Source organism: Xiphophorus maculatus, chromosome 20 (genome assembly GCF_002775205.1).
Source record: "Xiphophorus maculatus strain JP 163 A chromosome 20, X_maculatus-5.0-male, whole genome shotgun sequence".
Taxonomy (NCBI): Eukaryota; Metazoa; Chordata; class Actinopteri; order Cyprinodontiformes; family Poeciliidae; genus Xiphophorus; species Xiphophorus maculatus.
Genome location: NC_036462.1, coordinates 5,415,344 through 5,487,087, shown reverse-complemented (window position 1 = coordinate 5,487,087; position 71,744 = coordinate 5,415,344). Strand labels below are relative to the sequence as shown.

The 71,744-nt window shown below is 43.3% G+C and overlaps 2 protein-coding genes and 1 long non-coding RNA gene across 5 annotated transcripts; 2 read left to right on the top strand and 1 right to left on the bottom strand.

Annotated features, from left to right (window-relative positions):
* Positions 1 to 22,736: 22,736 nt before the first annotated feature.
* On the bottom strand, positions 22,737 to 29,936 carry nicn1 (nicolin 1). The gene is made up of 7 exons (XM_014473449.2): positions 29,778 to 29,936; positions 29,091 to 29,239; positions 28,353 to 28,532; positions 24,530 to 24,643; positions 24,302 to 24,370; positions 24,096 to 24,200; positions 22,737 to 23,759 (listed from the first exon to the last, which is right to left on the bottom strand). Exons 2-7 carry the CDS (start codon positions 29,235 to 29,237, stop codon positions 23,718 to 23,720), a joined length of 657 nt encoding a protein of 218 aa, XP_014328935.1. The 5' UTR covers positions 29,238 to 29,239; positions 29,778 to 29,936; the 3' UTR covers positions 22,737 to 23,717.
* LOC111605783 (nuclear factor 7, brain-like) lies at positions 25,394 to 27,677 on the top strand. The gene has a single exon (XM_023324467.1). It carries the CDS (start codon positions 25,770 to 25,772, stop codon positions 27,129 to 27,131), a length of 1,362 nt encoding a protein of 453 aa, XP_023180235.1. The 5' UTR covers positions 25,394 to 25,769; the 3' UTR covers positions 27,132 to 27,677.
* A 2,240-nt stretch (positions 29,937 to 32,176) lies between the features above and the next one.
* On the top strand, positions 32,177 to 55,199 carry LOC111612338. 3 transcript variants are annotated; one of them, XR_002754560.1, is made up of 4 exons: positions 32,177 to 32,303; positions 34,113 to 34,643; positions 51,797 to 51,994; positions 53,593 to 55,199. It is a non-coding gene; the product is annotated as an uncharacterized LOC111612338 (long non-coding RNA). The 3 variants fall into 3 exon arrangements; XR_002754559.1 differs by lacking the exon at positions 53,593 to 55,199 and adding an exon at positions 52,118 to 53,338; XR_002754561.1 differs by lacking the exons at positions 51,797 to 51,994; positions 53,593 to 55,199 and adding an exon at positions 34,838 to 34,939.
* The last annotated feature ends 16,545 nt before the right edge of the window (positions 55,200 to 71,744 follow it).

The following is a 71,744-nucleotide window of genomic DNA, read 5'->3' as shown; positions in this document are numbered from 1 at the left end:
GTACAAAGCATGCCATCAACTAAGGGCAAACTAAAATACTCTGTTGAACAGACAATGTCACCAACCCCCGGCATTACTTACTTGCATTTCACGCACACACATCGAAAGAAGGCGACAACAAACTGCAACCAGCAGGACGAAATACACAAACTGCGAACCATAAAACTCTGCAGCTCCTTTTTCTTTCTCTCCCCTTCTTCGTCTGCATGCTGCTCACCGGCGCTCTAAGCTCCGCCCCTTAAAGGGCTCAACATAGCAGACTGCCAGGTAGCTTTTTCACATTCATATTGTACATATCTTAAGTATCGAAATGATCACATTTAACCAATGGGCTCTTTGCACCTCAGCTTCCGCGTTCGGGGAAAAGCGGCTCAATCTTTTCCGATCTATTGAAAATGTCTCTTTCCACTGGGTGTTTGCAGGGCTTGTCCAAGGTAACGATTAATGATGAACATCGATCTGAAGCCCCGACAATAAGCTGGAGAAAGGTTTTAAGATGTTCGCCTCGTTATACACAGATACGAAGGTGAGTTTTACTTTCTTTAAACTTTGTGGCTAACATTAGCCTTAGCTTATGCTAGACATTTTTCTTGTAAAAATGTGCTATTTAAGTATCTAAACATTTTTCATCCATTCTAACGGACAATGTTTTTACCTTGTTTTCAAGTATATTACGTGGTTTATTGTCGTTAGTGTCAGAGACCAAGTAACGGGGATTTTACGGTTCAGGCTTTTTGTTTCTGCAGCCTGAGGAACAACAAGCCCATAGCTTAACAGTAGAGCAGCTCTGGTGTCGGAGTTCTAGTTCAGCTGACTGTTCAGGTTCAGTTGTTGCTTTTAGAAAAATATGGCCGTGTTCCTTAAAGTCTCCATGTTATTTCGCTTTATTAGTTTAGCATGTTCTTGTGAAGCAGGACGGTGTTTCCAGCAGTTTGTACAGGCGGATCAGTAGCTCGGCTGTCTGGTTCTGGTCGGCTCTCTGGTTCCCATAAACTCTTTCAGGCTGAATACAGAAGTGATTCCATGGAAATAACACAGGAGGCTCCTTTACCTTCTGCTTTAGGCTGAACAAGTTGATCCGGAGTGAAGTGAAGGCTGTAAACTTTGCTGTGCTGCATTAGCTTTAACTGGTAGTGACGAATATTTACAAACCATCGTCTTAATTCAGGACCGCTTGGAAATCCATGAAAACTTAAAAGCCCATTATATTAGGAAGACAGCAATGTTCATAGTATTGTTTTTATAAATAAGACTTTGTCTTTTCTAGCTGTCATGGTAACTCAGAGCGGAAAAAAAGAGCCGCATTTGCGCATGCGGTTGTGACGTCAGCGCAGCAGGTGCAAAGAGCCCATTAGAAACTTAAAACATGTTCCCACTTTATAAACAAGAAAACCCTCCAGTTTTCATCTAAATGACTTATATAATGAAGCTCAACATAAGACAAATATGGAAAATAGTTCTACAGCTTTTCATCAGTGTGAATCATCATGTGCCAATTTTTTATCTTCATGATTATAATTCAGTGCACTGAACACAGGCCATACGTTGTGGAAAGGGTCACCTGTTTACGGAGTGGGAACTCTCAACTGAGGGAGTGACAGTGATGTAGAAGACAAGATACATGCAGTACATAGTGGATATTCATCCACTATGTACTGTATTTATTTAACCTTTTTTATCTGTCTCCCTTTCTCTTTCAATTTTTATCAGCTGTATCTTTCTAATTATCAGAAAGATGATTTTGTGGGGAGACAGTAAAAGGGCTTTTAATGTAAAATAAATAAACATTTTGTTACCTTTCAAATAAAATAACCATGTTTATTAATACACTCTAAATAATGATGCAAACAAAAATGCTGAGTAATCATGTTAGTCTAAGAATCTAAAATTTTCAATCTTTGAAGTCTATTTCTGTATGCAAACTCAATCTACTCATGTAAGTACTACTATAACTTGGGAGTTTAGACGGCCACCTAAAAAGCTACGGCGGGCCAGATTTGGCCCCCGGGCCTCGAGTTTGACACATGTGATGTAGACACACTAGATTTCTGCCCCCCAAAAAACTCTGAATTTTTCTAGGGGAAAAAAACAAAACAAAACACTTCTGAGCTCCAAAATGTGAAAATTTGTTAGAAAAAAAAAAATCTGATTTTCTGGAAGATAAAAGGAAATTTCTTAGATTAATCTTAAAATTTTGTACATTACTTGATAAGCACATTCTTATGAACTAGTGTTGAAGAACAGATTCTGTTACAGCTCATGATTAAATACTTCATATTTCTGACAGAAACCGTGCATTATTCAGAAGGCCACACACACACACACTGTAAATTATTTACCCACATTCATCAGTGCTAAACAATAATTTTCCCACATATTTCCATCCATCTCCATAAAACCTGCAGCTTTGAGCCTGAAGTTTTGCTTTTTCACCTGGAGGAGCCTCAGGGGCCACTGTGGGGCCCTGAATTATTCACACTGCACATATCCAACAAAATGGATCTGTTTTATTTGCAGAGAACAAAAATGTCCGCTGCCTGTAAATGTGCAAAAGATATTTTCAGACTGGGATGGCGGCAATAAAACCAGAAAAAAAAATGATCTGAAGATCCTCCAGCTGTAAAAATATTAGTTTTTCTGTCTGTGGAGGGAAACTGTGAAATACAGGGATGACCAAACATCACCCAGTTTAAAAGAAATGAAACAGTGAATATTTTTAATAGAAGTTTGAGCAGACAGGTCCGCCATGATGAGACGACAGCTGTGGTTTTTATTTATACTCATTTCTTTCTTTTCATCTCTGCAAATTTACAGAGTTAAAAATTAACAGCAGAAATTTTGATTATTTAGCGTAAGAGAAAAGAAGGAGTTCATTTTTCAAAGTCATATTTTTACCTGGTTATTCAGCCATTTATAAATGTCAAGCTAAATATTTTTCTTGCTAACTAAATATTTAGCCAATATGTAAATTCCCTTGCCGGTAACTGCAAGTGGACTACCAAAATAAAAGCTTAATAAACTCCTGCTGTCGAGTCTCTTCATGTTTCCTCTTCATCATCTTTACTTTTCCTCTTTCCTTGTCCAACATTTCAGCTGAAAACGAGGAAAAGCCGTTTTTAAGACAATCCAGACGTTTAGCAACAGATCCGCATTCAGTCAAGACACAGCTTTTATTTTGATAGTCCACTTCCGCTACCATGTGAATGTGCATATTAGATCAATATTTAGCTCTGAGCTAGCTTTCCTACCAATAATATTTTTAAAACTTTGACATTTTGTAAATGAGTTAATAATATGAAGATTTTGAAGAATGAGCTTCCATGTTTGTCTTTTAATTCTGAGTTTAACTTTACAAAGTTATTTTTCTGTTTCTTTCAGTCTTTTATTTTCCAGGCATGTTTGAAGCAAACTACTAAACTAAACTCCTCCCGGTGGTCAGTCCAGGCTCTCTTTGATAAACGGTTTGATCTATCAGTTTGGCTAATAGCCCAGAGAAACACACACACGCCCACACACTGCGTGTCCGTGGAGACCTCTCCTGGTCCGGCTGCGTATCTCTGCTGGTTTTCTCTAATCTCGTTCATCCACAGCGACAGGGTCAGATATCCGTTATCTCCGGGTCCAAACGGACCCAAACGGACCCGCCTGCGCTCTGAGAGGCAACAGAAAGGGGATGGGGCGGGATGCTGCAAATTAGATAGTGGCAGGTATTATCCATTTCCGAGACGTATGGAAGTCCAAGGACAGCGCCAGCAGGGTAAACAATGCTTACAGGAGGCGGCCGGATAAATAAAGGCAGCAAATAAAGAGCGGTGATGACTGTGGACAGAGTGAGGGATGGCGGCGGCGCGGCTGCAGGCCTCGGGTGGAGCCGCGTTAATGATGGAGCTGCTTTATGAAACAATGCAGGTCCTGGTGGCAGCTCCCTGGATTAATCTGGGACTCCTGTTTGCTTTGTGTTTGCTTGGAGCTTCTGCTTTAATTTCTGCTTTTTCTGACTTCTGCTGCTCCAAGAAACAGAAAAAACAAGTTTTATTTTTAATTTTTACTCCAGCTAAACTCCTTGTTTTATTAGCATTTCCCCACTTGTGTTTCTGAATCGGGTTGCTTCCTGTATTTATTAACAGAAACTCGTGATAAAAACTGCTGTCATCACGTTTTAGATGGAAAATGAAGTTAAAATTTCTCTCATTAGATCTGCCTTTCTAACGGGACGGATGTTCAGTTTGATGCTCTGCTGCAGTAGAATCCAGATTTTACTAAACATCCTTCTCATTCATGTGAATGTTGGTTAGACAGAAACATCTCTGTTTTCTACCAGAACCAGCTGTGCAGGACGGACACGGCTAACACGTTAGCGCCTGAGCTAAGTGGGAGCAGGTAGATGTGAAATAAGAGACAAAGATTTTAGATGTTAAATTTTCAAAATAAAACTGAAACTGCTTTCTAACTTTCTTTAGATGTATTCTGATCTCTAATTGTTTTAATTCTCATGAATTTGCTGCTAATGTTTGTTTTTTTGCTTCAACATGTTGAAAATGAGAGAAAATGTCTGAAACAAGACAAACTGTCAGAAAGGTAAAAGCTGGTCATGTTTAGGAGGAAATGCCTTCGGATCAATGAAGTTGGTAATTTGGCTCATGATGTCCTTTGTTCAGTGAAGTGAGGCGTTGAGCTGAGCGGTCAGAGCCACATCAACAACCTCTCCTCAAACTCGCTCCAACCGCCGTTTCAGCTGCTGAGCGGATCTTCCAGAGACTGGAGCTCATGAGGGTCTCTGTGAGTCTTTAATCAGACCATTGATCCCTCGCCTCTCTGCCGCTAATGGATATTGAAAAAGACATTGATGGGCTCTAAATGAAAGTGGTTGTCTCCGTAAAGTGGCATTTCAAACTTCCGCTGCAGCCGGGCTGGGATGTGGGACTTTCACCCTCAGGGATTTCAGCAGTTGTTCCTTCTTGACTCGTATTCTTGATCTGCTTCCTGCAGGCCGAAGCTCCGTTCTCACTGGATGTCAGCTCATGGTTTTTATGCTTGGTATGATGAAGATTTTGGATCTTTACTCAGAAATGTGTCGATGCTCAGTGACTTTTCCTGAAACTGATCACAGTCAAACTGCACTGAAAGTGAACCTCAATGTTAGCATTAGCTGGGAGTCCTCGGTTTGATCTGGTGTCTCTTTTTAAATTGACCCTATAGAGCAACCTACACTTCTACAGTAACTCCTAAAGCAGATGTTTGGTTTCCTAATATCGCTTTTATTTAGCTGGTTTCACAGTAAAATGGTCACAAGGTGCTGCGCTGTCGGCTAACAACAAGAACCCAAACCAAACTTGTCATTTAATGCAGCGTTTGATGAGGGAAGAAGATGGCGATCGTAACCGTCAGTCGTAAGGACTGGCAGTGAATTTGCAGCTAACATTTTTTACAAGGTCAGAAGAGTAACCTTCATGTACATTTGAAGTAACTAAGATTAGTAAGATGCAATCGGGTTTGGCATTAAGGTGAAAGACTGCGTCTAATTAACCATGAAGAAAAAGCCCTTCCACCATGTAGCCTAGCATAATGAACTGGTTAGCATCTAGACCAGGGGTGTCAAACTCCAGTCGCTGTCCTGCAGGTTTTAGATGAGCCACAGGTACAAAACGCTGGAATGAAACGGTTTAATTTCCTCCTCCTGGTGTAGATCAGTTCTCCAGAACCTTAATGACCCAATTATTCTATTCAGATGAAGCAGCAGAGGCTCATCTAAACGTTGCAGGACAGCAGGCCTCCAGGACTGGAGTTTGACAGCCCCGATCTAGACTTTTACGTCTTTACTGCCCTGTGCAAATAAAGACAGGCATAGTCAATGTTAAGAAAAAATGTGAGTTCACGCCACAGGATGCAGAACCAGAGAAAATGTTGTAGTATGCATGCCAGACCAATCGATGGCGCTGTAGCGCCGCCACAGAACTACAAAAACACTGAACGACACCATGTTTGTTATTCATGGGAATAAGACGAATATGAGAGAGAGATAATAGAGGATCGTTGTTTTAATAGAGATGCAGCGCCAAAAGAAACATGAAACCTAAGTTTAACATTTATCTGCTTTGTAACCAGGTTTCAAAAACGATGGTTCCTGATCTGGAAGAAACCAACTGGATGAAAAACATAAACGATAAAACACATTCACAGAGTCACCTGGAACCGTCTCTGTTCGGACAGAGCAACACGTTTGTGACATTGTGGTAAAATCAGGTGTGAATTCAGGTAAAGTGTCTGATTTGATCAAATCAACAACCAATCAGGAGGGAGAAGCTGCAGGTCAGAACTCCATCAACATCAGCCTGGGAACTTCATGGTTTTGCAGAGGGCCGATAAAGCAGCGATGTATTGGTTTGGTGCCGAACCGACAGGACTGGACCGGATAGTTCTGGTATGAATACTTGGACTGTTACAATCTGAGTTGGAATTAAATCATGTTTTCATTGTCGTCTCTGTGGGGATTAACATCTGGGCTTCAATCAGCTGAACGAGGCGTGAAAATCCAGCGCAGAGTTTCTCAACCTCTGGACGATTCACTTTTCATTTTAACCATTTTTACCAAAACATCCTTCAGTTCAACCAGGTTTTCTCCACATCATTAGGAATCTGTTTATCCCACCATGAGGAAATATTTCTTCTGTAGTTATGAATAATTAGGTCAGATTGGTTTTCATCTTTTATTTTTCATGTCCACTGAAAAAACATCATTTTCATCACAGCTTCACGTTCAGTTTTAGTTGACCTGAAGCAGAACGACTTTAATATTTCTCCTTCTGATCTCATTCATCAACATAAGCTGCTACTTTAATGTCGAGTCGGTGAAACTTTTCCTCCGACTCGCCTGATTGGACAGAACCAGAACAAAATGTACTTCTGGAACAAATTTAATGGATTACTGTCTGTTCTTCTCTGAATATTTGATTTAATAATTATGTTTCCTTTACACCCATTGATTTAAACAAGCTGCTAATCTGATCAATCAAATGTCGGCGGTGAGGAGTGGAGCGTTCGTTCAGACGACTGAAGTCCTGAGTCCAATGCAATGAGCTCAGCTGCTTCACTGCAGGAAAGGCTGAGAACCAAAAGACTTTTAGGACAGAAGTAAATGTCAGCCAGGTGAGGTTAAAGTTGACAGATGCTGTGTCTGATGACGGAACCATGAAACCGGAGCAAAGCCACCAGGGAGAGAGAAAACAGGTTGGTCTGATCAGCAGGATGAACATCAGCTGGAGGAACCAAAGACACCAGAATAAAAACCCAGAAACCAGCAGAATTTACCAGATTCAAAACAAAACGCTGCAAAGAAACACATGAGAAATAAAGACAAACCTGAACTAAAGGCTGGTAACAAATACAAAGACAGAAATATTCCAGAACAGAACCAGAAGCTTTAGGAATATTTAAAACTGAATAATTAGATATGGAAAGCAAAGAGGGACAAATCTAAAAATAAAACAAAATCAGAGTTAATGACAGATGGACTGGACCACTTGGAGTCCATTTAGGATGTGAAACACAGAGAAGCAACATTCAGCTTCTATGCACCATAAATCTGGAATAAACTTTCAGAAAACTACAAAACAGCCGAAACGCTGAGTTCATCTAACTAAAAACACATTTGATTCATAACTAATTGATGAATTCTGGTCTGACAATTAGTTTTCTTAAAAACTTCTGAAATATCCAAACTAAATAATGAATAATTCTGATTTCTGTCTCTGGTTCATCTGGCCTGCAACATCCACAGGAGAGTGAAGGAGCGTTCTCCTGTTCCTCCGCTGAGCCTCGGATGTCAAACAGATATTTACTGCAGGAGGGAAACAAAAGCAGCTGCACGATTCCTAATTCCTCCATCAACACCCCCATTTCAGTTTGTGCTGAAAATCAGCGAGAAGAGCGCCGCTCCATCGACGAGATGATCGATCACCTCGCTGCAGATTCGAGTCGTGTCGGATCGATGGGGCAGATTTACGGGAGCAAACGTTCGTCAGGCTGTGAGGGAGGAGGAATCGGAAAGCTGCAGGAAATATGGCAGCTGGACTCCTGGAAACACGGAGAGACGAGCGCTTTCTCACAGGAAGTCACTGAGCGTCAAACAGCCAATCAGGAGGCCTGATGTAGGCCCTGACCTGACCTTTGACCTGGCTGATTGTGTGTCTGGAGGTTTTTGGAGTTTATTCTGAAGATATCACAGAAAGTCTTCAAACTTTCTTTACGAAACGTTTTCTTCATGTTTCATGTGGTTTTTATCTCATTTTAATATAAAAACCTGAAGTTACCAAGTGTGGAAAAATGCAAAACATCATCATGTGACTTTATTAACAACTCTCTGAATAAAGTGGAAAAGTCTCCGAGGACTTCCAGATCCAACGACATGTGCAGATCTTGGAAATAAACTAAAGAAGCTGCAGGAAAAGAGTTTTATTTTCATAAAGATAAAAACAAGATGTAACTATAAATTGTATCTAAATGAGTCAAAAACAGATTGGAGGAACAAAAACCTCCAGAGCTGAAATGAATCCAGGAGAGATTTCTCGTTAAAACAAGAAAACTTTCTCAGTATAACGAGCTGCGAAACTCGTTAAAACAAGAAAGTTTCTTATCTATAATAACAATAACTTTTATTTAACCAGGTTTTCACACCAGAGACTGAAAAAACGAAGAAAACGGTTAAAACACGATAAAACAGAAATAACAAGGAGAGTTTCACGTTATATCAGGAAACGGGTTTTTGTGTTTCCGGATAATAAGATTTTCTTATTCTCTGTTAAAATGTCCATAAAACACAAAACATTACTCTGAAAAAAAGAAGTAGAAACAGAAAATTGATGTTCATATGAATCTTTGATTCTTCAGCTCAACGCTGAACGCTGGTTGGTTCTGGTTGATGGTTTTAGTCTTTAGTATTTTTAGTCTTATTTGTAGTCAAAACATCTTATTACACTTTAAAGAAGTCAAAACTTACAGATATCAGCAAAATACAGAAGTTTGTCTTAGGTAAATAATATCGATTAAATAGTTCTAGCTCCATTGGCAGATTAATTTACTTATTTCTTCATGTCATCAGTGAAATAATTTGAACTTTTTCATCAATTTTAAGGGATTAATTTCTTAAAACAAACTGCTATATGTTTTAAATGAGTTTTACTGAGATATTTGCATCAGAACGGGACAGAAACGCTGAATTTAAATGACGCAGGAGGAGACCGTCTGTCTCAGCTCTGATGTTTCCATCATCGGCTGATTAAACGAAGCTTCAACTCTGAAGGCCGTCTGGTCCCTGCAGGGAAACGGGCCGGACCCATTTAGGTGCAGAACCTCAGGTTGGACAGCAGCAGCACTTCGTCTCACAGATTCAGATAAATTTATTCACCCAGAAAACATCCGATTATGAATAAATAGTTAAACAAATCAGTCCAGAATTTATTGATAATCTGTTTCATGTGTTTGGGAGAATCGCAGCAGACCAGCTGCTGAGACGCGTTTCTGAAACTGTTCACGGGTCCAGGTTCTTCACGGGTCCAGGTTCTTCACGGGTCCAGGTTCTTCACGGGTCCAGGTTTTTCACGGGTCCAGGTTCTTCACGGGTCCAGGTTGGGTTTTTGATAGGAATCCACAAAGTTTCTCTGCAGGAAATCAAACGTCTCCGTCAGATTTCTTCTTTGTGGTTTTTACAGGAAGCAGCTCCTCCTCCTAATCTCCACTTATTGTCCAAATGAGAGCAGAGTCCATCAGAACCATCCAGTGGTTCTGACCCATTCTGCTGTGAATAAGCTCAGATCTGGGCCGCCCGTTTTCCTCCTGGAGTCTCAGAGACAGGAGCTTTTAGATATTCCACCGTCGCTCCTGGAGGGAAGGTTGGACCAAATTTAAGGTTTTTAAACTTGTCCAGGTTGGTCTGTGGAAAGATGAAGCTCCTGGTGTTTATTTAAATTCTCAGCTGATGACCTTGACCCCGGTCCTGCAGGAACATGCTGCGCCAACCGCAGAGCAGACTCCGCCTCTCTGCTGCTTTAAACTCTTTCTGATTTCCTTTAATAAGAGTGGAGCTGAGGTCACTTCCTGTGGAGCTAGCCTAGCTGTTGGCTAATAAGGACTACTGTAAGCTGTAGCTTTGCTGCAGAAGATCGTTCCCGGACTGGATGACAACAGACGGACCCGCTCAGAGAACCTCTGGCTCCGTGGGGAAACGAGGACCAGTGGACATGGAGACCACACAACTGCACCGTTCCTGAACTGCTGTGTCTTTCTGGACCTCAGGACAAAGTGCTGCCCGGTGTTGTGCCCAGAAACGCACGCCCTGTCGCGGGAACGCGAACATTTTCACTTGAGAGTCTGCCAACATCTGCATGCCCTGTCTATTTCCTACAAATATTATCCTACTGAGGTGAAGCTCATACCAGTAGCTCAGAGAACAGGGCGATTATGTAGAAAAGCTTACATCTCTCTTATCCATTTGGCTGAGTTAGCAGGAGGAGGCATATTTTGGCACAGCAAATTATTAGCTCTCCGATATCTGCATGCCCTGTTTTTCAGCTCAAAATGTGTCGGATATGAAAGTCAGTCTGGTAGCTCAGAGGAGTCATTCTGTAGAAAACCTCATAAAACACGTCACCATCCAATATCTTCTCACTGCAGCCCATGCATTTTCTGGCAACAGACATTTGGAGGCTCTGATGACCTTCCTCACCTGTAAGGTGAACTATCTGACCTTTTGCATTCATTATGTCACAACAAAGGGTCAGACAGCAACAGGTGGGACCACCAGCCAAGAACCAGCTGACTGACTGATGAATGTGAACTGCTGAGGAGTTAGATTTGAGCAAAGCAGATCCTTTATGAATAATCTTGTGTAATCACCATTACTTTTTGAGTCTTACTTTGATATTTGGCTCTGAGTGTCTGGACTGTTGAGTCGGTTGGACATTCGGCTGTGTTACATGGTTTACTCTGTATATGCAGGTTCAGTGTACACTTGGTAAAGTGCTGCGTGTTTCTGTTTGCCTGAAAACCAAAACCTACCATTTAATTATTTCATTAATCATTATTTTTGCCTAATTAAAGGCGAGTTACTATGATCTACTTTACATGGTGTAGCGGCCGATGTTGATTGATCCAAAAGAATTAGAGCTTAAATTAAATAGAAACCAAGAACCCAGAGCTACAGAAACAAACTGTTGCAATGCATTGTGGGTGATATATTTACTCACCCTTAGTGTTTACCTCTTGGCTTCCTGATGCTTCCTCTGCAGTATGAAGCTTGATTGTGATGATTGATGGTTTAATATTCAGGAAGCAGAAGCTGATTTCTCTCCTCTTGGTGGTTTCATTCCCCACTCAGGAGATTTTTATGGTTTTGGTTTTCTGCAGATTATATTTAGATCTTTGGATATCTGCTGATCCGTTTGTTCCAGCTGTGGGAACCCGTCGGTGCCGGTTAAAACCTGACTCCTCCAGGGTGGAAAGACATCAGCAATGAGCGGAGAAGCAACGGCTGCGGCTCATCAATCAGGGTCAGAGTCGCTCTAAAGGTAAAGGTTTTACAGGGAAAGACATCAGGAGCTTTGAGGTTCTGAACAGAACGAAAAATAAAACATTTTCTTCATCAGATTCAACTGTTAAAAACTTTATATGACTTAAAATAATCCCATATTAACCAGGAAGACGTTCTGCTGCATGCAGAGTTTTTCCATCTGAGCTTCTCCAGGCTGATTTTACTTTCAGTTTCTCTCCAACCTTAAGGAGTCCAAACTTCAGAGACGCAGATTCACAACGGCTTCAAAGCCTCTTGGATCTGCAGGCCGTTTGAAACAAGCAGGAGGAAACAAGTCCAAGAACTTCTTGCATCAGCGGCGCAGAGGCAGCCTGAGCGACGCAGGAGGAAATGATGCAGGCAGGGAGGAAGAGAAGAGAGGAAGAGAGGAGGAAGGGAGGATTGGAGAAGAGGAGAGGAAGAGAGGAGGAAGGGAGGATTGGAGAAGAGGAGAGGAAGAGAGAGGAAGGGAGGAGAGGAAGAGAGGAGGAAAGGAGGAGAGGAGAACATGAGAGGAGAAGGAAGAGAGGAGAGGAGGAAAGAAAGAGGAAGGGAGGAGAGGAAGACAAAATCCAGCCGACACCAGGTCATCCCGACCCGGCAGCACCAGGTCGGGATGACCTGGTGTTTAACTTTAGTTAAATCTCCTCACAACGTTTAAAAAAGAAACATGCCTGTTGCTTCACTCCTGAAGATCAGAGGAAAAACTAAATAAATCCAGGAATTTATGGTAAATTTGGTCCAGATCAGTGAGCCAATCTAGGTCTGAAGTTCTGTCTGGAGACGTGAGCAGGAATATTAATAATCAGTTTCGGTCTCTTTCTCTTCCCAGTCATTAATTTGCCGTCAGTCGTTTTCCGTCCGATCTGATCAATAATCAGTCATTGATCAGGTCTGACATGACGGCTGCAAAACCTTCAGGTGCTTCTGGCCAGCAGAGCGGCGCCAAAGGTTCATTAGACACTCAGGAGTTAAAAACAGGTTCTGAAGACCCAGCTTTTATTTTGGTAGTCTGTTTATTTCTGGTTACATCAGGTTAGCTAAATATTTAGCTCTGAGCTAGTCTAACATTTACAAATTTAGCTAGAAGCTAAATATTTAGCTTACTCACTACACATTTAGTTAACTAAACTAAATGATTAGTTAATCATTTAGTTGGTTAACTAAACTAAATATTTAGTTTTCAAATGAAATATTTAGCTTGAAACTGCAACATGTAAAGTTAATGAATAACATGGTAAAAATATGACTAATAATCTACTCCCACTCACCTGATACTGAATTTGCATATTAGCTTCATACTTAGCTCTGCGCTAGCTAAATATGCAAACAAAACATTTAGCTAATTATTTAGCTTGCTAGTTAAATGTTTAGTATGAAGCTTTAACTTTTATCCATGAAGATGTTACTTTGAAAAATAAATCCACATTTTTCTCTTGCCAGGCTAAAAACCAAAATTATTGCTGTTAATTTCTGACTGTTAGCCAAAAACAACCCACAGTCTGTCAGCCAACATTCAAATCTGACCTGTAGAAAATGACAGGCTGTACCAGAAACAAGTCAAAACTAAAGGAGCAGGAAAACAAAGTAGATTTAATGTTGCCGTATTTTATTGAGACTGCAGCGTTCTGCGATAATTTAACAACCTGCAACTAAGGTCAAAGGTTCACCAGTTTGTAAGCTGAAAGGTGGTGCAAAACGCCTGATGGTGAGACGCTAAAATGAAACATTTCCTTTAATATTCAACAGAAGCTGCATCGCTGCAGGAGCTCCAATATTAATACAACAATATTCATGATGTTTGTTTTCCTCTTTATTCACAGAGTTGGACTGACTGGACGAGGAGTCATTAATAAAACACTTCATGAATATCATTGATACGTTCATGGAAACAAACTGATGATTCTGCAGAACTCACCTGGATGAGCCCAACTTCATCATCATAATTAATCATTTGAGTATAAATAATAATATATATCCTCGTTTTTTCTAGAATGTGAGATAAAATATGTTGACAGTTCTGCTGGTTTCTGGTTCAGATAAAAATCAGGACTGGATTGTTTCTCGTTAGGATCGGGATTCAGGGCGTTAAATGTGAAATTATTAGATCATTTGCGTCTCAGCTGGACGTTAATGGGTTTTAAAGGAAGAGATTCGGTGAACGGGTGAATTTTGAACCAAAACGCTGAACTCATCCTGTTGCCATGGTGATGCAGTCGGACTGCTAGCGGACAGGTTTTAAAACTGTGACGAGATGAGGAGGAATTCAGATCGGCATCTCAGCTCCAGTACAGACCAGTAGGAACTGGGCCGCCGTCAGGAAGACAGTTTGGATTTATGTCATTAATATATATTTCTGTTCTATTGCGTAATGGTAAAAAGAGCAGAGAAGACAGAGAAATCCCCACAGACTTCAAGCAGTGAAGCTAACTAGCATGTTGCTCAGCTTTGTCGCTGGGAGGAGGAGTTATTACGCTGCTGACTGACTCAATTATAAGTTTAAGTGTTTTAAAAGCTACAGGGGGAAGACGCCGTTATGAATATCTTGCTAAATATTTCCCTTCACTGACTAAATGCAGGAGAAACGGAGGCTAATAGCATTCTGTAGCTAAGCTAACAGATAATCACACGGTTAAACATCACCGACCAAACAAACGGCCAGACTTACCATCAGTGACTTGATACCTTCAGCAAACCACTGAACCGAAACAAATAACTGAACGACGGCAGATCGTTGAGCTGCTTCTTCTTTTTATGGCGGTTGGCAAGCAACGTATTGATGTGCATTACCGCCATCTGCTGGAGTGGAATGGTGATGCTGGGATGCTGAACCCCATCAAAAACCAAAAAGAAAAAACAACAAAACAGCAGTAAGCTAGCCATGTTTTTCAAAATAAAAGGTCGTCTGAGGGACGTTAATTTCGTCCAATCAGGCGTGGCGTTTCAGAAACGCCTTCCTTTGGAAACGTGAAGCTTTGTCTTCAGACGACTATTCACTTAATTTATGGCTGACCAGAAAGACTACATAAGTCACAAATATTAGTGTAATATATCAGCCAGACTGTGGAACGTCAACATTTATAAAACATGAGAATTAAACCAGAATATTGACGATATATTGACAGCAATGAGCATGCGCCAACGGTGACACAGCGCCCCCAGAGGTGAGCACAGGAATCGTCCTAAAATCCCAGCTCTGTTTCTCTGGCAGTCACTTTGATCAAATAAACAGCCGTTAAACTGCGCAGAATGTCGCGCAGTCCAAGCAGCTCATGAGGAGCCTCCCTGTTGGCTTTTAGACTTTTATTCATGACATTATTTGAGTCATTCTGCAGATTTGTGCTGCCAGAAGAGGGAACTCTGCGCCCGGCGTGTTGGAGTTTCTCCATCCTCCGCGGGATCTGAGTGATCCTGCAGCATCAAACACTCAGACGTGCCGTCCTGCCTGTAAACCCAGCAGCGGTGACTGATTACATCTCTTTCCCCTGGAGGTTTGGATCACTTTGCTGCTCCTCACAGCAGCAAACATGGAGCTTCTCATCTCCTTCCCTTCATGCTGCTGCATTTTAATACGCTGGAAGTGTGAGGCGCTGCGCTCTGACCTCAGAATCTCTAAGCAGGGAATTGATTGATTATGCATCTGAAGTGCTCCAACCAGATCTGGCCACATGCAGATCTGAAGCACTTCTCCTCTGACCGTCCGACCTTCACTGATATGCATCTAAAGTGGCTGCAGACGAGGAATCAGGCCTGCAGCTCCATGCCAGGCTCTATTTCGTTTCCTTAAATCACGGCTTCTCCGCCAGTCAAAGTGCTCTGTTCGCCTCGTTAACATGGCCGCATGGGGCTTTCATCTGCAGGAAGACACAAGTCAGACATGAACGGGCAGCAGGCGTTAGGTCACAAAGCAGAGGGTCAGAGTTCATTCTGGAACGGATTCATTACCGGTTTGGTGATGCTGCTGAGGATCTGGACAACTTTCACAACAAGTAACCTGCATTATTTACAATTTACAGCTGAATAAACCTTAGTTAGCTAATAGAAAAGGTTTGAACTGTCATGATGTCAGGAGGTCAGTTGACTCACCAAAAACAGACCAAACCTGAACTCTAACCCAGCTGGAGTTGGTGGAAACGCCGCCGCCTCTCCTGGCCTCCGTCTCTCTTCATCTCCTCACCCTCTGACCTCTGACCTACGATCTGTCCTACCGCCTGCTGGCAGACGAACGTCACAGAGACGTCTCACAAATAAAACTTACTCTGTTTCTAATCCATTTGTCTGTTAGGGTCGGTGTCAGTAACGTGGTTCTCTCTTTCTCTGACTGTTTAAGTAAAACGTCCTTTTTAAACTGAACGTATTTCGTTTGGTGACTTCAGAGCTCTGTCACTGCTGGAAACCTAAAGGATAACTTTGATCAGGAGTTTAAATTTGATAAACAAATAGACTCTGTGGTCAAATCATGACTACGTTGGTGTCCATAAGAGACTCCAGAACACGGCTGTCTGTCTTTTAGCCAACAGACATGAGCACATCACACCAGTTTTATCTCCTTTAAACTGGCTTTTCTCCATTTTAGAATTAATTTTAAAGTTTTATATATTTATAAAATATATAAATATTTTATATATTTCTTATAAGTCTTATATAAGACTTATATTTCTTATAAGTCTTATATGACTTATAAGAAATGTAACTTCCTGATTGAAATTGGGTCTCTGTCTCTTTAAGAAGCTCCTTCTCTCTCTGAAGCTCCGCCTCCAGGAAGTCGTCCCAACATGGCTCCTCTATTTAACGTTTTTACCAGCGTTGATCTGAGCAGCGGCTCCCATAATGAGCTCAGCAGTTCCCCCAGGTCTTTGCTGATTGCTGCTGGCTAGTCTGAAGGAGCTGAGTGGGTTTTTCACAGCTAAATGGTTGCTATGGAGATTAAAGGATTTCTCAAACATGCATGCATGTGATGTGGTTTTTACGGTGAAGAGCTTCGGTCACTTTAGTTGGTTGTTGTTAAGCTAAATCAGTGAGTCAGGAGGACTTCCTGAGAGCGCCGCCGCCGCCGCCGCCGCCTCCTCCACCCACTCAGAGACTGCAGCCGATCAGACGTTAACCGCCCCCCGTTCTCCAACCACAACTTAGTCAATTAGGAGCTCAATCTGCTGCTGATCCCAGAGGACAGGAGAGAAAACACAGTCAATCAAGTGAATGATCACATCTCTGAAGAGGAGTGGAGCAGAGGAGTGCAGGCAGACATTAGGAGGCCCCTGGGGGCCGTGGCGTGTTACAGACGAGTCCCAGCCAGAGACGCCGGCTCCCTGCTGACCGCCGCTGAGCAGCAGCGGCTGCAGGAGGGAAAAGCACTGCGGACTTTTAATCACGCTTTAATTTGCTTGGTGAAGATGAATCAGATAAAACATTATTGGAAAAGAGATTTTAATCCCAATCTGCTCCGGATCAGGATCCATGCAGGGCGGAGCCTCCGAGGAGTTCAAAGGATCTCCGCTTTGACTCCCAAAGCCAGAAAATCTCTGAACTAATTAAAAAGCATCCAGGCGTTGGCAGCGGGCCGATACGGATGTAAGAGTTTAATCGTGACATCACGTGGTTCCATCTTCAGAAAATTAAAAGTGACGGCTGTTTATTCCATCTTTCTCTATGGAACTGTCTGGACGGTATCAGCCTTCAGGTTCTGGTTCTGCTCTGCATCCAGAACCAGACCTTTAAATCCAGACTAAACCCAGCTGGTTGGAGCTGATCCTCAAACATCATAAATGAAACTTTAACATAAACATATTGATGATTTTCATGGCATCAAAATGTTTACTGGTTTCCTCAGATATTGACTGGTTTCTGTTTGACTTTTTATTTTGTGTTTTTCTGATGTAAAACTCTGATCTGCCTCAGTAATTACAAACCCTGCTCCTCATTCCTCTCTGTAAAGTTCACCTCTAGCACAGAAATCATAAAGAAGTGTGTTTTATATCAGTAAACTGCAGACGGTATTTTAACATTTATTGATGTTTTTATCAAATAAACATAAACATTAGGAAAACTATCAGTGCCAACAGTAAGGACAGGTTTGGGTTGTTTTAATCATCATCAGTTGGAATCTATTGTGCTACAACGATAAATCAAAATTCTTAGAATAAATTTATCACGATAAACGATACGATAAATGCTCACCCTGGTTTTCAGTGCACTTTACCTCATGACGTTGTTTCGAGAAACTTTACAAAATTTAATCCCAATCCCAAACACTTTAATCCTGGTAATCAGAGGGTTAATCTCAGTTAATTGTTCAAATTAGTTTTAAAAGTTTCTAATGAAACCCAGCAGAACTTTCACTCCTCCTGACCAGCAGGGGGCGACAGCAGACACTCACTGACTTTACAGCAACCCTCATACTGAGAATGCATGGAGCGACAGCGGAGAGGAAAAACTCCCCTTTAACAGGAAGAAACCAGAACCTGAACCTGAACCTGAACCTGAACCAGGACCAGGACCAGGACCAGTACCAGTACCAGAACCTGAACCAGAACCTGAACCAGGACCAGGACCCGGACCCGAACCTGAACCTGAACCTGAACCAGGACCAGGACCAGGACCAGAACCTGAACCTGAACCTGAACCTGAACCTGAACCTGAACCAGAACCTGAACCAGAACCAAAACCAGGACCAGAACCAAACCCCGGTTCAGAACTTTCCATGTTAGAGAGAAGCAGGAAAGATTTGATGACGGCAGCTTCATGTCAACCAATCAGAAGGTCAGAATAATTCTGGAGCGGTTCTGATGGAGACAGAACCAGATGTTTAAACTCTGCAGCCGTTTGTTCTTTTCATTGCTGCAGTTGAATCATCCTGACAGCCGGGAGGAGTCCTCCACACTTTCAAGAGTCTCTCACACACACACACACACTGACCACCGTGTCTCAGAATCTGGAGCGTAATCCAGATGTTTCCTCGGCTGGATTAAGTACCGTCGGACCTCTCGGCTCTTCATCACCACGTCGGATTAAAACTGGAAGCTGCTGCTTTTATGGAGCATCAGAACGAGACGGTTAAAAATATCCAGGTTAAATTCACGATAATGAGAATCTGAAATCACATTAATCCACATGAGTGTTGAGTTTACAGGCAGCCAATCAGAAACACCCAAACTAAACAATCAGCAGCGATAAAAAAAATAAAATGAAGTTCAGATTTTCTCCATCAGATAAACATCAGACTGGAAAATCTCATTTCTGAGGGAGCCTGATTTTATTTTCATAGTTTCAGACACAAACTGAAGAGCCTGGAGGAATAAAACTTTAAAAATCAAACCGTTTATTCATGTTCACATTAAAGACGGATTCATCTGCACACATTTCAGCTGCAGCTCGTAAAAACGGCGTCAGTTCTGATCCACCGCGTCAGCAGCTGTGGAGGAAACAGGAGGAAAACGTCATCAGGAAGCAGAAACATCCCAACAAAGAGCTGATTCTGACGAGGAGCAGCAGTTCAGGGACAAACAGGATTCAAATGAGCAGAAATGAGTCAGGAAGCATCAATTACACCGAAAAACAGAAGATTCCTCTGAAACCAGCGGATCGGCGTGTTCATGTGTTCATAAGAGAACTCATCGCTGACGTCAGGATGATTCAGATTCATGAAGCTGCAGCTTCTTTAGAGTAAATCATCTAAAGCAAAGTCTGACAAACTTAGACCCATTTCACCAAAGTGGGCGGAGCCAGGAACCAGGAGGGGCGTGACCACTGAGCCGCTTTCAGGCAAAGTAACGCAGAAGTAAACAAACGTACAAAAAGGTCAAAATTCACAGAAATATAAAAAATAGGATCCTAAACAACCCATTTAGACAGTTTAACAGTAAAACGTTGATTTGGGATATTTTTCTGTTTCTGTTGCAGAAAGTCTATTCTGAGCAGAATGCTGCAGGAGCTGCAGGAGCTGCAGGAGCTGCAGGAGCTGCAGATGCTGCAGGAGCTGCAGGAGCTGCAGGAGCTGCAGGAGCTGCAGATGCTGCAGGAGCTGCAGGAGCTGCAGGAGCTGCAGGAGCTGCAGATGCTGCAGGAGCTGCAGGAGCTGCAGGAGCTGCAGATGCTGCAGGAGCTGCAGGAGCTGCAGATGCTGTAGATGCTGCAGGAGCTGCAGGAGCTGCAGATGCTGCAGGAGCTGCAGATGCTGCAGGAGCTGCAGATGCTGCAGGAGCTGTAGATGCTGCAGACATGATGGGAGGAGCTGCATGTTGACTCAGGCAGCTGCAGCTGAAGGAAATGCTCCTCCATGTTGCTCTACGTGGGCGGCGGCCCCCCGCTGCCCCCTGCTGTTTCCACCCCTGGGCTCCTCCTGCGTTTTCTGCCCAGCTGGAGGAAATGTGAGAATAATGTTGCATCTGGACTCAGGTGTGTTTGTGGTTTGGCTGACGCAGCAGAATCTGCGGCTTCATGGTTTCTTCCTCTTGTGATTTCAACTGATCTGCTCTTCCAGACTCCGAGCTCAAACCGCTCATGTGGGATTAGATTCCTGAAACGTCTCTTTTTTTCCTCTCTCCGTTGTTTTCTGCCTTTTCATGCTCGCCAGCCCAGCAGTTTCATCCTGATGCTTTGGGTCGAGTTTCCTCCTGACTGACAGCTCACAGCGTTTCTTCTCTTCAAGAAGCAAAAAATGAAATAAAAGCAGCAGGTGAAGCTAATGAGAGCAGCTCTGATTGATTTTGATTGGCTGAGACAGATCCTCCATCGCAGGCAGAGTGCTGCTCATCGACTGACGGCTGCTGGACTCCAGGTCCATCACCACCAGTCCAGATGTCCCCAGTTCTGACCCTAACCCTCCCCAGTTTCTGTGTTTTCACCGATCTGGGCATAAAAAGCAGAACTGATTCTCTGGATCTCAGGATGAAGCTGGTTGCTGAAATGTGGAGGAATGTTGGAGCGCAGGTCTGATGTGAGGAGCAGCAGCGCCACCGTGTGGTGACCCCCGGAAATCAGCTCCATCTGCAGCAACAGGAGAGAATCAGAATCAGTTCTTACTGTGTGATCAATACCTGGAAGAATGAAATAACATAAATCAGAGTCTCATGAATATTTGATTTAAAAAATAAACAGTTTGAACTGATTCGGTTCTGGAGGTTCTTCTGCATCCGAGTCACTGAGCGGGTTCACCGGTCCGGTCCGGTCCGTTTCACAGATTCCATCTTCATCATCTTCATCTTCACTGCAGCCGTCAGACAGAATCATCAACATCAAGGGTTTCACTCACTTTGCTTGTTACCTGAGAGCTGCTTACACATTTTTATCAAATAAATAATAATAATAATAATAATAATAATAATAATAATAATAATAATATCCTCCCCAGAATAAATTCACATTAAATTCGTGTTTAGAAGAAGAAAACCTTTGCAGAGTTCAGCGGAGACGCCCTCTGCTGGCGGCATCTGGAACAGCAGTCATGTTGTACTGATGGAGCTCACCTGTTTCAGAAAACACCTGGGTTGGTGTCCATCACCTCCAAACAGCATCTGGTTTAAATCCAGTGGTTTCTTCAGAGAGTCAGGATTATCAGGATTGTCCTGATTGGTCCAGATCGGATCGGCTGCTTCAGGTCCGTCACAAGATTTTAGGGTCAGAATCTGTTTTATTCACAGCAGCTCACACAGATGGTGCTGGTGGTTCTGAAATGGTCATTACTACAAATAAAAACCAGGGAGAAGTTCTTTAGGTTTGGAACTGAATCTTTACTCAAACATTCAACAGTATGAAGTTTAACTGCAGTAATTTGTTCCTGGTCTGCAGTTTGTTGGACAATCCCAGGAAATGTTGGGAAGCTTCACGTCTAAACGTTGTGAACTCAGAGACTGTTGGACAAATTGGCATGCACACAAATCAATGTTGCATTAAAATGTGCATAAATATACGCTACATAAAATATTTCAGTCGACAATAAAAACCTACAAATCACCAAAACTCGACCGAACAGAAATCTGACTCCATTCAGTGATCAATGCTTTGAATCCAGGAAATACATGAAGCTGGTTAAAGTCAGACGTGACAAAATGTGTTCCTGAGGATTAATGGATGGATGGAAAGTCGTTGCTTCCTGCTTTTGTTGACCACAATAACTGCCCCTTCACAGAGAACATCCTGGCATTTCGTCCAGAAGATAATAAAGTTTCTGCTCTGAGTGAAACTCGTCTCTTCAGTTATTCCAGTCACAGCATGAAGCTGCTTTTTTCTTCCTGTCGGTGTTGCAGCGGCCGGTGACACGGCTGTCTCAGACTCATCTGAATAAATGATTCATGACTCTGAGGTGAGGAGCTGCAGCCGCATCGCTCAGCACGTCGAGTGATGAGATGTTAGAAAGATCAAATCAAAGCGAGCGAGGAGGGCAGGAAGACGAGGAGAAGGAGAAACGACTGCAGGACTTAATGAGAAAGAGACAAAGCTTCATGGCACGAAAACCAATTCAGCTTCAGACGGAGAGCGGCTGGCGTTCCTGACACGTCTTCTGTCAAGACCAAACACAGACGTCTAAACTGCTGACATGTTGATCGTCTCCATCAGCAGCAACTGAACACAAAACGACAAGTTCAGAAAAATCCAGTCAGGAAATCTGGATCTGTCTGCGTCTGTTGGGCCTCCAGCCATGATGGACTGGAAGATGAGAGCAGAATGCTCTGCATTGACCCGGTTCGGTTCGAGCAACAGCAGCAGGAGGAGGAGGAGCTTCAGGAAGCAAACTGTGATGTCACGGTGACCTTTGAACTCAGAACAAGCTGAACTCCCCAACACCTTCTGCTGACAAAGCAAATCGCATGGATCCGATTACTTTAGTGAATCTAGTAACTGTGTTTTCTGGCCAAAAGAAAAAATAAAACCTTTATTCTGGTTTCATTCAGAATTCTGCAGAATAAATCGTCGAGTTTCAGATTCCACAAAATCGACAGACAAACGCCGACTGCTGGACGGGCAGAACAGAGCTAACAGGAGGATCTGAGCCAATGTGTTTCACACACACACACACACACACACACACACACACACACACACACACACACACACACACACACACACACACACACACACACACACACACACACACACACACACACACACACACACAGAGAGAGAGACACACACACACCCACAGACACACACACATCCACAGACACACACAGACACGTGGCTTTCTTTGTGGGGACTTTCCATTGACTTCCATTCATTTTTACAGCCTAAACCTGTAATAGAAAATGTCAGGTGTTAGAAACTCTTAACTTTCAGAAGTGAGTAAAACAAAGAATCTGTAATCCTAACCTGACCGTAAAAATGTGCAAAATAATCTGATTGAATAAAACTGGAGATAAAAAGTTTCTTTTTCTTCATCACTTTCATCCTCCATCAAACTGCAGCTCATTTTGTGCGTGGCTCCGCCCACATCATGACATCATCAGACTTGTCATTACTTCGTCTTTAGATCAGTGACTTGATTTGCTGTTGAATATCAATAATGTCGTCAATACAGTGGAGGATTTTATATTCATCTTGACCCTGAAAGTGAAAACATAAATATCCAAGACTCGACTGGATTTGCTCGAAAAAAGAAACATTAGATATTTTATGCTGAAACAAAAATCTCTTATTATGTAAATGAGTGAATCATTTTGGCTTTTCCTCATTTAGGATCTAAATGTTAATCCTGTGAAAAATGGATTTAACTCGATCAGTTTTATGATTTTTATTTGTCTTTAAGTCTGAATTATTAGCAACACCAAAACAAAAACAAACAAAGAAGAAAAGATTATTTATATTTAAGAGAAAAAATGAAAGAAGTCCAAATAAAACCAGAAGTGGATCAGATCAGGATTGAGATCAGGATCAGGATCAGTATCAGGATCCGGATCGGGATCAGGATCCGGATCGTTATCAGGATCAGGATCGGGATCCGTATCGGGATCGGGATCTGGATCAAGATTGGGATCAGGATCAGGATCGGGATCAGGAGTTATTCTGCTAAACGTTTGGTTCACTTTTCTCATGTTGAAACTGAATTACATGTCTCGTGCTGTGATGTGATCAGATATGATGACACAAAGTGATAAACCAGCAGGCGGCTCTCTGCTCTTCTGCCTCCACACAGGAATTGTGTGTCGCCCTGAAAGCCGCGTTACGTCAGCGACAGCAGGTTGATGTCGTAACATCCGTCCACCTGCAGGAACACAAAACACACAACCGATCGTTTATTTCCAGAGTTCCTGTTTCTGCCAGGTTGTAAACGAGCCGGGCGTCGTCAGGGAGGTGTCCCTCAGGGATCTGTGTTTAGAAAACCTCTGATCAGCTCTTATTTTCATGCTAACCACACAGTCAGGTCTGTTTTTAAACCCAGAGATGTTCTTATAACAGTTTTCTCAAAAGGTCCTTGATTTCATGAGGCTGTTTGGTTTGTTTACCAAAGTGAAACATTTTAATACGGAAAGTTGTTTTCCGTTTGTTTTCCAGGGATCGATACTTGGAGTTGACAGTGAACCGGAGATGAAGGACTCACATCGAAGCGTCCGATGGAGGCTGTGGTCTGGTTGGTCTGCATGACCTCGGTCAGAGCCCACATCTGCTGGATGCTGGAGGACACGGTGTGCGGGTCCGGGAGGCCCTGCAGGACGTCCAGCAGAACACAGACCAGATGAAAACCCGTCAGAGCTTTCCATCAGGAGTCTCCTCATGAATTCAAACCGTGTGAGACGGAGCGCGTACCTCCACATCAGGAAGCTGGTCGACCAGAATCAGGTCAGACAGCCAATCAGAAACCTCCTTCAGGGGCTCCTGAACCAGACAAGAGGAATAATAATAATAATAATAATAATAATAATAATAATAATAATAATAATACTAATAATAATAATAATAATAATAATAATACATCTGTTTTTTTGTTCTTAACTTATATATAACTCATACAGAGAGGAAAACGTAAAGACTGACCGGCTCCGTGTGGGGGAATATTTTGATCTCCTCCAAGCTGAAGGTCAGCCAGGCGGACGACGGCTGCCTCAGGATCAGCCTGACCGAAACCACGTGGTCTGCCTCCACCAGCATCTGGAGGAGCACAGAGTTAGTCAGGAGTTAGCCTTGAGTTAGTCTGGAGTTAGCCTGGAGTTAGTCTGGAGTTAGCCTGGAGTTAGCCTGGAGTTAGCTAGGAGTTAGTTTGGAGTTAGCCAGAAGTTAGCCTGGAGTTAGCTAGGAGTTAAGGTACTGAAGAAGATAAATTTCCAAATTAGCATTTCAAACATTGACGTTTGTATGGGGAGGTTTAATGTTTGTTAATGTCCAGGGTACAGTGAACGCAGCACGACAGAAAACTAAAAACCTGTGGAGACAACAAATCAGAGAATCTCACTAAAACAAATGATTTCAGTTCATAAAGTCTAAAAACGTCCATCTGTCTGTCCATCAACCAATCAGCTGGTAGATCAGTTAGTTATTCCAGCTGATTAACATTAATCACTAATGAGTCACACTGAGCTTCACCAGAATAAAATGCTGTTTACATCGTTTTAAACTGTGTGATTGTGAGTGGGAATAAAAATAGCAACAGGTATTTTGTTCCATATAACACAGTAGGAGTGTAACAGGTAAACCTTCTAAACTCGACTAAAAACCCACCTGTTTAGGATTATGTTTGAAATGTAATCAATTACAAATGTATTGATGGAACCTGAATTAATGTCGTGTTTTGATTGTTGATTCTATGTTGCTTTGTGTTTCTGTGTTTGATATGATGTAAAGCCCTTTGAAATGCCTTGCTGCTGAAATGTGCTATACAAATAAAATTTGATTGATTGATTGATTGATAATGCTGCTCTCACAACAGATGACAACTCTCCGTTATTAACGACAGAAACATTCATCTTAGTTTCTCCATGGTTACTAAGCTCAGCTGTCTGAATGAAGCTTCAGACAGAATAACAAGGAGAGGAAAGAAAAACCTGTTACAGGTTTAAACAAAGCTTCTCACAGGAAGTCTAACAGGTTTTAGCTCCGCCCCTTCTCTGACTCATCTGAGGGGAAACAGGAAGCAGCTTGTAAAACAGAGACGATCAGATTCACCGTCAGAACAAACTGACTACTTCATCTGAGTAAATCCAGCTGCAGGACAAAAATAAAAACACGCAGAGAGGGAGGAAGCCTGACTGACTGAGTTTCAGCTTCACTCAGAGACAAGATGGCTTCCAGATCAGAGGAGGATCTCTGCTGTCCGGTTTGTCAGGACGTCTTTATAGATCCAGTTGTTCTGTCATGTAGCCACAGCTTCTGTAAGGAGTGTCTGAAGAACTGGTGGAGAGAGAAACCAGCAAGAGAGTGTCCAGTTTGCAGAAAAAGATTCTCAAAAGCTGAACCAGCTTCTAACCTGGTTCTGAAGAGACTCTGTGAATCATTCCTACAGCAGAGAAACCAAAACGTTTCAGAGAGTCTCTGCAGTCTGCACTCTGAGAAACTCAAACTCTACTGTCTGGACCACCTGGAACCAATTTGCTCCATCTGCAGAGATTCAAAAAAACACTCCAGCCACAGATTCAGACCCATCGATGAAGCTGCTCAGGATCACAGAGAGAATCTGAAAACATCTCTGGAACTTTTAAAGAAGAAACTGGAGCTGAAGAAGGAAGTTAAAGAGGAGTTTGATCAGACAGCAGAACATATGAAGGTCCAGGCCCGACACACAGAGAGGCAGATTGTTGAGCAGTTTCAGAAGCTTCATCAGTTTCTAGCAGAGGAAGAGGAGGCCAGGCTGGCTGCACTGAGGGAGGAAGAGGAGCAGAAGAGAGGGATGATGAAGGAGAAGATGGAGGCTCTGAGCAGAGAGATAGCAGCTCTTTCAGACACAGTCAGAGCCACAGAGGAGGAGCTGAGAGCTGAAGACGTCTCATTCCTGCACAACTACAAGGCTGCAGTGGAAAGAGTCCAGCGCTGCCCCCTGCTGGAGGATCCACAGCTGCCCTCAGGAGCTCTGATAGACCAGGCCAAACATCTGGGCAACCTGGCCTTCAACATCTGGAGCAACATGAAGAACATGGTGACCTACACTCCTCTGGTTCTGGACCCAAACACGGCTCATCCAAAGCTCCTGCTGTCTGATGATCTGACCTTTGTGACAGCAGGACAGAGGCAGCAGCTGCCTGATAATCCGGAGCGGTTGGACGTTTGGTGGTCCGTTCTCGGCTCTCAGGGTTTTAACTCCGGGATCCACAGCTGGGATGTCGATGTTGGAGACAGTGAGGTTTGGACTCTGGGTGTGTTAGCAGAATCTGTCCACAGGAGGCGAAACATTCAGTCTGGTTTATGGGGATTAACGTTAACAGAAGATGGATTATCAGTTTGTTCTCCAGGCTCCTCCTCAGATCTATCAGCCCAGAAGATGATCCGGAGGATCCGAGTGGATCTGGACTGGGACGGAGGACAGCTGTCCTTCTCCGATCCAGACACCAACACACACATACACACCTTCACACACACCTTCACTGACCGGATGTTTCCTTACATTTACACTCTGGATGAAGTAAAAATCTCACAGATGAAGATCTGAGTGAGGACGGAGAAAACAAAGTCAGAGATTTAAAATCTGATCATCTGCTTGTTTCTGGTTTAATGGTTCACTCATCTCAGTATTTTAAAATGAGAAACTTATCAGATAAATTTGGTTAAATTCATTTACATACAATGTAGTTTATGTCCGTCTGGTCTACATATTCAGGATAAAATTTTAATTTGAGTTAAATAACTGGGCAATTATCAAATAAACAACATTAAAAAATCATCTGTTTTATTGTATTCAGGTGAAATAATGGAGGGAATTAAATAAACTTATTAATTTAACAGTCAATAACTCAGAAATCTGATGTTTTAAACAGAAACGCGGCTGGAAACAAACTCCTGGTTATAAACAAGCTTTTCTTCCAAACATGTAATATGACATATTTTAACAAAAAATGTAATAACCAACAATCTGTGTATGAGAAAAAAGTTTTATGATCTTTATGAAGTTTTGAACTGTTAAATCTACTGACCGGTCATAAAGAACAGAGCAGCCATTTTCATTTCACACCTTAAATATCATCCGACTGTTCCCCAAAAATAACATGAAAAATAAACAACAGTTAAGGAGTACTGGTTTCCATAGAAACTCCAACTGAGGCATTTATAGCTGATAGAATAATATCAAGTTAATGTGAAGTTTCTGCCTTTATTTGTGTAAAAAAAGAAGAGTAAAATAATTTTAACCCTGGTTCTGGAGTCGTGCAGGCCGGACACGGCGAACGACACACCTCATGCTAATGTCACATGACCTGAGGATGTACAGGCCTCTGTTCTGCCACATGACTGAATAACTAGAAATATGAGCTCAACATCAAGTATATTTATGGTTTTAATCTGTTCTTCAACCATCAAAGTGTTTTTCTTTCCATTCATCTTTCCAGAGTTTCAGGAAGCTCTTTGGCTTAGCGTTAGCGGCTACATCTTTAGCATTGAAGTGGTATTTTATGCTAGCATAGTTTCACTGATAGGCTAACTCCTTTCAGCTTAACTTGAACACAACAGTAGTGTTTTCCAGCATCCAATCAGATTGATTAGAAGCATAAATTAAAACCCAGTGGAACCAGAGAAGACTCGTCATCGTCTGAGGATCGTCTGGGCCACTCGTCTGTTTTCAGCCATTTTGGTCTCGTTTCTAATCAGACTTTGGTTCATAGCGAAACCTGGACTGAGCCAGAAGCTGCTGGTTAGCAGACCCGTTTATCTGACCCACCTGCTTCCTGTGGATGGAGAAGTAATCCTGGGAGCCTCTCTCTGTGTGCGGGTTGTCCATCAGCGGCAGGTCTCTGAGAGCCGTGACCCACTTGGTCGGCCCATCCTGTCCAGAAGGCCTCCTCAGCAAACGCACAGTAACGTAGGCGGTGTAGTAGTTCTTAAAGGTGATTTCCTCAACCTGCAGACAGACGGTGGAAAACAAACCTCAGCGCCGCTGGGGATTCAAACAGCAGGCTCCTCTGAAGCTCTGAGGTAAAGAGGAGCTGCTCTGCACTGAAAACGGTTTGTAATTACAGCTGAATGCTGGACAGTAGATCAGAGCCCCAAACGGCCAGAACTGCTGAGTCCAACAGAAAGACGAGTTTCAGCTTTTGGCAGAAACACGAACCAGTTTCTGTCTCTGACAGCCAAAGTGTCGTCTGCCAAAACCTCAGTGAAAACAAACGGATTGATTTTAGAAACTTTGGACAAATGTTCCTTTCTTTCTTTTTAAACTTATGCTGTAAAAACGTTGCAGAGGTGAACATGTAACCAGCTGAGGGAACCTCTGGTTTCCTGTTTAGCTGTTCAGAAATGAACAGTTCATTCACATCCATCAATCAGCAGCTTGTTTCTCTGGAGGAAGTAGAGAACCAAAAACTTTAGTTTGACTGGTTCCTCAGTGCGAAGCAGAGCAGAGTGAGGTTATGGGAGGATAATAGAAGTTTTTATTGTTTCTGTTGTGTGTCTGACTTACACTGACTGGTTTTCCAAAGGGAAGGGGGACGTCGACCACACAGACCCCGGACTGAACCGGCTCTGCTTTGGACTCTCCGATCTGCAGGTAGACCGGAGGTTTGACTGTGCAGGAGACCGGCTGTCTGCCGCCATGGACCTCGCTCATCTCTGAAAACACAAACCTGCTTGTTAATGTTTCCCCTCTGTCCAGAAAAAAAACAAAACAATGGTTGACATCATGAGTTACGACATTTCATTTCCCTTTGAATTGAATAGAACTGATCTGAACATTGACTTCGTTCAGTTCAACTCAATTCAAATTTACTTTAGTGAGCCCAGACGGAAATTAAATACTTTATGTTTAACCAAAACGTTCATAAACGGAGCCGAATTTTTACTGATGAAATATTGTGTTAAAAATCGCTTCCAGTGTTTTCAGAAGCACCGAGCTGTGTGAGCTGAGGCTGATTTCATCTTCATGACGCGATCTTCTGAATGATGTCTGGCTGCCGCGGACAGCACCACGGACAGCGACTCGGTGAACTGAAACATGAGGTTTAAAGCAGCCCTGAGAAAAGAACCGATTCATTTTAATGAGCCGTTTTAGCTTCAGGTGAACTCTGTTCAGAAATACAGCTTCAACGCGGAGACCTACACGGTTAGCATGGCGGCTAACGGAAGCTAACGGAGCCGGTTCTCTGCTCACCTTCCTCCGGTGGAGAGGTCAAAGGTCAGAGTTGAAGGTAAGATCTGGGCAGTGAGAGGAAAAAGCACAGACTCCAGCCACCTCTGTTCACATCCTAAAGATATTTGGTGTTACATCCCGATTGGCACGGTAACCAAGGCGACAGAGAGTTTCTTAAAGGGCCAGCGTCTCTGAAATGTTCAGAAAGCATCAGGTTCAGACATGGACTTTAGAGCAAACCTGGAGTTCATCATACAAAGATCAGTTTCATTGTTTAAGATATTTTTTATTAGAAAACATGAATAAATCCCACAGAAATGATTTATTTATATGTTTACATATTTTATCCCCAGGAAGAGTTTATTCAATCTGAGCAGTGAAATAGTTTCTTTAGTACTAACATGACTCTGTACTGCTGCCCTCCAGTCAGTTCATATATGTTTTAATATCTTCAGGAAGTTCAGGTCTTTTTCTCTTTGGAAAACATGGATCCATTCAAATGTATTTATTTCACTAATATGTTGTGTCCAAAGTTAACCTGAATCCAGATATAGAAAGCATGTCATCTCTAAAGTCAGCAGCAGGTGGCAGCATCGCTGCACCAATCAAATCCGTTTCCACATTCCGTCCTCTGAGCTCCGGGACTTTAACTATACCACCACAGCCTGGCCGGCCTCCTGCTGAGATCCAGCTCTGGTGGCAGGAAGCAGAAAGCTGCAGATATTTATCTGGAATAAAAACTGCATTCAATTTCACAACAGAATGACACGAGCATGACTAATATTTACGATTTTTTCCTCACCATCATGTTGGTAAATAAGTTGTTGTTGTTTTTTTCTTTTACATCATTTTCCACAAACATCAGAAGAAAATGCATCTATCCTCATTTTGGAAATGTTTTATGTTTTTCTTTGTTTTAAAACCTGAAAACAGAAACAGTTGTTTTTATAAATGACCACAGATTTCCTGTGGTAGATATTCACACACACACACACACACACACACACACACACACACACACACACACACACACACACACACACACACACACACACACACACACACACACACACACACACACACACACACACAGGAACAGGAATCCTCCCAGTTCCTCCCAGATGGTGAGTGAAGGTGAATGAGCTGAGAGGAGGAAGAGGAGGAGGATGAAGAGGAGGATGAAGAGGACTCTCATGGTGTTTTAAAGCTTCCTGTGTTCCCTGCTTCTGCTTCCTCTCCTCCTGAAGACGTTTCCTTCCCTCAGCTGCTCCAGATTCTGTCTACATGTGTTTTCTGATAAATCAGATCAGAAACTGGTTCAGCTGTGAGACAAGCCCACTGGAAGCGTCTTCCTGAAAGAGGATGTGAGCGGTGCTCCGTGTTTCAGGGAGTTTTCTGTCTGATCACAGGAATGTTCCAGAGAAAACATGGAGACAAAATGTTTCTCCATGAAAACACAACGACCCGACAGACTGAAAATGGTTTCAGTTTTAAATCTGGTTCTTCTGAGCCGTTCAGTCTGAATCATTCGGGAAGTGAAGCAGGAACAGGAGTAAATCTGGAGCCTCCATTATCACCAAACTGATGAGTTTCTAATAAAACGACGGGTCGCCTGGAAGTCCTTCACTTCAGCCTGGATTATTATAAAAACAGGCATGAAGGACGACGAGTGGCAGGAAGTCCAGAGACAAACTAGAGTCCAGATTAAAACAAGGCCTGAAAGTCTGGAGAGAAAAGAAACTGGAATCGTGGTTGGATCAGTGAAAGTTGTTTAAAAGCAGTGAGGTAAGATTCATACGTCAGAAACAGCAGAGCTTTGATGCAGCTGCACTTTATCAGCAGAGGAGAACCTGACAGACGGAGAGGCAGGGAATATTTGTCACGGTGAAATTAGAAGAAGCTTCTTTTTAAAGTGCCAAAACAATTTTAACTAAGCGCAAAACGGAGCCTGGAGCCACCCGCGGATCCAATTACCGTACGGGAGCTTAGAGCCTGATAGTGCCGCCATGTTAAGGCTGTTTCTGGAGAAACAAACTCAATTCCAAAGTTTAGAGTTTCTGTAATTAAAAAAGCCAAAGCAGCAACGCAAAGGAAGGAGAGAAGATACAAGAGGGAGAGAAACGAGGGAGGAGGAGAGGACTGGAGGAGGAGAGGACTGGAGGAGGAGAGGACTGGAGGGAGGAGGAGAGGACTGGAGGGAGGAGGAGAGGACTGGAGGAGGAGAGGACTGGAGGGAGGAGGAGAGGACTGGAGGAAGAGAGGACTGGAGGAGGAGAGGACTGGAGGGAGGAGAGGACTGGAGGGAGGAGGAGAGGACTGGAGGAAGAGAGGAGGACTGGAGGAGGAGAGGACTGGAGGAGGAGAGGACTGGAGGAGGAGAGGACTGGAGGAGGAGAGGAGGACTGGAGGGAGAGCTGAGGAGGAGCAGCAGGAAGCAGGAGGTGAAGGTGGGGAGGAATAATGAGGATCCACCAGAACCAGAACCACAGACCAGCCTGAATAATCCAAACCAAACGCAGTGAGACTCAGATGCAGAACAAACTGCAGGTTTGATAAGATCAATGTTCTATGTTGGTGTATTAATAACTGATTACAACTGATAATCAATCAAAACAATGATTTCTGTTCCTCAGATTCTCAGCTGGATCAGTTCCAGAGTCTAGAGTTTAAACATCTGGACCAGTTTTATAGATTTAACATCTGGACTTTCCTCCGTTTGAATCTTTTTAAATCAAACTTGATCGATTTCAAAAATGAAAAAAGATTAAAACATCGAATAGAAACGATGCTAATTTTAGGCTTTGGTGTCTGATATTAGAAATAAAATGATAAAGATCTAGTAAATATTTAGTTAATTATTTTATATATTTTCCATTTAAAATGAAATTAATTTGCATAAAGAGCTAAAAGTTGATGAAAAGTGAACAGATTGTCTTTCCTCAGTTTCCTGTCAACATCTTCGCTGTGACCTGTTACTATTATTATTATTATTACTATTATTATTATTATTATTATTATTACTATTATTACTATTATTATTATTACTATTATTATTACTATTATTATGACCCGAGTTTCTGCCTGATCTTGATTTTAAATCATGTTCATCTGGAATCGTTTCATTTTGATCCTCAGTGGATTAAATCTCCTCCTCCTTTTATTCTCCATTATTAATATTTCTTTATGCTCTGTTGCCAGGCAGATTTCAGGTTTTTGTTGATGTGAAGCGTCATGACGGCCAGCTGGGCGTCTGACCTGCTGCAGATGATTCCAAGTTGGAAAAATACTGAGGAAAAAGTTAATTTCACGTCTGTCTGAGTAATGCTGACTTAAAAGTTCAAATTTATGAGGAAGTTGTGAGATTAGATGTGTTCAGCAAGTTTCTGTGCATCTGGAATGAAGCTGCAAAGTTAATGGATGTCAAAAGTTTAATTATGTTAAATCAAGCAGGAAGTTAGACTGCGGTGGATGTGAGAACCACGACCGTCTTCTGCAGGAGCCGCGCAAAAAAACGCAAAAATCCTGAAAACACAGAATATATATATATATATATATATATATATATATATATATATATATATATATATATATGAAATATTTGGCAAACAAACTGGATGAACTTCAAACCCAGTAAAGCCCCAGATTTACATTAATGATGGTATTTATCCCCAACTCCAACATGATCCAACTCTGATCCACTTTCTAACCTGAGATTTAAAGAGGAGCAAAAGCAAAGGAGGTGGATTAGCAGCTGATGATGTCATCCAGTCATGTTACTGTAGAGCAGGAGTCTCAAACTCCAGTCCTCCAGTCGCTGTCCCGCAACGTTTAGATGAGCCTCTGCTGCACCTGAACAGAATAATGAGGTCATTAAGGTTCTGGAGAACTGATCTACACCAGGAGGAGCTGATGAAGCCGTTTCATTCCAGCGTTTCATTCCTGTGGCTCATCTAAAACCTGCAGGACAGCGACTGGAGGACTGGAGTTTGACACCTGCTGCAGAGCATCGTCTCTGCTGCCTGATGCTGAGCTGTTAGCATGGAGTCACAGCAGCAGTCTTCAGTCAGAGGCTTTTCCAGAGTCACTGTGTGACTGACTGCTACTGGAGCTGCTTCCAGCCCACAGCATCACTATTCAGAGACTCTTTAAAGATGAGTTATGACGACATTTAGTTTCCCTTCAGGACAAATGAAGTATCTCTGTTAGATGTTCCTAAAGCTGGAAACTAATTATTTTATAAACTGTAAAACATTTCAGACATTTAGAATCAAAGGAGTAAAAAACTAAAAGTTTGTAAGATTTTCAATATGAATGTTGAAGGGAATAAAGACTCTCCTTCCTCCTCTCTGTTTTCAGATGTGGACTCTCCTATCGGCCTGCAGGGATCTGTCCATCCGTCCGTCCGTCTGTCTGTCCTCCTCAGGTTTTCTGTGGATTTGCTCTGAATTTCCATCTTTGGCTCGTCTGAAAGTGTCTTAATGATCAGGAGAAAGTCTCTCATTCAGGACCGAGCCGTCGTCTTTGACTCTGAAAAATGTAAATTCATTCCAGAGGACTTCATTTGGTTGGCTCTCCTCTCCCGTTCGCCTCAGGCGCGGTCGAGCTGCAGTCTTGGAAAACTTTGGAAGATGTTTTCCAGATCCGGAGTTTCAGTCTTCGTTCGTCTCTGGGGCGAAAAGTTTTCAGGAACTTTTTAACTTGGATCAGAGGAGAAACTGATGAGAAAATGAAACGTTTCTCTGGAGTTAAAACACGTCGACGGTCTGAAAGGAACATGGCTGTTTGGTTCCTTTGGATCGGCAGACGGAGCAGCTGAAACGGTGCGGCTGTTTCTGATTTTCTGAAGCCTCCTGGAGGAAAGAGAAGCAGCAAAACGACAGACAGACGGTAAAACTCGTCTGAATCCTGAATAATAGTCAGGATTTAGTCACACCTTTTTATTCTGCACCTTTAAACATGTTTCACTGAAGGTTTGCAGCCTTTATCTTGCAGTGCAGCCGCACACACACACACACACACACACACACGCACGCACGCACGCACACACACACACACACACTTGTTGTTTTCTGTGTTCACAGATGAAGACCTGAAATGTCTGAGCAGAGATCAGCTTCCTGTCTGCTGGAGACTCGACGTTTCACTTTTCACTGTCAGTCAGACAAACGCGGCTAAACTCACAGCTGACACTCCGGGTTTCTCTGCCAACTCTTCGTCGCTCTTTTCTCTGCTCCTCTTCATCCCCGGAGAGCCATCTTTCATTTCCGGCTTCACCTTCCTCCCGTCTGGCTGAGCGGTGTGGAGAGACGCTCCTCTGCTGTCAGAGCTGCGGCGGAGATGGAAGCTGAAACATACATGAGGAGACGTGGAGCCCTGCTCTCTCTGCAGACATCAGTAAATCACATTTGTTCCATCGCATCATGAATCATAAACTATAATGTTTGCATCAGACGCCAGCCGGCCTGAAGAAAAGACGAGACAGATTCCAGAACGTTAAAGTTTCAACGAAACTGTGGAGAAAGATGAGAAAATGATTTCAATCTGCAGAGAAACAGGAAATTATTACAGTTTGTGGATGTGAGGCGACCTCATGACTTAAAGGGTTTTTCTGCCCGTATCCAAATCGGTTTATTTCACAAAACTACAATGAAAACAGTCTTTTCACATCAGGAGTCACAGGATCAGCAACCGGATGTTACTGCTGGCAAAAACCACAAAGAAGAAGACGACAGGAAGTGGTTGGAGGACGAAGCGCTGCGTGGTTTTTAAATGACTTATCATGTGAACAAACGTATGAATTATGTTTTTAATGGTTTCTTTCTTAATGGAAACGTCACAATTGCAAATTTGTGTTTTATCAACATTAGTGGAATATTGACAAAGTTTTGGTAAATATTTGTAATATAAATGCAGATCATTTCTTTAAAAAACCTGAATTTTGTAATTGCTGAAATACACCAATAACAAGATTTCAATACGGCTGAAAAAAATCCTCATTTAGACCAAATATCTGCGTTTCTATTGACTGTGAAATTATGCAAGTTGGAATTATGAAAATTAGATGGCAGTTAAAGAAAAAAGCCTTTTTTACGCTACGATAAGAGAAATTTACAAAGTTAAAGAAAGTAATAAAATGATTTATGTGTCGTTATTCTTCCACTTAGCAAACGGAAACAAATATTTTCACGGTAACTGACCTAAAGAAGGAAAAGTTTACTCTGATTACTGCAGATAATGAAAATCAAAGAGTTGAATATAATTTGCAAACATTTGGTTTGTCATCGTTAAAGTTTGTCTCCAAATGATTTCCTTTTTTCCAATTAGGAAAGATTATATTAAGCTGTGCACATTAAAAGCTTCATTCCTATATTTTTAACCGTTAACAAGCAGGAAGTGATATTTGAAGTTTTGTTGTCATTTTTTTCACTTCCAGATGTTTTCCAGATGTTTATGATCAGAACAATCATTTTGTTCTGATTGTATTTTTCTGACAGAAGTTCAGGATTCTTATTTTATCGGCTGGTCTGGATTTAGAAACGACCTTGGAGGTCTTTTCTGAAAGTCACCTGTTCTCTGTGTGTGTCGGTGTGTGTGTGTGTGTGTGTGTGTTGCACCTGCATGTCTTTCACACACACACGGCTCGGCTTGCAGCTGCTGAGGTTTCGGGAGGCAGTGATTACCGGCCTCATTTTCTCTGCAGTATATAAACTGGTTTTACTGCCGCGGCGACGGAACATTTGGTGTTATTAACTTTTTTAACCTCGTTAAAATGAGCCAAGATGGAACAGGGAGGATACTTGGTGCAGGCGGAGGCTGCAGGGCGTCAGGACGGGCTGCCGGCTGCCATCAGGTCACCTGCTGTATCTTAGCCCTCTTTCACTTTTCATGTCCGTTCAGGAGATTCATGGCGTTAAGGTCGGAGCGGAAACGGATTTTAATTCCAGCCCAGTTTCTGTTCTGCTTGACCTGCAGGTGATGTCTTGAAGTATGAATTATTATACAAACATGTTCAGACATTAATCTGCTTGAGGATCTCAGATCTCCTTTAAATGATCCTACTGACCGAACCGGATCAGTCTGTCCATCTGATGTTCTGTCCACATTCGTCCCGGCAGAAGATGGAAACAGTTGAAGCTCTGGGTGAAAGATGGGAATGAAAAGTGAATAAGTGATGAAGCTGAAGAAAATCGTTAAATACTTCTGAAAGTTTCCTGTCTGGAGAAACTGCTCACATTGTTCCGGTTCTGGAGGTTCTTTCTCCTCTCCGATCTGCTCTGACTTTCCTCCCGCTGCCGTTCGGAGTCTAACGGTTGCCATGGAGACGTGGTGACTCTGCTCAGTGAACTTTCAGACGCTTCGCCTCCCTCTCTGGTCGTCTTTGTCCCACTTCCAGCCGACCGGAGGTTTCTGTAAAGCAGAAGGTTTGGGGAGGAATTTCTTGACGTACGAAGATCTTCGCACACCGTCAGGAGAAAACGTACGGAGAGAAACTAGAGACTTCAAACCTGAACTTCACCGTTTACAGGTGCAAACGAGCTGCAAGCGCATCAATGATGTAAACTCCAAAACACACAAACACTAAAAACTAATGCAACAAAAACGATGCAACCAGGAAGTAGAAGCAAAGGGGAAAATGTCACAAACACCAAGTCCTCCAGACCACTAGGGGGAGCCTGGAGTCGGTATAATATCTTCATATGCTCCAGTTCTATAATATTGTGAAAGTGTAATACTCCTTTTCTTTCGTCTAGTCATCACGTCTCTACTGAGGATCTAATCCGATAAGACCTGTTGGTCGACTCCCCCTGGTGGCCTGGAGGCCATTTTCTCTGCTTCTCCTTTCGGTTTCAGTATTTTTCTCCTTTAAATCGTTTTTCTGTTGGATTTGTAGTTTTCCGTTTGTGTTTTTTGGAGTTTGCATCATTCATGTGGTTGCAGAACGATTTGCCATTTGCATTTAGTTTGGAGCTAAACATTTAACTTTGCATATTTAAATTAGAAATAAATATGCATGAGTGACTCAATTTGAGCTTACTAATTAAATATTTTTGTTGTTTTATTTATAAAGGAATGAATATTATGGAAACTGAAAAATGAGACCCATTTTTTTCTTATGACTGGATAAATAACCCAAATTATTGCTGTTAATGTTCGACGATCTGAGCTTTCAGGTAAATGATGCTCTCATTTATAATGAGCTTTTTAGATGTTATTTCAGGGTAATTTGTCCTAATTTATGCTAATTGGCTTTTTAAAAAGTCTCACCTGGTTCATTCAGTCAGTTTAATTCACAGGTTGTGTGTTCAGATCCAGGTTCCTGTTTTGCATTATAAATGTAGATTTATCTGCAGATGGAACAATGGCGTCGATGGAGGAAGAGGATAAAGAAGTAAAATGTGGCTCCTGCGCCGCGCTGACATCCGCTGTGATTGTTAATACATGTGAACTGCTGACGGGGCCTCTTCCAGCCAGCGGGGTTAAGCTCCCTTATGGCCCGGCCTTGTTAAGATTGAGGCTGAAGTCGTAAATTATTGAGTGAGATGTTGCGGGCTGAAATGTAAGCGCGGCGTCAGCGCGTTTCAGGTGCGCCGAGATGAGACCTGAATGGAGAAGGAAGGATGGGAGGAAATTTACTTCCGTGATTGATGGAGGAGATTGTTGAGCGCAGAAACGGAGGATGGACCTGCTGGACCGGATCCTCCACCCGGAGGTTCAGCTGAGTCCAACCCGGCCGGACCGCCGCGGCGTATCGCGCCTGCGCATCAGCTCCAGAGGTTGAGGCTCGTGACCGGATGTGCGCTTTGCTTTCAACTCTCCCATGAACTTCGTTCCCTTGATATGAGGCTCATCAGCCAGACTCGCATCTGGTGGAGTGAAAAATGTGCACATAACCCCCGACGTGCTCATCTCCTGCACTGAGCCACTTTCTATTAGTCCTCATCAGAACCAAATCCATTAACATCCGCTGGGCTTGTTTCTGTCATTACTGTAAAAGTGACGCTACATTAGAGCTCGCTGAGCTTTTCCCTCTGCCTCGTCATTAACAACACGGAAACCAATTAATATGCTTGTAAGGTTGTAATCCTCCAGACTCCGGCCTCTCTGAGGAGAGCTCTGCAGAAAAACAAATTAAAGCTGCGGGCCTGACAGTAGCAGGCAGCAAACTCAGAAAATACAAAGTTGCTCATGTTTTCTCTCTTCTTTTAAACTTCACTCCACTGATTTCTGTCCCTGTTTTGCTAATTCTGTAATTTATCTACTTAACTCTGAACAAGTTGTTGGATTTCAAGTCCTTCTCTCCAGATTCCCTCTGCATGTTTTCCTTTCTCATCCCGGCTCTGCTTGGTCCGCTTTAACCCAACTCCGGTTCGGTTGGTGTGGATGCTAATCGACCTCTGACCTCTGGTCCTCCAAACCTCGGTCTGGGAATGCCCTGTGCTGTGACTATAGGTATATGCAACCAAAGCTAACATGCTAGCCTGATGCTAGCAGCAGAAATGGCTCCTGGTCTTTAGCCAAAGACTAAAGAGAAATCCTCCAACACTAAAATCTCCATCTTGTTTCCATCTGGTGAAGAAGGAAGTTGCTCTCAGTGTCTTCAGAGGTTTTTGTGTCGTTTTAAGTATCGGGCCTTTGAGACGCCCGATACTCTCTGCTCCTTGTATAGCACCCCCACAGGCGAGGAGGGGAACAGGCTTAGATAGATGGATGGATGGATGGATGGATGGATGGATGGATGGGTGGATGGATGGATGGATTGATGGATGGATGGATTTCTCAGACTCTGCTCTCTCAGCTGTGCTGCCTTGCTATCTGTTTCACTTCGAATCTTTTAACCTGTGGGAGTCGAAGACAAAGATGGCGTCACGCTGCTCTCCACTTCTGAGACCCCCCACCGGCGCAGGAGATGCAGGCAGATGCGTCGGGCTGAAAGACGAGCAGCAGGGGAGACGGGTCGAGGCGGGCCGATACTCTCTGCTCCTTGTACAGCAGATCGTCCTCCGTCAGTGAGGAGAGGCAGATTTACTGCAGCCTCGCCTGGATGCTGGGATTTCTGGGAGTCTCACTGAAAATGTGGAGGAATGGATCAGCCGAAGCTCCGTCTCCCTCCTGGAAGGACATCGATCTCTGAGCTGAACTACAGACGGAACCAGAATACTGAGATGAAATCAGCTGAGCAGGTCCGACTCCGTCAACCCGACCGGCGCCAGCAGCCGACGGGAACTCAGAGGAGAGCTGCAGGATGCTGCTCCATGTTTGGTTCTGGTTCTGATGTAGAGCAAACCCAGAACCAGAAGGCCTGAGAGGTCTGAAGCTTGATCTAGCAGCAGCAAATCTTTAATCCATTCAGTGATTTATAAACTACCAGCAGTAGTTTAAAGTCTCTCAGTGAAGGACTGTAGAACCGGGTGGTTTCTCCATCTTCCTGGTTTTAGTCAGAACTCCAGCAGCAGCGTTCTGGAGCTTCATGGAATCCACCATCTTCTGGAAACAAGCCAGTTCAGGATGGTTGGAAAAGAATCCAGTTGTAGTTTAACCTGCATGAAGTCTGGTTTTCCTTCACTCTCCTAATGTATTATAACTTATTCATAAACACTAATATGTAATGAATATGCCTAACAGCGATAGAAACCCACCACACCACCAGGTCTGAGCCACTTTGGTTCAGGGCTTTAGGTTCATTTGACTGAATTAGACGCCAACAGAACAATCTCACTTTCTGTTTCATGAGTTTTCTGAGACAATTTTATTTTTACACATCAGAGGCTGCATTCAGACCAGACCAGTCCACTTTAATCCCACTCCAAGTTGATTTAATCCGACTCCAGCCCATTTTCCTATAAACTCCGGTTCGGTTGGTGAGGGGTGAAAGCTAATCGACCTCTGACCTCTGGTCCGCCAACCCTTCATCTGGGTTCGGTTGAACTGAACTCTGGTTCAGTTTGAATGTGAACATCAAGTGGACCGGAGACCGCTCCAAAAGCAGGAAGTGGGCTACAGCGCAGGGCATTCTGGGTAAATACAACCAGAGCTAACATGCTAGCCTAGCGCTAGCAGCAGGAATGGCTCCTGGTCTTCAGCCAAAGACTAAACAGAAATCCTCCAACCGCTAAAATCTGGCGCCTCCATCTTGTTTCCATCTGGTGAAGAAGGAAGTTGCTCTCAGTGTCTTCAGAGGTTTTTGTGTCGTTTTCTTCAGTAGTTCTTGGTGCAGCGCCCCCACAGGCCAGGAGGGGAACAGGTTGGTTTGACTCAGAGAACCACAGCAGCTGGAGGGGGAGCAGATGATGGAGTTCTGGTTCTAGTAGAACCGGGTCAATGGAAAACTCAGGATGTTTTCCATCAGAAGGGAGAGTTTGGGCCTCAGCTCCTTCTCTCTCTCTCTTAGTCAGCAAATACTTTATTGTGTTTGTTGAAGGAAGTTCATCAGGCTTTGATTTAGCCGTGTCCCACATGCGGAGGTCGTTAGGTGGAAATACTCGTTAATATTCATGTGCTGGATCTGAACGCTCTGAATTTTCTCTTGGTTGAGTCTCATAGGATGGTGGAAATAAAAAGCGGCGGAGGATAAGGAGAGGTTGGAGAAAGCGAGTCAGAGAGAACAAAAAGAATAGAAAGAGAACGGAGACTGGGAGGGCGACAGAGGAGAAGGTGGAGAGAATGAAAGAGATTACAAAAAGTGACAAGAAAGTCAAAGCTGCACGAAGGAAAAGGAGAGACATGAGGAAGCATACGGAAAGACAAATGAAGCTTAAAAAGCAGATGAGGCTGAAAGTGAGCAGACTGTCAAGGCCACGTTTAAAGCAGGAACTTCCAGAAGAAAGCTAACAGCAAATAAAATGAGGAGAGAGAAGAAGAGTAGGCGGGATGATGAGGGAGAGATCATTATGTGGAAAACGATGAAGGGTAAAGCAGACGTGAGCAGATCAGGGAGAGGAGAACAGAAGAGTCTGAGGAAGGACGACGAAGGACGAGAAGTGGAGAGGAAACTTCTGACGGCTGCTGATGAGGAGAAACAGGAAGCGGCAGATTCAGGAGAACACCAGAAACGCCAAGAATCGCCACAAACCTTTAAAACACGTTAGTTTGGGAAGACCTGCAGAGAAAAGTTTAATTTGAAAAGTTTTTGCAGTTTGTGGATCAGTCCCAGCTCCAGTTTCAGAACCAGAGAGAGCGGTTCTGATGCTTTCTGGACCCTCCCAACGTCTTCATGGTCCGGCTCTCGCTGGTAATTAAAATTAAAATATGTTTCATACTTTAACTGATTCAGCAAATATCACCGACAGCTCAGTTATGATTATCCATAACTGTGACGCACTTTAATAAAACCAGGAACAGAAATGAAGAATAAAGTTAAAAACCATCAATTTCAGAGAAAATACAGATTTTATTACTGGAGGTGGGAACGAGCAGCTGACCGGGTCTGGAGACGGTTCTCACTAATCCCGTTTGTCCCAACATGTAAAGGGGAACTTCTCTTTCATTTCTTTCATTTTTGTGTCTGACATCATTAGAAAGTTTGGAGTTATTCTCAGATTCAGGAAGTGAATCTGAGAATAACTCCAAACTCCCCAGAGGAAACGCTTACAGCCAGTCAGAATCATCTATAATCATAATAATTCACAGCAATGATGAAGATGAGTAAGAACAGGAGAAACAGAGGAATAATGGCATAAATCCATGTTTTATTCATATTTAGTGAATGTTTAACTGGTTCCTGCCGTCGTCTCTTTCCTCTCAGACGTCATCCTGACAGAAAATATCAAACTGCTTTACAACAGCTGAGCTGCCAACGCTGCTGCTTTCTCCTCCCGTCGTCCCGCAGCATCGCCTGCCTCTCCCGACTGGGCATCAAGTATTCAGCGGGCGTCAGGTGGCCCCCGGACCTCGCCTGATGCGTGGCGGGGTCACAGGGAGGTCAGCAGCCATATAAACATTCACACCAGGAAAAACATACAGCGGGGTTCTGAAAACACAAAAAGAGTTCAGGAAATTATCTTCACGCTGAAATCAGTCTGATTAAAAATAAATATCCAGAAGGGAAATTAAATGTGGTCATAACTCAGATCATCTGCTCTGGTTGCTGATGCTGTGGGCCGGAAGGATCTTCTGTAGAGGAAGAAAACTCGTTTCAGGGGGACTCAGGCTGCCTTCCAGCTGCTGGAGCGAAACTGGAACAATGCTCTGGCTTGTCGCGCTGCCCTTTAGTGAACACAAGGCCTTTGTCGCCTCCGCCTGGACTGGAATGTCGCCGGTTCAATCGAAGACAGAGAGAAACGGAGAAAGACGGAGGCGCCAAACGCTGGCAGAGAGCAGAGCAGATATGAGAGGCGGCTGGAAAGAATCTGACAAAAACACCAGCGTGGAAAAAACAGGAGCAGAGCTGAGGCTGGCAGTCACAAATAATCAAGTTTTCCTTCATCAGGAGGAGAATTGTGAAGATTAGAGGCTGTTTGTGGTGCAGAGCAGCAAACAGGGGATAAAACATCCAGGAGCAGAGAAAATAAAACCACCTGATGGAGAAATCTGTGAACTTCCAGATGAGGTCAGCTGCTTATTTCACTGCTGCGCCTTGAAGACATAAAGTCCATTATGACTTATGAATGACGGAGATTTAGGAAGGATGGAGAAAGAGTGCAGAAAGAGGGAGTGAGATGGATGGCGTCGATGCGCCCTGGACCATTAAACTGGGTGTCAGAGAGCGAGTCGGGCCGCCAGGCCGGACAGCGCCTCTGGATTTACAGCCGGGCCGAACCATAAAGCGCCAGCGGCCGCTTGTTGAACAGCAATCCCTCCAATCAGGCTGCAGGCCGCCATGATGGAAGATCACAGACACCACAGAGAGGAGAACCGTGAACCGAGAACCGAGACGACAGAGAACCGAGAACCAAGAGCCGAGAACCGAGACGACAGAGAACCGAGACGACAGAGAACCGAGAGCCGAGAACCGAGACGACAGAGAACCGAGAACCAAGAGCCGAGAACCGAGAACCAAGAGCCGAGAACCGAGAACCAAGAACCGAGAGCCGAGACGGCTACAGAACATTCTGACCTCCTGAAATGTTCCAGTCAGGTCATTACTGCTATTTACCAATAATAATGAATTTATCAAACCTATGAATGTTGAAATCTGAGCCTGTGAGTTTAGACTCGGCCTTACAGGTTCATCTCACCTGGTCGGACGTCGTTTTCAGAGCCGACCGTCTCAACGCTGCGACTCAAATCCAGATTCATCGAACCAAGAAACACTTTTCCAGTCTGTTCTGGTCCAGTTCTGGTGAATCCGTCTGAATTACACACTTTAAGAGTTTTCACCTGTTCTGTCCGCTTTAACCCAGCTCCAGTCCGTTGGTCCAGAAAGTCTGGTTCAGTTGTTTGGTGTGAACACTAAGCTAACCTCGTTCCAGGTTCGGTTGAAGTGAACTCTGGTTCGGTTTGGATGCATATGAGGATCCACTGCGACAGGAGGCTAACAGCTAGCGGTGACGTCATGTCGGATGTCCTGTTCTGGTCGGAACCTTTCCTCTCCGGGTCTCTGGGACGAAGTCCGACTGTTTCACCACCAGGATCCGCGGATCAGAACCGATGGAGCATCATTAACAGCTTCACCACACAAACAGCTCCGCTTAAATATTCACAGCTCAGCTTCTTGTTTACTCAGCCAGATAAATAAATGATGCAACTCAGGAAACGACGTGATGCAACCCAAACAGTTCCTGCGACCTGCAAGACCGGCAAACAGGGAGGGGCGGGGGCAAACAGGGAGGGGCGGGGGCAAACAGGGAGGGGCGGGGGCAAATAGGGAGGGGCGGGGGCAAACAGGGAGGGGCGGGGGCAAACAGGGAGGGGAGGGTCCAGCAGGAAACACGTGACCAGGATGAAGAGGAAACTGAGCCGCTGCTTCACCAGGCAGCTGGAAAAATGAGGTCAAAAAAACTCTCCATGTTTTTGTTGGATCCATTTTAAATGTTAATGTTAGCATGCTGTGAGCGGAGCGTCAACCTCTGCTTAAAGAAAAAGTTTCAATAAAATTTAAAACATGGAACTTTATGCAGCGTATTAAGAACTGAAATGATGATACAGAAACAGTAAAAGTGAGCAGAAACTTTCATACATCCAGACCGGTCCTGTAAAGTAACAACCAGAGGAACTTTGTGAAATGGTGAGGTAAAACTCTTCTCCATCGTCCAATCAGATCGATTTGGAAGCAGAAATTAAACTCCAGAGAGAAGCGGCTTCGTGTTAGCGGATGTAGCTGATGCTACATCAGATTTACAGGCGGACCAGAAACACGCTGCAGCCAGAACCTTGGCTCACAATTTATTGTTAACGCGTTGAAATCCACATAATTAATGAATTTAAATGAGTGCGTTAAAGTCTCGACCTGAGTCCAGTTCATGGTGACGGAGTTTTTTTGAGCCAAGCCTGATAGTCCGAAGCACTCAGAACTCAGTAAGCCGAGGCAGAACTCAGAACCGACCGGTTCTACTGCAGGTTCTGAGGAACAGACCGGTTCTGGAGCAAGATCCAGTCCCAGTGCTGCCACCTTCCTATACCACAACAACAACAATCCACCACAGTCTCATTAGCATTAGCATTAGCATTTTATACTACAAACTCTAAGACAGGAGAAAACGGCATCATGTTTCACTATTGAAGACACAGCAGGTCCAGATTCACTGTGAAGGAACAAAATATTATTTTTATAAGGTGAAAACTTTTAGTGGTGCCAAAACTTCATAGTGACCAGAACAGCTGCTGCTTCAATGGACATTCACAAGGCTCTGGTGTGTGTGTGTGTGTGTGTGTGTGTGTGTGTGTGTGTGTGTGTGTGTGTGTGTGTGTGTGTGTGTGTGAGCTGAATAGAGAAACCTTGAATCAAATCCTCAGAAGCAGCTTTTTGATCTGTTCTGATATAAACAAACACGCAGAGTTGTTTTCAAATCAATAACTCCCTAAAATATGAAATCACAAGATGAGACAAGATGGTTTGTCAACAACTTTAATCACAAGAAGAAGAAAATGGATACATTCCTGATTAGAGACTGAATGCAGTAAAAACTACCAGCGAAACCTGTTGCTTGACAGACCTGCTTAATAATCTGAAAATGTTAATATATCCATCCATCCATCTTCTTCCGTTTATCTGAGGTCGAGTCGCAGGGGTAGCAGCTTCAGAAGGGAGGCCCAGACTTCCCTCTCCCCGGCCACTTCTTCCAGCTCTTCTGGGGGAATCCTGAGTCGTTCCCAGGCCAGCAGAGAGACATAGTCCCTCCAGCGTGTCCTGGGTCTTCCTCTCCTCCCGGTGGGACGAGCCCGGTACTCCTCACCAAGGAGGCGTCCAGGAGGCATCCTGACCAGATGCCCAAGCCTCAACTGGCTCCTCTTGATGTGAAGGAGCAGCGGCTCTACTCTGAGTCCCTCCCGGATGACTGATCTTCTCACCCTTTCTCTAAGGGAGAGCCCAGACACCCTACGGAGAAAACCCATTTCGGCCGCTTGTATCCGCGATCTCGTTCTTTCAGTCATGACCCAAAGCTCATGACCATAGATGAGGGTGGGAACGTAGATCGACCGGTAAATCGAGAGCTTCGCTTTTTGACTCAGCTCTCTCTTCACCACGACGGACCGGCACAGCGCCCGCTTGACGGCAGACGCTGCGCCAATCCGCCTATCGATCTCCCGCTCCCTTCTTCCCCCATTCGTGAAAAAGATCCCGAGTTTTTGCCTCAGCAACCACACGAGCCGCATGTCGCTTCGCCCGCCGGTGCCCATCAGCTGCTTCCAGGGTCCCACAGGCCAAAAAGGCCCGATAGGACTCCTTCTTCAGCCTGATAGCATCCCTCACCGAAGGTGTCCACCAACGGGTTCAAGGGTTGCCACCAGGACAGGCACCGACAACCTTGCGGCCACAGCTCCGATTGGTCGCCTCGACAATGGAGGCACGGAACATGGTCCACTCGGACTCCATGTCCCCCACCTCCTTTAATGATCCCTTTGACCTTTTCTGTTCCGGGGTGGAAACATTTTATAATGCGCCACTTTAGAGACTGGTGTGAAAATCGTCCAGATGTAACAGATGAAGCTGGACTGAGACTCCGTCTGTCCTCACAGCAGACAGAGACTCAACAGAAAGGATTTACTCTGCATGTCCAGGCGACGTCTGCAGGGAAACACGAGAAACAAGCCAACAGGAAGAGATTCAAAGGTCGAGTCCATTTCTTCCCGTCTCCTTGAATTTCCTTTAACTAGACGTTGGATGGACAGAGACAACGCCGCAGCACAGAGAACCACAAAACACATTTAGTGTTAATTTCACACCTTTGCTCTGATTTTAGAGGCAGGAGCTGCTTCAGAGAAACAGGCAAAAACTGTTTATGGATGTTTCTGCAGCAGAAAGGCTGAAGGAAGTTTATGAAATCTGCAGAAACAGCAGGAGAGGAGAAATATTTAGTAAACAAAAGCAGGAGAGACTCTAACGCCGCCATCTTGTTTTCATCTGGTGAAGAAGGAAGTTGCTCTCAGCGTCTTCAGAGGTTTTTATGTCGTTTCCTTCAGTGGTTCTTGGTGCAGCGCCCCCACAGGCCAGGAGGGGAACAGGTTGGTTTGACTCAGAGAACCACAGCAGCTGGAGGTGGAGCAGATGATGGAGTTCTGGTTCTAAGAGAACCAGGCCGACCCGGGGGAAACATCTGGGCCGCGTCTCCAAAGCTTTGAGTTCTTTGGTGGAACAAATTAAAAATGCACCAAAGCCCGGAAGCCAAAGTTTCTTAATTCAATACAACAAATGATGCTTTAAACAAAACCAGCTGCTGAGAGAAAAGGTGGGAAATATCAGAGCATTTCTATCAAGGCCACGCCCCCTGCAGGCTCAGGATGGTACTGCATCCCAGTCAGAGATAAATAAATTTCTGCAAATATTGGATAAAATGTCAGCTAAATGTTTGAAATGAATAAAAACAGAATAAAAAGGACAGAAAACAATATGACTAAAACAAACATGTCTGCTGTGACGAGGCAGCAGCGATAACTTCATCCTGGGTTTGTTCCAACAGCAGCAGAGCCGGAGGAGGAGAGCTGATGACTGATGGATGAGTGCAGCAGGACAGACAGATGCAGAAATGACAAAAAGATGAATGGGCGTCACAAACCGCCATAGATTAATGACACAGGGAGGCGAGAGAGGACAGGTGGACAAGGACGGCCGCCGCCACACAAACACATCGCCGCTCCCGCTTCCCTCCAGAACAACAGGACGCCTTCGAAGTGTTGACCTTTTAACTGGATTTCCAGAGAAATCTGAATGCTGGGTGAAAGAGCGCCTTTCAGAGAAGCAGCTTGAGACATCGGTGGGATGTCTGTGTTCGATACGTGGCTGCGCCGTTGACCTTTCCCTAATGGCCGCGCCGCGGACGCAGCTCATTGTTGAACACCGCCGGGATGTTTGGAGGGAGGCGGCGGTCAGGAGGAGCGGGTCACTGCGGCTGAAAACCACTTTAAACTCATCTTTCACTTTTATTTTCACTCAGGCTGGATCTGTGGACAGCTAACGCCGACAGGTCACCTGTAGACCGGATCGGTTCTGATGACGGGACGACCTGCGAGTCCAGACCGACCCGGTCCAAGTCCGGCCTGAACTCTGCGTCTTAATCCGGCTTTTACAGGGATTTCCTTATCTCTGCTGCTGCCTCAGGATTTATAATCTCCTGTGTGTCTGTGTGTGTGTGTGTGTGTGTGTGTGCGTGCGTGTGTGTGTGTGTGTGTGTGTGTGTGTGTGTGTGTGGGTGTTGCTACATTACGTTGGAGTATTTCTGCAATCTGAAAATCTGCATCTTGGTGGTAAATTGGTCCCTGGTGCAGCTTTTAAATCTCTGGTTTGTGGGTTGAGGTGAGAAAATGCAGTAAGTTCTGCCTCCACTATAAAATGCGACTGATTTATCCTGTTTTTTAAAATCGATTTGCATCCGCCCTGCAGCCCTGACCCCCCCTGCAGCCAGAGGAGCAGCTGCAAATGGAAACGGCCAGAGGAGCCAGATTTAAATTATGTGTGAAATCCCCCATCAGCCACCTGACAGGAAACTCCTGGGGAATAAAAACATAAAGCAATCCATGGTGTTAAATGACTTTTTAAACTTTTACCCCTTTTTAAAACATTTCTGAGCTGAAAACCCAGATTTTAAATCAAGATGAAAGTTTGATTTTCCAAACCCAACTGTAAAAATGTGAAAACCTTTTAGTTCAGAGCTGAACAGTTCATTAGTTCCCGCTGATTCTTGTTGTTCCGTTCATTTCATCGTTTTCTCTTTAACTTAAAGGAAACGCAGAAAGTTTATTAAACCATAAAACATTAATTTACTCCGTTCAGAACTTCTTTACTAATGAATCTTAATATTTTCTGCTCCGTCTCTTATTCAATCTCAACATGTCGAACCTCCATTTTCCCCTGCTGGTCTTTGTTGTCCTGGTAGTTTGTCCTACAGAACCGGTTCTGATGCGGAACGTTCCCAGCCGGCCTGGTAGCTCGTTACTTGTTCCGATCGATGTTCTTTCATTCCTCTGACCTTTTCCTGTTGTCTCAGTTTCCTCAGAGCTGCTCTGACTCACCTCGCCGCTTCCACGTGGGTCCAATTAGGATGTAACCGTCGGAACCGGTTCCGAGCTGAATGCCAGGCCGCCTGTTTGCTCAGATCCGGAGAGACTAACGGAGTTAAAGAGTGTTTAATTTTAATCAGAGTGAGACCTCTTCAGCTGCAGAGACGATCTTCTGTTTCACGGCTCGGACAGGAAACATCAAACCGACTGAAAGGTGAACAGGGGCGATTCTAGGATCTGACCTCTAGGGGCGCTCAGCCCCCAGCAGGGAGAAGGTCTAAGAGACGTTTTCTAAACGTCACAGCTTATTTACATACATTCACATAAGAAATTAAATGATTTTGTCCGACTAAAACTGTTAACAACTACATACAGGTCTGTGTTACGCGCATCAAAACGTGTCCGACGCTTCAAGTTCGACCTTCAAGTTCGACCCGTGTCCACTTTGCTCCATTTACACCAAACGCGTTTTGAGCGTCAGGCGCAGGGTCTATGTGGAGGCGCGTCGAGGGCCGGTGCGGAGCGTTTCGAGCGTTTTGACGCATCAAGAGCATCCAACGCAAAACAACAACTAGAGCTGAGGCGCCCTCGACCTTCGCCCCTCGCCTCGACCCTCGCCGTGCCCTTGACCCTTGACCCTCGACACGCTTCCACGTGGTCTCTGAATGTGCAGCAGACGCGAAACGCGTCAAGCGTCTGCATTCAAAGTGAAAACGCGTCGTGCTTGAAGCGTCGGACGCCTTTTTGACGTGTGAACGCACCATAGTATTCAGGCGCTCGACATTTTGCTCTACATGAATGAAATAATTACACATAAACGGTAATAAAAACAAAAATAAAGATGAAAACAGACGTAAAGATATCTGTCTGGAAAATGATTTAAACATAAAAATCTATTGAAGTTGAATTAAAAACAGACTTTTAGCCTTTTGATCTATAAATGTGATTAAATAATAAATTATGCTCCACTTTATGTGTTTGTGTCTGTTTTTAAAAATCAATCTTTGTGTTTTAACAGTGAAATAAAGAGATTTTATTTATTTAAAGAAAGCACAGAGACGGGTTTAATATCTGTTGTCTTTGATGTTTTCCTTACATAATTTCCATAAACATTTCTCTCCATATCGTCCTCTGAACATGGATTATTTTAACTCTCAAAACTAGAAAAAAGCTGCAGCAATTTAAAATGATACATTTTAATTATTTAAAGTTAATTGGGAGCTGCAGCTTTAACATTTAAATCCTTTTACAACCGGATTGTTTTATTTCTACACATCAGAGCAATAATGCATTTTTATTGATGAGTTACTGATACTGATAGCTTTTGTTTAAGTTTGATATATTAACAAATTTCTTTTCTTTTGTTTTTGTAGATTTTCCTTTGAAAAACCTCATAAATTTCAACAAAGTTTTAGGTTTCTACAAAAATACTTTCAGAACAAATTGACAAACAATAAAAAAGCAAAACAAATTTCTGTGCATTTTTCCTAAATAAAGTGCAAAAAAATTATAGTTTGAGAGCAAATCAAATTTAGATTTGAGTAACTAAAACACTATAAATGATAAAAAATAAAACGGAATCTGAATCTAAAGTATTGATCTGATCCGATAGTATTGTATCGATATTATTGATATTTTTGCTGGATATATTAATAACTTCTTTCACAAAATCCACCTTATTCTTGCAGATCAGTTTTGTGTTTTACAGAAAGTTGAGTTTGTTGCTTTGTGGATGAGATGCATCGATCAAAGATAATTATTATATTTTGACTTTATTTCTGCTGCGGATGGTCAGTATAAACGCCGAACCACCGTGAGAACGATCAGATCCTTATAAAGATCTGATCTTCGTATCGCTGCAGCTTCACGTTTCCGTCTTCCAGCCATGCAGGAACTGAATGTTACAGAGTTTAATAGCTGCGTCACCAACCTGGACCTAAATATAACTCCTCCGTCCAGCCGCAGCAGTAATCTGAGTCTTTATCAGGCGGCAGCCGGATCAGCAGCAGGAATCACAGCGTCCTGTCGCTTCCCGTTAAGACCGGGTCGGGCAGCAGCAGATTAAATGTGTCACATTCATACAGATCCATCACTCTGTCTAAACAGAGCTGTTTGCTTTCTGGAGAGGAGAAGAAGAAGCTGCAGAGCTTCGCACATAAAAGGGAGGAAAATATTTCAGAAGGAAGCTGCTTTCTGTTTTCCTTCTGTTGGTAAAAAACCTAAAATCAAAGATCTGAGGAGACCAATTTATCATATGCTGCGCTCTGCAGCTGCTCTGTCTGCGCTGACAAAGATTTACTCACCTCGGCATGACGAATGCTGCCGGGGATCTGCATCAGTCGGGTTTTATCTGTCAGTTATCAGAAACTAAAAGATATCTGAGGTTCTCCTGAGTTATTTCTGGAGTTATGCAGCTTTTAATTTTCTGTCTTTTCTCTCGTTTGAAGCGTCTGGCGTTCTGATTGGCTGAGACTGGCTGACATAATGCTGCCATCACCTGATCGTTCTCCTGCTGACCTCCTTCAATCTAACATAGAAACGTCTCTGGTTCAGTTCTTCTGCTTCTGCTCTGTCTTCTCAAACCTGCAGATGGTACTGAGCCAGGTTCTGGTTCTGGTTCTGCTGGAGCTTTCTTCCTGTTAAAGGTGAGTTTTTCCTTTGTACATTCGCTAGATGCAACGTCAGAATGAGGAAGTGTGTCTGATCTAGGAAACTGTGAGTTTCATCTTTGCTTTTCATAGATAATGTGGTTCTGTTGCCATCAACAGGTCGTGACCTTCAACAGGTCGTGACCTTCATCAGGTCGTGACCTTCATCAGGTCGTGACCTTCGTCATGTCAGTGATCAGTGTTGTGTTTGCAGCAGTGATGGCGTTCCTCAGGACTAAAATCCCCTACATGGGAGAGTTCAAAGGTCAAAACCACCCACCTCAGTTGGCAGTGAAACTTTTCTTCACCTGCTGTAAAAACCCGTCACACCTTCAGCCAACATGTTGGATCTGCCTTGGTTCAACTCTGAACTCAGCCTGAAGGAAAATGTCCGACCTTCAGGTTGTGATCTTAAGTTCAAGCAGAAAACCAAACTTGAGCTTTTGGAGTGGCCTAGTCAAAGTCCAAAATAAATCTGATGAGTGAGGTTGTTTTGGACTGATCCATCCAGCAGATTCGTAAACCCAGGACTTTGTTTGCTGCTGAAACGCCTCGTCCTCTTCGGATCAACCGGTCGACCTGATGAAACTCCTGGACCTCCTTTTCTTCTTCTCTTGCATCAAAACATGAACCTTCAGCTGCAGCTGAAACTCCACGCCTGGCTGGTTGTGGAAGGTTTTGTGAAAAATGACTCGTGGTTGTCAGAGCGTCTTGTTACCCTGACAGCAGGAGGAGAAAATGATGCAGGAATATTTCTGGATGCTGGCAGACGAATGAAAACAGCAACAGGCTGCAGGAGGCAATAAATCACAGACAGATTTGTCATGATTTGTGATGTTCACTGTCATATTTCCTCTCTGCTCTACACATGCTGGTCCAGTCAAAGGCTGCAGCTTCATCTTCACCCGGCAGAGATTTATAATCTGACGTTTATTTAGAGAATAACAGGAATGATGCAAACACTGAGACGCAGCGACACTTTTTAATTGCAGGGTCTGTAATTAATGAATTATGGAATTAGATAAACTGCATATCGACAAAATAAGCAACATTTTCAACTCAAAAACACATTTTGCTGCTCAGTTATTGAATAAATGGAAATACAAGCTTCATAACCAAGATATTTATAGTTTTTAATCTGGTCTTCATGGAGCCGCTTCAGAAATGTGAACGCTGATATCAGAAATCAATCAGCTGCAGGATTGATTTCTGATTGGTCAATACGACGAAAGAGAAACGCCTGGATGGGTTTGTCTGAACTGAGACATTAGAAATGTTCTGCAGCTTGAGAAGGCCCACTTTGGCTCAGGTCAGAGGTCAGAGGTCAGCCTGATCTCTGGTTTCCAGCTGGAAGAACTGAAGCTGACTCTAGATCTATAACTCTAGATCTATAACTCTAGATCTATAACTCTAGATCAAATATAATAACTTCAGTTTAGTTTCTGTTCAGCAGGAGTTAAACTATGATCATAATGTAGAGCTGTGCATCATCTGCGTCGTTATGGTAACTGATATGATCATGAGCAGATTAATAAATGATTATTTTACCATTTTTGAGGTTTTTAGCAAATTCTACAACCTTTATGTTATTTCAGAGATTATTCTGGAGAAAGAAAATGTCGCCAACAGAAGAATGACCGGAAACACGTCGAGGTTTCTGGACGGGTTCAAAACAGCACAAAGAGGAAAAGATGAGGCTCAAAGCTCAACAACTCGTCCATAAAAACACAAAGACTCCAAAGCGACTCTGAGGAGAAGACAGTTTGTTCCTGCAGCTGGATTCGGGTAGAAGCAGCTGAATGGCGTCGCTTCACCTGGACTCTCGATCAGAAGAGCAAATGAAGACATGATGGGATGAGAAACCAGGAGGAAGTGATGCAGAGAGAGAAAGGCTGTGATTGGCTGACCGTCGCCCCGTTCCTGTAGTTAAATGAAAGCAGAAAAGATGTAAAACAATCTGTCTGAAGCTCTGCAATCAAACTTTCACTGCAGCTGTTATTACTCTATTATCTGAGAGAGTGGACGGTTTCACAGCCCGAAATTACTCCGGTTTTAGAGCGAAGTGTGTCTCTGGTTTTACAGGAAGTGACTTCCTGTGTTCGTTACGCTCCCACTAATTACCTGTCACTCCTGTTTGTTAGAATCACTGTCATTTTCATTCAGAATGGATGACGGCTGTCAGATTAGTCGCCGACTTCCAGCAACGCGATACTAAGAATAAAGCAGATTAGCATGTCTGCTGAACAGCAGAATCTCCTGAAACCTGAGCGGATCAGAGAACATCGACGCTGATCAGGTAAAAAAAGCTACATGCTAAAAACTGAACCAAAACGTTATGGCAGTTCATCTTCCATCAAGGTTTATATATTTGCATTTTGAGCTATTGCGTTAGAAAAAGCTTTGAACCTGAGATGTTCACAGGAAACGGTGAAAAGGGCGGGGCGAGTAACGGAAACACGTAAGTCACGTTATTGCTTGGATTTTAATCGGTGCGTTTTGCATCCAATGAAAACAAACATGTTAAATAAACTGGACAGTTTGCTGTAAGTTTAGTGATATTTCCACAGTTGTGGTCTTGAAATAAAGTCCTGAGTCCTCAGCGCCCGATTCCAAGACTCGAAACCAAGACCGGTCTCGATTACTACACTGAATGACAGTCTAGAAACGCAGACATAGAGACGAACATTTTCCTAAAAAATCTGACATTTAAAGTAGAACTAAACCAAAAGCAGCTGCTTTCACTGATAAACTGTTTAAACAGATCATTTATGGTTCTATCTTTAAGTTTTAGTGAGAATTTTGACATTTTTGTGTAAATTTGCTCAGTTTGGTCATTTAAACCTAAAACTGTCTCAGTGCTGCCCTCTTTGGGTCAAACGGTGCAGTGACTTCCTGTTTCCTGCAACCAATCAAGATCCTGTCTGTCAACACACTGGAAGCTTTGGGCAGAGATCTAACAAACTCTCAGCAGCGCCCCCTCAGTCTGGGTGGAGAACTGCACCATCATGGTTCTGCGTGTTGAGGTAAATGTGGATTGATCAACGTAACGTTAAGTTCATTCATTTACTCACTCATCCTGCTGGGCGTCTGAATGTGTGTGTGCATCACGCCACAGTAATAATTCATAAAAATGTCCGTGGTGTGATTTTGTTTCCTGTGTGGGTCGGATCCGGTTAGGTTGCATTCACACTTTGCTCCTTTTATTTGTTGAACTCGGCTCATATTTCCCTTTTACATTGTGTGACTGTGGACACATATTTCTCTGAGATTAAAAGTGTCTCTTTAATGTGTGTGCGTGTGTGTGTGTGGGTGTGTGTGTGTGTGTGTGTGTGTGTAGGGAGGTCACAACCTATTACTCATGGTGAGCTGTGTTTACTTTCATCTAATAGGAAAAACAACAGTGATGGCTTCCCCCACATTATAAGTCGATAGATTAACCAAACACCAGATGAATCATGTTGCTCTGTTGGAGCAATGGACTCCTCTCATTGATTTCTGCATAGATTTAATAAGAAGCCCCCAGCAGACGGAGAGGATCCCCCGGCTGCTATCTAAATTAAGCTCTGCAGGATGTAATCACACCTGACTCTACTAAATGGGTCAGCTCAGCTCATAAACCATAACTGGAGGACTCTGGGGCCCCAGGCAGAGTCAGGGGCCTGCAGCTTCAAACAGATACTGAGGTTTAAAGAACTAAGCACAACCTGTAAATATAAAAATGCTTCACCTTTAAAAAAAGTCGTTACCAGATCGCTGGCAGCTGAATGCCAAAAGCTTTGTTTCTATAGAAACATAAAATATGTTTTCTACATATTTATTAAAACCACCACAGTGGGACGGGACGTTGATCTCCTCCACCTCCTTCTGCTCCCACTGCCAATCATCCTCATGTAATTGCTGCTCACAGCTTCTCTCTCTGCTGCTTCTTCCCAATAACAGAGCCTGAATGCTAATGCTAGCTAGCATTGCTGCTAATGACAACAGATAAACATTTTTCCTGGAATGGTAAGTCATTAGCTCACCCTGCTACTAGCTTACTCCGCTATTAGTATTTTTGTTTCCTTCTCTCACTAAACTGTAAAATTAGTCCTTCAAAACAGGCTAATTTGTGTTCACAACCTGGTAAGCTAAACTCTCTGCTAATGTTAAAGGTAGCAGCTAGCTTTGCTAGTGCTGTGGTTTCCACAGTGTTTAACTTTTTGTGTTTGTGTCGCGTTGAGTCGTATCAAACCACTGCCACTCGTAAACAACTAATATCTGATTAACGAGTTTCTCTATATCGGTTTAAAGCCGCCATCTTGGCTAAATTAACTCTGCCACTGGATGACAGATTTAATGTATCAATTATAATAAAAGACAACTGATTTTCAATTTTATTTATTTTATCTACATTTCTGCTTTGCATTGTGAACTGGTTGTTTGAAGACAGACCAGTTCTGTTATCCTTAATTTAGTCTTAATTAGTTGAAAACTAATTTAAATTAGGAAAAAGTTGTTCTATGAGTCGTTCTGTCTGAGAACGTCAGCGCTGGACTCATTTCTTCTTCTACTGTTATTTAATATCTAAGCTTCATCCGGCAGATATTCATAAGCAAAAACTGAGAATGAAAACTATTTATTTCCCAGTGTGCCCTGACTCGGTAACTTTGATATAATTACTAATTTTGTTAATAATTATTGCTGACATGTATTAATTGGCATTCTTTGCCAAACCAGACCTTTAGCTGCACAGCAGCCCTGATCTGTGGATGCAAAGAGACTGGAATGAGGAAAATAAAAACCAACAAGGAAAGTCTTTCTGAGGAGAAATGAAATATTTTCCCAGAATCCATCCTGCTTTTGTCTTCTTTCTAAATATAATCAGTATGTTTCCATCTGTGTGTTTGTTCACTCGTTAGCTATTAAACACAAGAGCTACAGACAATAAATTCACTAATTACAAGCTGAACACAGATGTTTGGTTTCGTCCGTCAGCCGTGAAGCTCCAGATCAGAATATTCCAGCTGCTCCAGCCGCAGAAACCCGATCAGAGACTCTGAAACGTCCTGCAGCCTGTCGTCTGCCTGAACATAAAGCCGCAAACAACAGGGAGACACTTCAAACAGCATGTTGGGATAATTAGCAACCCAAACAATTAGCATTTTAGACACCTCACCAATTATTTTCAGTTCAGTTCCAGAGAGGAGGAGAAGGAAGGAGAGATGAAGAGGATGAATGAGGAGCGTCTGAAGACGAGCAGAGGGAAGCCAGAAGGAGGCAGACAGGAGAATGAAATTAAAACATTTTCTTTTTTTCAGGGTAGAAACATATATATATATTTTTAAGTAGGAAGGTGAAAAATACTCAGGAATATTAACTGATAGAGGAAACAAGTGACTGGAAAATTTCCTCATCCTGGCAGGACAGTTAGGATAGGTTCTGATTCTGTCGGTTTGGCCAGAACCAGAGTCTCATCAATCAGAACCGTCGTTGTTACTCAATAAAACACTCTATGTTTAGAACAAGTTGAGATTCAGTTAAAATCACGTTCAGATCAGGTTCATGTGCTGAAGATCTGATGCTTTCATGCTGAGAATGAAAGTTTGCTGCTTTCTGATTGGTTGTATCTTGACCAGCTGTCCTCTCATTGGTTCAGAGAGCGAACAAAATGTTTTGAAACAGAATAATTTAGTTTTGATATTTTCAACAGTCTAACAGTGAAAATGTTTTATTATCCGTCCTTTCCGATCAGTCTGCTTCTACCTGAACTGAATCAACGCTGGACAGACTTTAGGGATGGATTCACACCGACCCAGTTTGGTCCACTTTAACCAACTCCGGTCCGTCTGCCTAGTCAAAGTCCGGCCCAGTTGGTGAGGTGTGAACGCTAATTGACCTTTGACCTCTGGTCCTCCAAACCTCAGTCTGGGTTCAGTTGAAGTGAACTCTGTTTTGGTTTAAATGTGAATGCCAAGCGGACCAGAGGCCGCTCCAAAAGCAGGAAGTGGACTACAGCGCAGGGCATTCTGGGTAAATACAGCCAAAGCTAACGTGCTAGCCTAGCGCTAGCAGCAGAAATGGCTCCTGGTCTTTAGCCAAAGACTAAAGAGAAATCCTCCAACTGCTAAAATCTGACGCCTCCATCTTGTTTCCATCTGGTGAAGAAGGAAATTGCTCTCAGTGTCTTCAGTGGTTCTTGGTGCAGCGCCCCCACAGGCCAGGAGGGGAACAGGCTCAGAGAACCACAGCAGCTGGAGGTGGAGCAGATGATGGAGTTCTGGTTCCAGTGGAACTGGGTCGACTGGACCATCAGGAGGAAAACGGTCTAAATCCTTTTTGCTCATTTGCCCAGAGACTGTGATGAATCGTAAACTCTGCTGCTGTTTCTTCGTCTCGCTGGTTTCTGTTAATCCTGCAGACACTGACTGTGGGAAGGTTTTCCATTTTCAGGCTGTGGTCTCTGCGATGAGCAGAGCCAGAGTAACATGGACCGATCCGTTTCTACTCGGACAACTTCACCGTCCTCATGTTGTGTCTAAGCCAGGTTATCGCAGCGCTTGACGTTGATCAGCTAAAAGGACAAAGATAAATCTCACATCAGAGAGTTTAAACATTGGAACATGTTGGTCTGGGTTGTTGCGTCACTAAAACCTGAGGCCTGTCTGCGTTTCTTTACCCATTAACAGACATTTACATGAAAATCTCAGAACTGAAGTTTTGTCCAATAAGGATTCAGGAAATCATTTGCTGCTGATCAGCAGTTTTCTGTTTTCTGCCTCGTCCTGCAGGATGAAATATCAATCATCCTAACTGACGGGAATCAGATTCCTCCTTCACATGAAGTGGGATTCGGTCCGGATTTCTTTCCTCTCAGGAGTTTTCCTGCTGATTCGCTTCGGTCCTTTCATGTCTGCTTCAGATCTCGGATTGATCTGTTCGACTCTTCAAGCAGCCGAACTCTTTGATATCAGACAAACAAACAGAATAAAGCAGAAGTTGTGTTCGTGAAAATCTCCCGACGTTTCTGCCAGTCGAAGAACTTTGTCATTTTTTCTGGAGTTTTTATAAACTGATAACTGGAACAAACTTTAAGTAGGACAATTATTATTTCTAAACCCACAAAATGAGACTTGAAGTGAAGCCTTTTGGGTCACACCAGAGCTAAACACACCATGTGTTCATTAAAAAGGGGCGTTATGTATTTTCTGACCTTCGGTTGTGAAAATGCTGCATATATGAACCATAACTTAAAATAAATTAGACTTCATGTTGATATTGGTCTGACTCTTTAAAAAGCTGCTCTGCCTTCACAGCAATGCTCCTCCATGATGCCGTTTACAGCCAGATGTGCAGTTCCTCCAGGCGTTTGCTAATTGCTGCTGCCGCTAGTCTAGAGGAGCAGTGAGGAGGAGGAAAGGTTAAACTTTGGTTGATTTTTTTAGGACATTTTAACTGAAATACATTTGTTGCTCTGGACGTCTTCCTGATTTTAAAATCCAAACGGGAGAAAAATATCCGACAGTTGATCTGATGACTTGAACTGAAACTCTGCATGTGGCCCAGAATGAAACTTCAGGAGGAAAAACAACGTTTCTCCTGGAATCTTTTTCATTTTATTGTTTTTTTTTAGGAGGTCAACTGAGTGTCGCTCTGTGTTTCCCTCAAAGGATTCTGGGTATTATGGGCTGGAGCGTTCCCATGACACCAGGCCCGGTCCAGCATCCCGTCTCATTCCAGTTCAATCCCTTTAGAGCCGGGCCAACCGTCTCCGTGGCAACTGGCCGCTGTGGCGCCTCGTTTGTGTTGCTGCGGCTTTCAGACCTTTCAGGTTGTTTTCCCTCTTTCACTCATTATCTGGGTTTGTGGTTCGTATGTAGCAATCAGGCTCCATCCACTGAGACCGAAATATTGGCACATTTCATAAAAATAAACGATCATCTGAGCAAATTCTTTAACTCCCTTCCTGAACTTTGACTCTGTTTTCTGTTTGGTAAAAAAAAAAACGCAACCAGCAGGAATTTAAAATGTTTCCAAACATGACAGCAGTGGAGCAAAAAGCCACAACGAGAAACAGATTTCACTCTGCAACAGTCAGACGGGAAATCTCACTAAATCTCTCGAGATCAAACGAGAGTTCAGCGTAAACAAACATGGCCGACGATTTGAGTAACGGACAGACGGTGAGCAGAGAAACAACAAACACAAAAACAGTTTTTCCATCAGTCTGAGAAACATTCATGTGCAGCTACAGCAGCTCAGTGTTTCCTCAACCTGCTGTCGCCATGGCGACCGCCACATCCGGCTGTTGGTGGTGTTTGGTTGTGCTCTTCCGACTGAACATCAGATGTTTTCAGGTTTCCGCACAAAGTAGAAACTGTAAAGAAATGTAACTTTAAGAATAAAAAAAATGTCAAATATCTAAAATCCTCCCAAAACTCAAAGTCAGACTTTTAATCAAATCTGTTTAATATAGTTTTCCAAGGACGAAGTCAGAGTAACTTTTCTGTCCCTGCAGAGCCACAAGCCTTCAGACAGGATGTGAGGTCACAGCGTGATGTTTGTCGCCATGACAACCCTCAGTGGCTGATGTGACGCGTCTGGGTGAGCGCGGCTCTGATAGCTGCGTCCTGTTGATGCTCAACCCAGAAACCCAGACTGGGCCCAGGTTCTGCAGAATCGGTCCAGTCGCTCCTTCGGACCCCGGAGGGAGGAAGAGCTGCCCGTCTCCAGGTGGTCAGTTAGAGGAACAAAATAAAACGATAAAAACACAAAGTGGGTTTCAGTGATTCATCTGGTGACGGATTCACAGAAAGTTTTTCTACTATAGAAAATGCAGCTTCAGCTCAGCAGTAAAACTTGATTTATTCTGTTGGCCAAACAGAATCCGAGTCATTTATGTCCAGTGATAATTAGCTGAAATAAGCTTTTATTGCCCTGCTGCTGTAGCAGTAACTAAATCAACCTGGAGTTCTGCTTTTACCCGCAGTGGCTCGGAGTGGATTTAAATGAGACTTTATGAAGCAAACTGGGATAAATTGGGTTTTTTTCACTTGGAGTTTTTTCCCACCTGAACTTTTGGGAACCAGAACTTCACCATCTGCTCCACCTCCAGCTGTTAGGATGGACTCTGGATTCAGATCATCTACAGTTTTATTAAAATCATCTTTTCTGTTAACTTTAAATAAATGACATTTGGTGTTTGTTTGCAGTATTGCACTGCTTCAGTTCAGCAGCTTCAACACAACCTGCAGTGGAAATGATTTAATGAAAGGACAAACGGCTTCCAGCTGCAGCATGTCGACAGGCTGCAGCGTGTGTGAGGCCGCAGTTCCTACGACACACACCGGATGTTAGAGCCGTGTGTTCAAAGTGACTCTACTGCAGTTTCACACATTAACTGCTTCTTTTTGCCCGTCAGCCTGGAATGACTTTCAGAAGAAATATAAACCAGATGCTCAGAGAACCGAAGAGGAAAGTTTCATTCGGCACAAAGGCTTTTAACAGGCAGCCATGTTTTTAATGGTTTTATCATTTTATGCTTTTAAAACTAAATCAATGTTTGTTACTGCATGAACATGCATGCTGATCTCTGTCAGGTAACTATTGAAACACAGACTGGAGATCTCCGTCCATCCAGGCTCCACCTCACTGATTATAAAAACCTAAACTTTTATAGCACTTTATCTGTGAAACGTGAAAACAAAGCAGCTGATTCTTCTTTCATGTTTCAGCTCATTGGACCATCAGATGGAAGTAATGAATAATTTACGGCTCTAACTGGTGACTGGGTTAAAACGAGGCAGCGTCCTGACCCGTTTACGCTGCTGGACTGATGAAACCACCAGATGATCGACGCCGACGGCTGCTTGGTTCAGAAACTAGATCATGATGAGAGGGTGAAAATATGAACACATTAAACATATGCTCCACTTTCTTCACTGGCTTCTCGTTTCCACCAGGAAAAACGTTGATTTCCAATGATCCTCTGAAGCTGAATAAACGTTAAAATCATCCGACCCCTTCACTGTCCGACTGCGGCAGCATTTCATTATCAGAACCAACGACCAGACAGAAATAAATCATATTTAAGTCAAAGACTGGAAGTGAGCATCAAGATCTGCTTAAAATCACAACAAAGTTCCGGTTCTGGTTCTCCAGAATCAGACCCGGCTCAGACATCCTTCTGTCCTCCACTGAGGAACCTTTTACTAATTTATCTCAAGACGTTTTAAAGTTTAGTTTGTACAATAAGTCATTGTTTCAGTCCTCAGCAGCTGCTTAACTACGTTATGAGACTTTTCAAAAATAAAAATCCTGCAGAACTTTCTTTTATTCTGAGAATCTCCAGAAAGTTAATGAAAAAAGTTTTGATGTGAGCAGCTTTCAGTGAGAAACACTTTTATAGAGGCAAAGAACCAAAAATGTAATTCATCTTCTGCATCTCTGAGAAACGCTCTGCTTTCTGCGGCGACTCTAACGCCGGCGCTCTGGATCAGAACGTGCTGCGTTTGGAGCGACTTCATCACAAAGAGCCGGACGCATCAGCAGCCTCCTGTTAGCATTCCTTCACACAGCGAATAAAGAAGCAGATGTGAACAAACGCCTGCCTCTGTCTGTCCGCTGGAGGTTTATTCAGAGCGGTGGAGGGTAATTCCTGGATATCACACCTCACAGGCGCCTGCCGGGTTTCAGGCCGACGCCTTTCGGTCAGGATTATTCAGAGAGAATCAAACAGCGGAGAGGAAAAATCAGTCTAGCTCAGATGAAATGAGAAGACAGAGCAGCTGAAGCTGTGATGCGACAATCAGAAGGAAACAGAAAAAGTTTTACTGAGATTTCTGTCAGGTTTCCGTGAAGATGGTTCAGAAACGATGCAGCAGATTAACACTGATTTACTTCCATCCATTGTTTAAAGTTCTGCAAAATGAAACATGTTTATAGAAACCTGAAGTTTAACAGAAATGCACAGAAAGCACAAACCTTTTCTTACAATAATACGCAAAATAACAAACAGTAAAACTTCGCCTGCATCACACCTCACTGATGTTTTATCATTTTGTTGGACTTTCAGTGAGAAACTTCAATGAAACGACAGGAAGAAAAGTTCCTGAATGAGACTTTGAATCAGGTTTACAGTAGATGAATGTCATTTTGTAAATCTGCTGATGACAAACTCAGTGGGTTCGTTTTTATCCCTGATGTTCTGGTTCTGGTGTGGTGCTGGAAATAAAACCAGAGAATGTCTCCTCAGCAGCCGGTCCGCCCGGCGACCCGACAGCCGGCGTCGGAAACGTTTCCTGGTAACCAGGGCGCCGATCAGATCCTGACGACTGATCACTTTCATTTGAAAAACGTTTGGTTGTTTCACTGACGACAGGAACTGAAACACATTCTGAGGAAATCAACACAAAATTCATTCAGTTCAGCCTTTTATACACCTAATCATTTCTCAAGGCACTTTATGGAGAAAAGTGATGTTCATTGGAGAGTTCAGTCAGTTCTCTGATGGATAACCAGATTGATTTATTTCCATTTTTATTTTAAATTTTACTCTGAGCCTCTGAGGAGCAGAAAAAGCTCAAAGATTAAACTCAAAACGCTCATTCAGGATTATGAGGAAATATTATTTAGTACGTTCAGCGTCGGGTCTGAGTATGAAGACAGTCGTTTCTTTCACTGCTAAAGTTTCCCACTATGAAGAGTTTGTCATTATTTAACATGAAATCATGTAAAAACAAAAAACACAAATAGTTTTAGTGTTTTGACATTAATTTGAGAAAAACCAAAGCTCAGATATTTGAAAAACCTGAAATTAATAAAATCTGAAGTCAACAGGACGAGTGTCTGGAAAAATGTTCCTAAATATTATTTCTATATCCTGACAGCATTTAACCTCCTCTGTTCAGTCCCATGATGCTTTGCTTTAACCTGTGACTCAGTTTTACCTGCCAGAAATCAAAGGCTGAAGTAAAATAAATCAGAGGTGAAAGTGAAAGTCTGAGCTGCTGAAATGAACCGTGACCTCTGATGTCGGCCATCACCTGGGCTCTGAATGGCTGTGTGTGTGTGTGTGTGTGTGTGTGTGTGTGTGGGTGTGAGCTCTGAACATGGTGAAGCAGACTCTACAGTCGGCGGTGGCTCTGGGAGCCGCCGTCCAGAGAGCGAAGGAGGCGATGAGACATTAAACATGTTCAGCTTCCAGTTCTGTGTGAAAATCCGATTTATATTTTATTGTTTTCATTTAGCGCCTCCTGTCCTCAGGTGCTACTGTCCCTTTAAGATCAGATACATTCCTGAACCAATGAACTGCTGACGCTCACGACTTGGAAAAACCTGCTGACTTGCAAAGCAGGATGGACTACAGCTGCAGATGGCTGATTCAGGAGCGTTCACACGAGCCAGGTTCAGTCCGCTTTAATCCCACTCCAGCCCATTTGCCTATAAACTCCGGTTTGGTTGGTGAGGTGTGAATGCTAATTGACCTCTGACCTCTGGTCCTCCAGACCTCGGTCTGGGTTCGGTTGAACTGAACTCTGGTTCAGTTTGAATGTGAACATCAAGTGGACCAGAGGCCGCTCCAAAAGCAGGAAGTGGACTACAGCGCAGGGCATTCTGGGTAAATACAACCAAAGCTAACGTGCTAGCCTAGCGTTAGCAGCAGAAATGGCTCCTGGTCTTTAGCCAAGGACTAAAGAGAAATCCTCCAACCGCTAAAATCTGACGCCTCCATCTTGTTTCCATCTGGTGAAGAAGGAAGTTGCTCTCAGCGTCTCCAGAGGTTTTTGTGTCATTTCCTTCAGTGGTTCTTGGTGCAGCGCCCCCACAGGCCAGGAGGGGAACAGGTTGGTTTGACTCGGAGAACCACAGCAGCTGGAGGTGGAGCAGATGTTCTGGTTCCAGTAGAACCGGGTCGACCGGACCATCAGGAGGGAAACAGTCTTTCAGTCATCATGATGTTGGCTGATCTGTGGTGAACAAGGTCAGTAGTTATCACATTCCTTCGTTTGCAGTTTTCTCTGCAGGTCGTTGCATCGCGTCTCATTCTGACAGAGAAAATCTGAACCATAAGGCTTGAAAAATGTTTTCAGTTTCTTCTGAAAGTTTTAGTTAATTTAATCAATCTCTTGTCTTGCTCCAAGTAACTGAGGAACTGAAATGCAGGATTTGGTGAAAGGGAGGACCTCTGCAGGAGGGGAAGGATAAAAACATGGCTGAGCGCGTGATGATGAGGCCGGGGGGAAGAGCAGCAGCTGCGGCACAGAGGCACCTGCAGGGCAGCAGAGGAACTCCTCATATCAGCAGGCGCTGGCGGCCGGCGCCAGCTGCAGCAGATGTTCCTCTGTTCCTCTTCGCCTCTGCAGACTCCTCAGCCTGATCCAGGAAACCCTCCGGCCGCCGCGGCTCGCTGCTGATGCCAGAGGCGTCCGGGCCGCTCATCCTCTCCCTGCTTTTGTTTTCCTCCCTGTGCGGCGGGTTGAGTCGGATCTGGACCGGCAGGGAGGTCACCGCCGGCAGAACGGGGTCGTGTCGGAGCGCCGGGTCCGGGTTACATTAGCATCTAAATGAATTACTGGTGTTGCTTTGAACTTTGACCCGGCAGAGCAGCTGATGCCTGGGCTGCTTCAAGCCGCCCGCTGCTGCTTTCAGCTGCTGCTTCATGAATATGAAGACGAGTCACATCAGATTCCCAACAACGTAACGAGATTTTAATGTTTTAATGTTTTCATGCATCTTTTATTCCTGACAGAATCCATGGAGACAAAGAACAGAAACATTCACATTAATCCTCACCTCAATGTTCAACACTTTAACTAAGAAAGGAGAAATGTTTTCATTCTTTACAGAATCTGAAACCCAGAACTTTTATGTTATTGTTCAGATTTCTGAAGGTTTTAGTTTTTAAAGGAAATTTAAAAACTGGAACCAGATTTTCATCCTGCTGTAATTTTACTGATTATGAGAGAAATAAGAGACAGTTTGATGATGATGATGATGATGACAGCCAGGCGTCGTCGTCGTCATCATCATCATCATCATCATCATCATCATCATCATCATCATCATCATCAGCTTTACAAAATGTTTAAACTCAGTTTTTTACCTGTATGATCAGAAATTAATGCTGCAGTCCAAAATGAACCAGGATTTTTTTATTTTTATAATAAATGCTTTATATTTGGCTATGAATAATTATTATAATTCCTTAAGGCCATTATTAATAAATGCAGTAGTTTGGAGCAGCGTGACCAGGTCTCTGACTATTGAGCAAGTGACCAGAGTTGGTAGTTAAACTTCCCTCCAAGTTAATGACTAAATGAATCTGAAACGTTTTATCTTAACGTCTCACTAAACTAGAAACAAACTAAAACTGCAAAGAAAGAGAGAAAATGATGATGGAACTAAAAACAGTAAAAATATGAAAACAGACCCATCAGAATGACGTAATGATGAATCTGGAGCCTCCATTAGTTTTAACTGATTCAGATTCATTGACAACAAAATCTGTTTATTCTTCACATTAGAAATGTGCAACAAATGAAACATAAAATCCACAGAATGAAGTGAAGTGACATGCAGGATGAATATTTATCTCTGCTGACAAAGAAACGTTTTGAAAAGTTTTCAGTGAAAGAATTAGTTTATAAAATGGACAAACGTGGAGTTTCAAACAGCATTTACTATAATAATTCATTTATCTACACAATAATCTGATAATGTGAACTATGGGTGACAGAGCAGTGATGATGATGATGATGATGATGATGATGATGATGATGATGATGATGATGATGATGATGAAGAGGCTCTCCAGACTGGATTCCACCTGATTCCTGATAAACAGCAGATCTTCTCTCTAAAGGTTTGCTGATAGGAGCAGCTGAAGGATTTTGGTTATTTATCTTTGTTACTTTGACAGAGCCGTTGCTCCTGGAGTATAATTAGTTTCAGTAGAAACATTCAGTGAGATTCTTTCACTGAATGGATCAGCAGAGCCACTAATTAAAACAAAATGTCTTCAGCAGCGCTAATGTCTCCGTTTCCATTTTGGAAAATGACGCCTCGCTCTTTCGCTGCACATTCAGCGAACAGGTAAACATCCCGTTAACGAGCCGCTTCGCTCCACCAGAACCAGAACACCCGGACCCGTCACACAGCCCACATTTACTGGAAGCAAAATGAAATGAAACGCAGCCGCTCTGCTGGTGCTGATCCACAAACAGCTGCTGAACTGAATTACTTCATTCAAACAGAACCCGTCTGACAGCATGAAGCAGGCTAAAATAAAATAATATAATATAATATAATATAATATAATATAATATAATATAATATAATATAATATAATATAATATAATAATAGTTCTGATGGGACTAACTGGACCTTCCTGGTAGGTTCTGTTACATCTGCAGCATTTCAGAGCAACAACAGTCAGACACGGTGGTGGCAGTATGATGGTCTGGGCCTGCTTTCCTGCTTCAGGTTCTGGATGACCTGGTTAGATTATTCAGCAGAGCAGAGAGGGTCAAAGTTCATCTGCAACGATGTAGGACTCATTACTTAATTCAGGGTGTACTTACTTTTTCACTCGGCACAGTTGGTTTGGGGAGATTTCTTTTCCTTCTAAATAAATTAAATCATATTTTCAGAACTTGCTCAGGTTTCATCTGATATTTGTATCATGATGTAAAACATTTGAGAGACTGAAATCTTCAGGGTGTAAAAACTTTTCTCAGCGCGGCGGAAACGTTGGAAAGATGTTCTCTTCTCTCTCTGCACGACAAATTAGATTTAAACACAATGAAATGGTAAAAATATATTTTTAAAATTCAAATTATTCTGTTTTTTTCAGCGTTTTGTGGATGTTTGAGCAACTTCTGCTTTTTTTCTTGTTCTCTTTTCTGTAAACCATCAAAAACCCATTTTCATGTTTTCTCTCCTGTCTCTAAACTTAAACCTCGTTGTTTCAATCCCAGCAGGTGAATTAAGCCGAACCCAGCGCCCCGCTCCGCATCTGTTCGTTTTTCACAGCTCATCAAACCCAATCACTCTGCTGGTTCCAGTTTGGTTAAAGAATTACAGAGTCTGTGAAGAACCTCTGAGCCCGGTTCGCACCAGCAGAGAGTCACAGCGGAGTCGGCAGCCGCTAATTAAAGAAACTCCAAAAAGTCACTTTCAAAAAAAATCCTTCCTGGCTTGTTGAGGTGAAGTCATGTGACCCGTAAAGACGACAGGCGAGCAGGAAATGGAGGTTAAGAGACGAAGGAAACAATGGGCTGGGAACCCGAACAGAACCAAGCCGGGCGCAGCAGAAACACCGAGAGGTCGCGACCTCTGGGTGAGCTTACTGAGTGTTTCTGCTGGCGCCAGGTGAGCCGGGTTGGACTTTAACTTTACAGCAACTAAATAAAAAACAGGAGTTTCTGAACGAAGCAAAGTTTGTTAAAAACACAGTAAAACAAAATAAACAGCAATATTTCAGGTCATTCTGCATTTATAAATCTCATGGTCACAAACTAAATATTTAATTCACAAATTAAATATCTTTTTGTCAGCTAATTATTTTGTTAACAAGATAAATATTTAGTTCAAAAAATAAATATTTAGTTTGGAAGATAAGTGTTTAATTTAGAACTAAAACTTTAGTTGGAAAATAAATATTTAACTTGATTCTAAATATTTAGTTTCATATTAAATCATTTAACTAGAGGAAAGATTCTGCTGTTCTGATTCTGATTACAGTTTCTTCAATCTACACTTTGTGTTTTTGCCATTGACAGATATTTTATTAATATTATCTATGTCTATATTAGTTTTGTCTTTTTTGTTCTGTTTTTGTTTTCTTTTATTTTGAAATCTGGAAAGGTTAAAGAGACAGAAACAAATCAGTTCATTAAACTTAAAGCTCATCGATTAAAAACCAGTCCAGCTGTTTTGAGGATGTGAATGTTTTCCTGTATTTGTGCCTCCAGTTTGCTGTTTTCCTCCATCCCTCCAACGCGCCCGGCGCCAGCCAGAAATAATTCTCCTGAAGGAGAAGAGCCTGTATCTGTGTCAAGGGCAGTGACTAATGTAGGTGCTGCTGGCTGGCAGTGCTAAATGTGACGATCTCTTTCTTATCGCTCTGACTCATCCTGGCAGCTCAGGGATTAGCATGAGTTCCTCTGCGCAGCATCTGCATGTTTGGCTGATCAGTTGGAGACTTTCTGCTTCCTCTGATTATTTAAACATCTGCTGAACATCATCCCACATCACCGACAGCCTCTCATAACGCTGCGGCTCCTCTAACGTTAAGGTTTTAGCAGAAATCATTAGCAGAATTATTTTTTATGACTCATTTAATCAGCGGTTTCATTACTGTGCTGACAGAACCCAGTCCTTCCTTCCAGCACCGGCTTCCACTCAGCACCGTTCATGGTCCATTATCTCCCAGAGATGAGCAGACTGTCATCAGCAAAGGCCATTACAGAGTCTGGGTGGGGCGCCGTGATTCCCCCCACCGACCGGGACCCAGAGCGTCGCTCGGCCGGTCCAGAGGCGGCCGGCGCTGAAATGTTCAGAGGAAAACCGTTTGGGAAGCTGAGAAAGCTGGGAAACCGAATGCTAGCTGACACTGGAAAAGCAGCCAATCCAGGAGCGCCGTTCATTTCCCTCTGCACTGATTGGCTGAACCGCCGGGAGCAAAGATAAGGAAACTGCTAATAGCCGAGCTATTAAAACATAAAATAGCATCTCAATGCTAAACATGTAGCAACAGCAACATTCACTAACGCAAATGTTGCTAGGATCTAGACTTTTTCAAATAAACAACAGATTAAAAACTATAAATATCTTTTCTGTTGAGTATATTTATCACATAATTTAGCAACAAAAAGGTTTTTGAACTGAAATGTTGACATGCAGATCAACTAAAATGTGATTAATTCATTACAATCCCTGTGAAGACAGAAAGACTTACTGTGTGTGTGTGTGTGTTTCCAGTGAAGGAATGTGGTTTCTACCTGTGTGTGTGTGAAGGTCACGGTGTGTGAACGTGTCTGTGTGTGCGCAGCGGTGGAACAGAGGAGCGGCCATCTTGTGAGGCCCTCCACCTGCCGTCTGATTCAGCTGATTGTTTTCTAGGCGGCTTCTTGGTGGTCCCTTAAATCCGAAGCTCCGTGGGAGTGAGTGAGTGTGTGTGTGTGTGTGTGTGATGGTGAGCTAACTGCTAACTAAACCAAAAACTCGTCACCATGACAGCTGTAAACACCTGGAGATGCTCTCAGTCTCAGCTGAAAACGTCTTAAACTAAAAAAACAAACTGAACTTGATGCATCGATTGAAAACTAGGATCAGTTGGAATGAAAGTTTCTGTTGCTTTGAGACGTTTTGTCCTGAAATAAACGGGATGAGACTCAGACTGAGGTTGCTGACTGATGACCGTTCAGCACCAGAAGGTTTCCTGCTCACCTTGAAGCTGCTTTAATGTTTGACCGGCTGCCAAACAGCAGAGAGTCTCGTCAGCAGCACGTTTGGTCAAAAAGCAACAACGATAATTTGGGTTTTTATCCGAAGAAAATATTTAGTTTAAGCTAATATTTAGTTAGCAAATACTTAGTTAGCAAGCTAAATATTTAGTTAGTTGGTTTGCCCCTGAGTGTTGTCTTCCACATGCCAAACCCACAGGGGGCGATGTAGGGCGAAACTAAAGTTATGTGAGCCAATCAGATTGCTTCAAAACAATCCTGACTTCCTGCTAGGAACTGGACATGAGGTTCATTTGTGTGGACAGATATATAAACTGAACTAGTTTAATATTGCTTATTATAATGGAAAGTTATTTAAATATAAAGCAAGTATGTGGACATTTTGGAGCATAATTTGTTGCAGATTATAAAAAGTGGGACTAAATCTCTGAGCACAAACGCAAAACACAGAGAGTTTTCTCAAATCTCCATTTAGTCGCTTTAGTGATATTAAACCGTTTTTTTGTGGATGAAAAGCTAAAATGCATAAATGTATTTGTTTTCCCATATGTGTGGACTAAGGGTGAATCTGAAAGCAGAGCGGGGAAGGCAGGATGGAAAATGAGGGAAATGAAGGGCAGGATGATGCGCAGGAGGAGGTGGAGGGTTGGAGGCGTTTCGGTCGCCGCTGACCAAATGATTCATGACAAGTGAGCTCAGTGCTCAGACCTCTGGGTCACGCAGGAAGATAATGGGAGGAGAGGGCGATGACAAAATGAGATGGAGCAGGAAAAAAGGGAAGGAGTGTGATTGGAAGAGAAAGACGGGAAGATTACAGAAAAGAGTGAAAGAAGCTGGGAGGTAATAGTCGATATAAATGTGGGTCAGTTGTTACAGTTTGGAGGTCGCACAGGGAGAAGCAGCAGCTCCTGATGGACGGCGTGTCCACGGTCATGGACGCGCCGCATCCAGAATAATTTTAGACTCCCTCCCAGCGGAGCTGACAGGATGTCAGTCGCTTTGTGTCTTCTTGGAACGCCGAGCCCGACTGTCAGAGCGGCGGCGGCGCTTCGTCGCCTCGCCTGATCTCAACTTCCTGGTCCAGAGGAGAACCTGGAGCGCCGAGTCAAGGACGAGGAACCAGCACAGCCAGGGAAGGAAAACAGCTTCCACAACGAAGATTAACAAACTTTTCCTGACCTTTGACCTCTTAGATGAAGGCCATCCCTGATGGTTCCTTACGTTCTGGACCGGTTCTGTTCTGTGGATGGTCCAAACCCGAGAACGTAACAACGGCAGAGAAAATGCCCAGCAGCTCCTGCAG

Excerpts from the sequence above, each read along its gene's own strand:
- LOC111605783 (XM_023324467.1), top strand. The coding sequence starts at position 25,770 with ATGGCTTCCAGATCAGAGGAGGATCTCTGCTGTCCGGTTTGTCAGGAC.
- nicn1 (XM_014473449.2), bottom strand. The coding sequence starts at position 29,237 with ATGAGCGAGGTCCATGGCGGCAGACAGCCGGTCTCCTGCACAGTCAAA. Across the intron at positions 24,644-28,352 it reads TCTCCATCCACAGGAAGCAG|ATGCTGGTGGAGGCAGACCA; the intron begins GTGGGTCAGATA and ends GTGCTCCTCCAG. Across the intron at positions 24,201-24,301 it reads ACCAGCTTCCTGATGTGGAG|GGCCTCCCGGACCCGCACAC; the intron begins GTACGCGCTCCG and ends GACGTCCTGCAG.